Source organism: Pimephales promelas, chromosome 1, assembly GCF_988280905.1.
Source record: "Pimephales promelas chromosome 1, fPimPro1.hap1.1, whole genome shotgun sequence".
Taxonomy (NCBI): Eukaryota; Metazoa; Chordata; class Actinopteri; order Cypriniformes; family Leuciscidae; genus Pimephales; species Pimephales promelas.
The window spans coordinates 22,399,733-22,451,572 of NC_142769.1; the positions used below are offsets into that span (position 1 = coordinate 22,399,733).

The 51,840-nt window shown below is 38.8% G+C and overlaps 1 long non-coding RNA gene across 1 annotated transcript; it reads right to left on the reverse strand.

Moving 5' to 3' along the window:
• Positions 1–1,236: 1,236 nt before the first annotated feature.
• On the reverse strand, positions 1,237–28,444 carry LOC148998424 (uncharacterized). The gene is made up of 3 exons (XR_016155992.1): positions 28,197–28,444; positions 1,780–1,849; positions 1,237–1,512 (listed from the first exon to the last, which is right to left on the reverse strand). It is a non-coding gene; the product is annotated as an uncharacterized LOC148998424 (long non-coding RNA).
• Positions 28,445–51,840: the final 23,396 nt, after the last annotated feature.

Genomic DNA, 51,840 nt, shown 5'->3' on the forward strand with positions numbered 1-51,840 from the left:
CAAATAAGCAGAGAGCAGTCTGTTTTCTTTCGTTTTGAATGGTTGTGTTTAAAAGTAGACCGGTCTTTGAGGCTAGGATAGCTTACTTTCGGTTCATGAGACTTCGGTTCAAGCTTCAGTTCACGTGCCGCGCGTCTCCGCGTCGTGATTAGGCCTAGCCTATCCATTGTCTGCAATTTATTTCTTATTATTAAATACTAGTAATTGGTTGATGAAACATTGATTTAAATTAAGATAATTATTTTAAAACGAAATTCACATTAAAGAAAGACATTGTGCTTGCTTTCTGTTTAAGCTCTGTGAAAGTTTTAGTGCTGCTTCCAGAGGGTCACGTTCGGATTGTTCAGATTTTATGTTCTGGGGAGAGTCAACCCTTCTTCATCCGGTGAGTATTACTTTTGGTTTGTGCAGTGTGGTTCACATAGGCCAATCGATTAAAAGATTTAATTATCTGGGAATTATGGATCTCCTCCATAACGCTGAAATTGCCCAATTTTAAACAATTATTTAGTAATAATTTAACTAGTTTTGTGGTGTAAGTCTACGTATTTTATAATGTTAACTTAAAATAATACTAATCGTAATTTAAAGATGTGGTAGCTAGCATTGGGTCTGGACGTGAAGGATAACTTCGGGAGTTGAAGGGACGTGTCGGTGTCGTGATTCTGTCTTCTCACACCGCGACACAGGTTCGTGGATCTGAGTGTCGCGATCGTTACAGCCTTACATAATATTCTTCTTGTAGATAAATATACTCACACAGCTTAGGTTAGAAGCCTCCAGTGAGTTCAACGTTTCAGGGGATAGCCGGTAAATGCTCAGAGGTGACGAGGGGAGTTGAGAAGAGCAATGTTTATTTCAGCGAATTTAAAGCTTTGACAACTTTAATCGTTATTTAAATACCTTTACTCAATTATCTGGACTACGAAACTTTGGGAGATTATTTTTGAATGTCTGTTCTTTGAAATTAGCAAAAAAAATATTTTTTTGTTAATTCATTGTTTTTCCACATAATCGGCCCATATCTTAAAATGGAACGTTGCGACTTCCGACTCATTTCGCCAGAGCGGGTCACATATGAACTTTATGAAATGATGCACAATTGTATTTTAAGTTCGCTTAAAATGATTTGGGTAAATTCACATACTGATTTGAGCATGTGCAAAATTTCTCCACAACTTCACATTTCTTGATGTGTGTGTGTGTGTGTGTGTGTGTGTGTAATGTGTGGATTTTCTCTACAACTACAAATCGCACTGTCACAGGCATTAAGTTGATTTAAATCAAATATACCTCCATAATTGCTATAATCATTTTCATGACAGTGTCATGTTTAAACTCACCTCTGAAGGAATTCAAGTGTGCTTGCGACTTCTGCTGGATATTGCAAGTTAAAGACAAAGTAGGCAGCGAAGACTGCTGCCAGTCCATGCAGGAGGTTACTGTGGGGTCCCATCACACATGCTCCTTCCACGGAGATATTCCATGTGTCTGCGCCACGAAGTATCTCTTCTAAAACATTATGATAACAATATGATATGAAACATTAACAATATGATAACTAAAAGCTGCACAACACACTATTGCCACCTAGATGAATTCAGTAATGTTCAAGTGGAGAAAGACTTCCACACCACCACTTGAACATTTTTATCTCCTTTGACCCGTACACCCTCCATCAACAACTCAAATAAATTATTTTTTTATGTGCAACAGTCCTCCGTCAAACACATGAATTCAATAAAGAATTAACTTTTACAAAATAAGGGAAGATTATACCTGGGACAACTAATCGAGGTGTGCTTGGCAGGGTGACAGCTCTCTCAATATCAGCAGCCATGGCAGAGGGCTGGAGAAAAAAAAAAACATTAACATTAACAAAGTTAACCATGGGTAAGTTGAGTAAACGACAAAGAAAATTTGCCCCAAAAGCTGGAATGTTCTATTCAACACCAAGGGGGAAATCAGTTTCGATTTATGGTGCCAAATGTAGAAACAGCTGCATATGGCAAATCTTTTTTTTTATATATGGATGCCACATCAATCAGGCATGTGATTGGCTAAGGACAAAAAAGCAGGAAAATATAGTATTTTATATAGTATGTAGTATATAGTTTTATAGTATTTAAATATAGTAATTTTCCATAGTAAATTTTTCCCTATGGATGTCAATGGGGACCAGCAACTGTCTGGTTACCCACATTCTTCAAAATATCTTTTTTGTTCAGCACAAGAAATAAATTAATACAGGTTTGGAACAACATTACAGTGAATAAACAATGACAAAATTTTTATTTTGGGGTCAACTATCCCTTTAAGAACAAGCGGCTGCATGTTTATTATTAGGGCTACTGTCACTTTAAGACCTATGCGCGACGCGTCTAATATACACGGAGCATTTGACAAGCAGATTTCTCTCAATTTTCTCGGTTTGCTTTGAGTTTAGACATAAGCAAATGTTTTTATGTAAACCTTGTGTGTATTTGAGAGTAATAGCGAAATAATACTCCAAAGATAACTTAGTCCAGCAACCAGGCGCTGTTAGACAAGCTTTTAGTACATGTGCACGTCGGGTGTTCGCGCTTAGAACACTGCGGTCAAGTGGGCCGCGCGTGGAAAATACACTGTCAAGCTTTTGCATGCGCGTCAAATCCTGCAGTTACGGTATGGGTGCTGAAGGACGCCAAAATTGATTTTGATTCTTTTGCCTGATATTTTCCATCGTATTAGGACACAAATAATACAATTTCATGATCTTTTCTTAACACATGACTTTTAATATTGTTTGTTTGTTGTTATTGTAATGTTTCTAGGCTTAAATATTAATTATACCAATTATAATGTATTCATGTTCATATTATTAAACATTATCATACATTTTTATTGTTAATATTTACGTTTTTTAGACACTACTTTCTGCTATTTTCCATCTTATTCGGAGACAAAAAATATATATATATTTTTAAAAAACATGACTTTTTCATTTTTTATTATTATTTTAATGTTTGTAGGCCTATATGATTTACATTAATTTAAATTTTATTTTTAAAGATTTAATTTATTCATGCTCATGATAATGTTAATTATCATACATCATTTTTTTACATTTAATTGTTAATTATGAATGTTTATGAATGTATATATATATATATATATATATATAATTTGATTTTTTATTATACATTATTATTGCCTACTTTATTAATGTAAATTAAATTGAATATTAATATTAATTATCGATACATTTATTTAGCATTTTTTTTTTGTTGAATTTAATGTTTGTATATGTATAGACTCATTATTAATATATGTAATGATTAGGGATGGGTACCGAAACCCGGTATTAAACGGGCCCCGGTACTGAATTTTGAAAGACCGCTGTATCGATAAGCTCGGACGTTTTCGGTTCTGCTGTCGGTACTGGAGAAATTATTTATTATTCCTATAAAGACGTTATCTTGAACATGTTTATATCCCCAGCCATTTCTATATACAGTATAAACTATATTTTAATTAAACCATTTGTCTGTGATGCAAATTTGACATTCGCAGTTCAGAAGAGAGAGAGAGAGAGAGAAGAGAGAGAGCGATCAAAAGTCATTTTACTGTATAGTTTTGGAGAAAAGTTCAGGCAAACCCAGCCCAATCATCAAAGCGTGTTATAGCACTTAAACCAAAAAGTCGTTAGGTCCAATAGGTCGTTGGTGTCAAAATGTCAAAAACCAATAGGTCGTTATGGTAAGTTTAAGTGTAAGTTTCTAGTTTGAGGGAGTGAAACCGTGACATCTACACGTTTTCCAAAGTGGACCAAAGTGATTATTTCACGTCTTGTCGGCTGGAGAAATGTTGTTTTGGCCACTTTGTTTGATAAAATCACAACAATTTAATGTAAGCAAGACTGGGATTTGAACTCAGGTCTTCTTGATTGAAGCCCAACGCTTTATCAACTGAGCCACTGAATGTGTTGAGTTCAAAGTTGTATTGGATGGATTTTTATTGCGGGTTATTTGTTGGAAAAATAAATATAGAAAGAATTTGACACAAGAGGGCAGTATAGCCCTATTTATGGTTTTGAGTTTAAACTATCACTGCAGTTAAACCGTGACATCTACACGTTTTCCAAAGTGGACCAACGTGATTATTTCACGTCTTGTCGTGATGGGTTGGGCACTGAAGTTACAGGAGTTTCTTCTCGTTGCTAAACAACGGAAGTAGGTCGAGTATTTAAAAGGTTATGGTTAACACGGTTAACGTGGTTTAACGTCGATGTAATACGTTGTTTTAAAGTACCTTTTGCTTAAACGAGGAGCTGGGGGACACCGGAAAAACAGAGCCGGACAGTATCGGAGTACATTTACCTGAAGAGGGCCATGAGACATAGACCTGAGTGCAACAATGGAGGCTCTAGACCCTTCCAGTGCTGAGATATCGAAACTCAAAATTTCGACCCGAAAAAAACGACAGTGTTACCCCTTACGGTTTTTTTTTTGGGCGAAAATTTAAGTATCCCCAATCTTCTCAAAACTCTGGATTCTGATAGAGGGCCATGAGACTTAGACCTGAGTGCAACAATGGAGGCTCTAGACCCTTCCAGAGCTGAGATATCGAAAATCAAAATTTCGACCCGAAAAAAAAAACGACAGTGTTACCCCTTACGTTTTTTTTTTTGGGCGAAAAATTAAGTATCCCCAATCTTCTCAAAACTCTGGATTCTGATAGAGGGCCATGAGACTTAGACCTGAGTGCAACAATGGAGGCTCTAGACCCTTCCAGAGCTGAGATATCGAAAATCAAACTTTCGACCCGTAAAAAAAACGACATTGTTACCCCTTACGTTTTTTTTTGGGCGAAAAATTAAGTATCCTTAATCTTCTCAAAACTCTGGATTCTGATAGAGGGCCATGAGACTTAGACCTGAGTGCAAGAAATGGAGGCTCTAGACCCTTCCAGAGCTGAGATATCGAAATTCAAAATTTCGACCCGAAAAAAAAAACGACAGTGTTACCCCTTACGTTTTTTTTTTTTGGGTGAAAAATTTAGTATCCCCAATCTTCTCAAAACTCTGGATTCTGATAGAGGGCCATGAGACTTAGACCTGAGTGCAACAATGGAGGCTCTAAACCCTTCCAGAGCTGAGATATCGAAAATAAAACTTTCGACCCGTAAAAAAAAACGACAGTGTTACCCCTTACGTTTTTTTTTTGGGCGAAAAATTAAGTATCCTTAATCTTCTCAAAACTCTGGATTCTGATAGAGGGCCATGAGACTTAGACCTGAGTGCAAGAAATGGAGGCTCTAGACCCTTCCAGAGTTGAGATATCGAAATTCAAAATTTCGACCAGAAAAAAAAAACGACAGTGTTACCCCTTACGTTTTTTTTTTGGGGCGAAAAATTTAGTATCCCCAATCTTCTCAAAACTCTGGATTCTGATAGAGGGCCATGAGACTTAGACCTGAGTACAACAATGGAGGCTCTAGACCCTTCCAGTGCTGAGATATCGAAACTCAAAATTTCGACCCGAAAAAAAAACGACAGTGTTACCCCTTACGTTTTTTTTTGGGGGGGGGGGGGCGAAAAATGAAGTATCCCCAATCTTCTCAAAACTCTGGATTCTGATAGAGGGCCATGAGACGTAGACCTGAGTGCAACAATGGAGGCTCTAGACCCTTCCAGAGCTGAGATATCGAAAATCTAAATTTCGACCCGAAAAAAAAAAATACAGTGTGAATAAATACCCTTATGGTTTTTTTTGGGCGAAAAATTAAGTATCCCCAAACTTCTCAAAACTCTGGATTCTGATAGAGGGCCGTGAGCCTTAGACCTGAGTGCAAAAATGGAGGCTCTAGACCCTTCCAGAGCTGAGATATCGAAATTAAAAATTTCGACCAGAAAAAAAAACGATAGTGTTACCCCTTACGTTTTTTTTGGGCGAAAAATTAAGTATCCCCAATCTTCTCAAAACTCTGGATTCTGATAGAGGGCCATGAGACATAGACCTGAGTGCAACAATGGAGGCTCTAGACCCTTCCAGAGCTGAGATATCGAAATTCAAAATTTCGACCAGAAAAAAAAAATGACAGTGTTACCCCTTACGTTTTTTTTTTTGGGCGAAAAATTTAGTATCCCCAATCTTCTCAAAACTCTGGATTCTGATAGAGGGCCATGAGACTTAGACTTGAGTGCAAAAATGGAGGCTCTAGACCTTTCCAGAGCTGAGATATCGAAACTCAAAATTTCGACCCGAAAAAAAAAAAAACGACAGTGGTACCCCTTTCGTTTTTGTTTTTCAGGTGAAAAATGAAGTTTCTCCAATCTTCTCAAAACTCTGGATTCTGATAGAGGGCCATGAGACTTAAACCTGAGTGCAAAAAAATGGAGGCTCTAGACCCTTCTAGAGCTGAGATATCGAAAATCAAAATTTCGACCAGAAAAAAAAAACGAGTGTTACCCCTTACGATTTTTTTTGGGCAAAAAATTAAGTATCCCCAATCTTCTCAAAACTCTGGATTCTGATAGAGGGCCATGAGACTTAAACCTGAGTACAACAATGGAGGCTCTAGACCCTTCCAGTGCTGAGATATCGAAACTCAAAATTTCGACCCGAAAAAAAAACGACAGTGGTACCCCTTTCGTGTTTTTTTTTTCGGGCGAAAAATTAAGTTTCTACAATCTTCTCAAAACTCTGGATTCTGATAGAGAGCCATGAGACTTAAACCTGAGTGCAAAAATGGAGGCTCTAGACCCTTCCAGAGCTGAGATATTGAAAATCAAAATTTCGACCAGAAAAAAAACGACAGTGTTACCCCTTACGTTTTTTTTTGGGGCGAAAAATTAAGTATCCCCAATCTTCTCAAAACTCTGGATTCTGATAGAGGGCCATGAGACATAGACCTGAGTGCAACAATGGAGGCTCTAGACCCTTCCAGAGCTGAGATGTCGAAACTCAAAATTTCGACCCGAAAAAAAAACGACAGTGTTACCCCTTACATTTTTTTTTTGGCGAAAAATTAAGTATCCCCAATCTTCTCAAAACTCTGGATTATGATAGAGGGCCATGAGACTTAGACTTGAGTGCAACAATGGAGGCTCTAGACCCTTCCAGAGCTGAGATATCGAAAATCAAAATTTCGACCCGAAAAAAAAACGACAGTGTTACCCCTTACGTTTTTTTTTTTGGGCGAAAAAATTAAGTATCCCCAATCTTCTCAAAACTCTGGATTCTGATAGAGGGCCGTGAGCCTTAGACCTGAGTGCAACAATGGAGGCTCTAGACCCTTCCAGAGCTGAGATATCGAAATTCAAAATTTCGACCAGAAAAAAAAACGACAGTGTTACCCCTTACGTTTTTTTTTGGGGCGAAAAATAAAGTATCCCCAATCTTCTCACAACTCTGGATTCTGATAGAGGGCCGTGAAACTTAGACCTGAGTGAAAAAATGGAGGCTCTAGACCCTTCCAGAGCTGAGATATCGAAAATCAAAATTTCGACCCGAAAAAAAAACGACAGTGTTACCCCTTACGTTTTTTTTTTGGGCGAAAAATTAAGTATCCCCAATCTTCTCAAAACTCTGGATTCTGATAGAGGGCCATGACACTTAGACTTGAGTGCAACAATGGAGGCTCTAGACCCTTCCAGAGCTGAGATATCAAAAATCAAAATTTCGACCCGTAAAAAAAACGACAGTGTTACCCCTTACGTTTTTTTTTGGGGGGGCGAAAAATTAAGAATCCCCAATCTTCTCAAAACTCTGGATTCTGATAGAGGGCCATGAGACTTAGACCTGAGTGCAACAATGGAGGCTCTAGACCCTTCCAGACCTGAGATATCGAAAATCAAAATTTCGACCCGTAAAAAAAACGACAGTGTTACCCCTTACGTTTTTTTTTGGGCGAAAAATTAAGTATCGCTAATCTTCTCAAAACTCTGGATTCTGATAGAGGGCCATGAGACTTAGACCTGAGTGCAACAATGGAGGCTCTAGACCCTTCCAGAGCTGAGATATCAAAATTCAAAATTTCGACCAGAAAAAAAAAACGACAGTGTTACCCCTTACGGTTTTTTTTTTTTGGGCGAAAAATGAAGTATCCCCAATCTTCTCAAAACTCTGGATTCTGATAGAGGGCCGTGAGACTTAGACCTGAGTGAAAAAATGGAGGCTCTAGACCCTTCCAGAGCTGAGATATCGAAATTAAAAATTTCGACCAGAAAAAAAAAAAGACAGTGTTACCCCTTACGTTTTTTTTTTGGGCGAAAAATTAAGTATCCCCAATCTTCTCAAAACTCTGGATTCTGATAGAGGGCCATGAGACTTAGACCTGAGTGCAACAACGGAGGCTCTAAACCCTTCCAGAGCTGAGATATCGAAAATCAAAATTTCGACCCGTAAAAAAAACGACAGTGTTACCCCTTACGTTTTTTTTTGGGGGGGGGGCGAAAAATGAAGTATCCCCAATCTTCTCAAAACTCTGGATTCTGATAGAGGGCCATGATACTTAGACATGAGTGCAACAATGGAGGCTCTAGACCCTTCCAGAGCTGAGATATCGAAAATCAAAATTTCGACCCGTAAAAAAAACGACAGTGTTACCCCTTACGTTTTTTTTTTGGGCGAAAAATGTAGTAGCCTATCCCCAATCTTCTCAAAACTCTGGATTCTGATAGAGGGCCATGAGACTTAGACCTGAGTGCAACAATGGAGGCTCTAGACCCTTCCAGTGCTGAGATATCGAAAATCAAAATTTCGACCCGAAAAAAAAACGACAGTGTTACCCCTTACGTTTTTTTTTTTTGGGCGAAAAATGAAGTTTCTCCAATCTTCTCAAAACTCTGGATTCTGATAGAGGGCCATGAGACATAGACCTGAGTGCAACAATGGAGGCTCTAGACCCTTCCAGAGCTGAGATGTCAAAACTCAAAATTTCGACCCGAAAAAAAAACGACAGTGTTACCCCTTACGTTTTTTTTTTGGGCGAAAAATTAAGTATCCCCAATCTTCTCAAAACTCTGGATTCTGATAGAGGACCATGAGACTTAGACTTGAGTGCAACAATGGAGGCTCTACTGTAGACCCTTCCAGAGCTGAGATGTCGAAACTCAAAATTTCGACCCAAAAAAAAGAAAACGACAGTGTTACCCCTTACGTTTTTTTTTTGGGCGAAAAATTAAGTATCCCCAATCTTCTCAAAACTCTGGATTCTGATAGAGGGCCATGAGACTTAGACTTGAGTGCAACAATGGAGGCTCTAGACCCTTCCAGAGCTGAGATATCGAAAATCAAAATTTCGACCCGAAAAAAAAACGACAGTGTTACCCCTTACGTTTTTTTTTTTTGGGCGAAAAATTAAGTATCCCCAATCTTCTCAAAACTCTGGATTCTGATAGAGGGCCATGAGACTTAGACTTGAGTGCAACGATGGAGGCTCTAGACCCTTCCAGAGCTGAGATATCAAAAATCAAAATTTCGACCCGTAAAAAAAACGACAGTGTTACCCCTTACGTTTTTTTTGGGGGGGCGAAAAATTAAGAATCCCTAATCTTCTCAAAACTCTGGATTCTGATAGAGGGCCATGAGACTTAGACCTGAGTGCAACAATGGAGGCTCTAAACCCTTCCAGAGCTGAGATATCGAAAATCAAAATTTCGACCCGTAAAAAAAACGACAATGTTACCCCTTACGGTTTTTTTGGGGGGGGGCGAAAAATTAAGTATCCCCAATCTTCTCAAAACTCTGGATTCTGATAGAGGGCCATGAGACTTAGACCTGAGTACAACAATGGAGGCTCTAGACCCTTCCAGAGCTGAGATATCGAAATTCAAAATTTCGACCAGAAAAAAAAACGACAGTGTTACCCCTTACGGTTTTTTTTTTGGGCGAAAAATGAAGTATCCCCAATCTTCTCAAAACTCTGGAATCTGATAGAGGGCCATGAGACTTAAACCTGAGTGCAAAAATGGAGGCTCTAGACCCTTCTAGAGCTGAGATATCGAAACTCAAAATTTCGACCCGAAAAAAAAACGACAGTGGTACCCCTTTCGTTTTTTTTTTCAGGTGAAAAATGAAGTTTCTCCAATCTTCTCAAAACTCTGGATTCTGATAGAGGGCCATGAGACTTAAACCTGAGTGCAAAAATGGAGGCTCTAGACCCTTCTAGAGCTGAGATATCGAAAATCAAAATTTCGACCCGAAAAAAAAATGACAGTGTTACCCCTTACGTTTTTTTTTTTGGGCGAAAAATTTAGTTTCCCCAATCTTCTCAAAACTCTGGATTCTGATAGAGGGCCATGAGACTTAGACTTGAGTGCAACAATGGAGGCTCTAGACCCTTCCAGAGCTGAGATATCGAAACTCAAAATTTCGACCCGAAAAAAAAAAACGACAGTGGTACCCCTTTCGTTTTTTTTTTCAGGTGAAAAATGAAGTTTCTCCAATCTTCTCAAAACTCTGGATTCTGATAGAGGGCCATGAGACTTAAACCTGAGTGCAAAAATGGAGGCTCTAGACCCTTCTAGAGCTGAGATATCGAAAATCAAAAATTCGACCCAAAAAAAAAAACGACAGTGTTACCCCTTACGTTTTTTTTTGGGCGAAAAATTAAGTATCCCCAATCTTCTCAAAACTCTGGATTCTGATAGAGGGCCATGAGACTTAGACTTGAGTGCAACAATGGAGGCTCTAGACCCTTCCAGAGCTGAGATATCGAAAATCAAAATTTCGACCCGAAAAAAAAACCGACAGTGTTACCCCTTACGGTTTTTTTTTTTTGGGCGAAAAATTAAGTATCCCCAATCTTCTCAAAACTCTGGATTCTGATAGAGGGCCATGAGACTTAGACTTGAGTGCAACGATGGAGGCTCTAGACCCTTCCAGAGCTGAGATATCAAAAATCTAAATTTCGACCCGTAAAAAAAACGACAGTGTTACCCCTTACGTTTTTTTTTGGGGGGCGAAAAATTAAGAATCCCTAATCTTCTCAAAACTCTGGATTCTGATAGAGGGCCATGAGACTTAGACCTGAGTGCAACAATGGAGGCTCTAAACCCTTCCAGAGCTGAGATATCGAAAATCAAAATTTCGACCCGTAAAAAAAAACGACAGTGTTACCACTTACGTTTTTTTTGGGGGGGGGCGAAAAATTAAGTATCCCCAATCTTCTCAAAACTCTGGATTCTGATAGAGGGCCATGAGACTTAGACCTGAGTGCAACAATGGAGGCTCTAGACCCTTCCAGAGCTGAGATATCGAAAATCAAAATTTAGACCCCTAAAAAAAACCACAGTGTTACCCCTTACGTTTTTTTTTTGGGCGAAAAATTAAGTATCCCTAATCTTCTCAAAACTCTGGATTCTGATAGAGGGCCATGAGACTTAGACCTGAGTGCAACAATGGAGGCTCTAGACCCTTCCAGAGCTGAGATATCGAAATTCAAAATTTCGACCAGAAAAAAAAACGACAGTGTTACCCCTTACGTTTTTTTTTTTGGGCGAAAAATGAAGTATCCCCAATCTTCTCAAAACTCTGGAATCTGATAGAGGGCCATGAGACTTAAACCTGAGTGCAAAAATGGAGGCTCTAGACCCTTCTAGAGCTGAGATATCGAAACTCAAAATTTCGACCCGAAAAAAAAACGACAGTGGTACCCCTTTCGTTTTTTTTTTCAGGTGAAAAATGAAGTTTCTCCAATCTTCTCAAAACTCTGGATTCTGATAGAGGGCCATGAGACTTAAACCTGAGTGCAAAAATGGAGGCTCTAGACCCTTCTAGAGCTGAGATATCGAAAATCAAAATTTCGACCCGAAAAAAAAAATGACAGTGTTACCCCTTACGTTTTTTTTTTTGGGCGAAAAATTTAGTATCCCCAATCTTCTCAAAACTCTGGATTCTGATAGAGGGCCGTGAGACTTAGACTTGAGTGCAAAAATGGAGGCTCTAGACCCTTCCAGAGCTGAGATATCGAAACTCAAAATTTCGACCCGAAAAAAAAAAACAACAGTGGTACCCCTTTCGTTTTTTTTTCAGGTGAAAAATGAAGTTTCTCCAATCTTCTCAAAACTCTGGATTCTGATAGAGGGCCATGAGACTTAAACCTGAGTGCAAAAATGGAGGCTCTAGACCCTTCTAGAGCTGAGATATCGAAAATCAAAAATTCGACCAGAAAAAAAAAACGACAGTGTTACCCCTTATGTTTTTTTTTTGGGCGAAAAATTTAGTATCCCCAATCTTCTCAAAACTCTGGATTCTGATAGAGGGCCATGAGACTTAGACCTGAGTGCAACAATGGAGGCTCTAGACCCTTCCAGTGCTGAGATATCGAAACTCAAAATTTCGACCCGAAAAAAAAAACGACAGTGTTACCCCTTACGTTTTTTTTGGGCGAAAAATTTAGTATCCCCAATCTTCTCAAAACTCTGGATTCTGATAGAGGGCCATGAGACTTAGACCTGAGTACAACAATGGAGGCTCTAGACCCTTCCAGTGCTGAGATATCGAAACTCAAAATTTCGACCCGAAAAAAAAACGACAGTGGTACCCCTTTCGTGTTTTTTTTTTCGGGCGAAAAATGAAGTTTCTCCAATCTTCTCAAAACTCTGGATTCTGATAGAGGGCCATGAGACTTAAACCTGAGTGCAAAAATGGAGGCTCTAGACCCTTCCAGAGCTGAGATATCGAAAATCAAAATTTCGACCATAAAATAAAACGACAGTGTTACCCCTTACGGTTTTTTTTTTTGGGGCGAAAAATTAAGTATCCCCAATCTTCTCAAAACTCTGGATTCTGATAGAGGGCCATGAGACTTAGACCTGAGTGCAACAATGGAGGCTCTAGACCCTTCCAGAGCTGAGTAATCGAAATTCAAAATTTCGACCAGAAAAAAAAACGACAGTGTTACCCCTTACGTTTTTTTTTTGGGCGAAAAATTTAGTATCCCCAATCTTCTCAAAACTCTGGATTCTGATAGAGGGCCATGAGACATAGACCTGAGTGCAACAATGGAGGCTCTAGACCCTTCCAGTGCTGAGATATCTAAACTCAAAATTTCGACCCAAAAAAAAAACGACAGTGGTACCCCTTACGTTTTTTTTTTGGGCGAAAAATGAAGTATCCCCAATCTTCTCAAAACTCTGGATTCTGATAGAGGGCCATGAGACATAGACCTGAGTGCAACAATGGAGGCTCTAAACCCTTCCAGAGCTGAGATATCGAAATTCAACATTTCGACCAGAAAAAAAAAACAACAGTGTTACCCCTTACGGTTTTTTTTGGGGCGAAAAATTAAGTATCCCCAATTTTCTCAAAACTCTGGATTCTGATAGAGGGCCATGAGACTTAGACCTGAGTGCAACAATGGAGGCTCTAAACCCTTCCAGAGCTTAGATATCGAAAATCAAAATTTCGACCCGTAAAAAAAACGACAGTGTTACCCCTTACGTTTTTTTTTTGGGCGAAAAATTAAGTATCCCTAATCTTCTCAAAACTCTGGATTCTGATAAAGGGCCATGAGACTTAGACCTGAGTGCAACAATGGAGGCTCTAGACCCTTCCAGAGCTGAGATATCGAAATTCAAAATTTCGACCAGAAAAAAAAACGACAGTGTTACCCCTTACGTTTTTTTTTTGGGTGAAAAATGAAGTATCCCCAATCTTCTCACAACTCTGGATTCTGATAGAGGGCCGTGAGACTTAGACCTGAGTGAAAAAATGGAGGCTCTAGACCCTTCCAGAGCTGAGATATCGAAAATCAAAATTTCGACCCGAAAAAAAAACGACAGTGTTACCCCTTACGTTTTTTTTTTTGGGCGAAAAATTAAGTATCCCCAATCTTCTCAAAACTCTGGATTCTGATAGAGGGCCATGAGACTTAGACTTGAGTGCAACAATGGAGGCTCTAGACCCTTCCAGAGCTGAGATATCGAAAATCAAAATTTCGACCCGTAACAAAAACGACAGTGTTACCCCTTACGTTTTTTTTTGGGGGGGCGAAAAATTAAGAATCCCTAATCTTCTCAAAACTCTGGATTCTGATAGAGGGCCATGAGACTTAGACCTGAGTGCAACAATGGAGGCTCTAAACCCTTCCAGAGCTGAGATATCGAAAATCAAAATTTCGACCCGTAAAAAAAACGACAGTGTTACCCCTTACGTTTTTTTGGGGGGGGCGAAAAATTAAGTATCCCCAATCTTCTCAAAACTCTGGATTCTGATAGAGGGCCATGAGACTTAGACCTGAGTGCAACAATGGAGGCTCTAGACCCTTCCAGAGCTAAGATATCGAAAATCAAAATTTCGACCCGTAAAAAAAAACGACAGTGTTACCCCTTACGTTTTTTTTTTTGGGCGAAAAATTAAGTATCCCTAATCTTCTCAAAACTCTGGATTCTGATAGAGGGCCATGAGACTTAGACCTGAGTGCAACAATGGAGGCTCTAGACCCTTCCAGAGCTGAGATATCGAAAATCTAAATTTCGACCCGTAAAAAAAACGACAGTGTTACCCCTTACGGTTTTTTTTTTTTTGGGCGAAAAATGAAGTTTCTCCAATCTTCTCAAAACTCTGGATTCTGATAGAGGGCCATGAGACATAGACCTGAGTGCAACAATGGAGGCTCTAGACCCTTCCAGAGCTGAGATGTCAAAACTCAAAATTTCGACCCGAAAAAAAAAAACGACAGTGTTACCCCTTACGTTTTTTTTTGGGCGAAAAATTAAGTATCCCCAATCTTCTCAAAACTCTGGATTCTGATAGAGGGCCATGAGACTTAGACTTGAGTGCAACAATGGAGGCTCTACTGTAGACCCTTCCAGAGCTGAGATGTCGAAACTCAAAATTTCGACCCAAAAAAAAAAACGACAGTGTTACCCCTTACGTTTTTTTTTTTTGGGTGAAAAATTAAGTATCCCCAATCTTCTCAAAACTCTGGATTCTGATAGAGGGCCATGAGACTTAGGGCCAATCCCAATTCTACCTCTTACCCCTTCACTTTCCCCTTCCCCTCCGTTTTGCGCGTCCACGTGAAGGGGTAGGGTTGTCCCAATTCTCTTTTGGTTGGAGGGGGAGGGCTAGGGAGAAGGGCCAGATAGCCCTTCAAACGAAGATTTTTCGAGAGCACACTTCAAACGAAGGGGTATGAGAAGTGTCACTGCTAACCCAGGCTGGCTGCCCAAGCAACAAAGGAGACCCATAAATTTAAGTATTTGTGACTTTACTAAGTATTGTAACGACAAACAACGATTTGCTTTATGTTACATTCAATATTGTGTTCATATTTACGGTCAGTTTCTTCACAGAAACGTTTGTTAAAAAAAAAAAAAATCGCTAAAATTACTGTAGTTTGCTAACGATAGTCCCGCAACATATTTTCGTCGTCGTTGTTTCCTGCGAACTTCACAAGATAAATGCAAGAAAATAGCTGTAACCCACGCGACTGAGATAACTGCAGCTGTCGACGGCATCTTGGAAGTTGTGATAAACATCGGCGCATCTCCTGTGACGTAGGCGCTAGCGACGACTTATAATGACGTTTAACGGAGGCGTAGTGGTGTCCCATTTCTTAGGGGAATATTTTCACCCCTACGCATTGCCACTCTGTTTCAAGGGTCAAGGGGAAGGCGAAGGGGTAGGGCTAGGGGAAAGTGAAGGGGTAAGGGGTAGAATTGGGATTGGCCCTTAGACTTGAGTGCAACAATGGAGCCTCTAGACCCTTCCAGAGCTGAGATATCAAAAATCAAAATTTCGACCCGTAAAAAAAACGACAGTGTTACCCCTTACGTTTTTTTTTTTGGGGGCGAAAAATTAAGAATCCCTAATCTTCTCAAAACTCTGGATTCTGATAGAGGGCCATGAGACTTAGACCTGAGTGCAACAATGGAGGCTCTAAACCCTTCCAGAGCTGAGATATCGAAAATCAAAATATCGACCCGTAAAAAAAACGACAGTGTTACCCCTTACGTTTTTTTTGGGGGGGGGGGCGAAAAATTAAGTATCCCCAATCTTCTCAAAACTCTGGATTCTGATAGAGGGCCATGAGACTTAGACCTGAGTGCAACAATTGAGGCTCTAGACCCTTCCAGAGCTGAGATATCGAAAATCAAAATTTCGACCCGTAAAAAAAACGACAGTGTTACCCCTTACGTTTTTTTTTTGGGCGAAAAATTAAGTATCCCTAATCTTCTCAAAACTCTGGATTCTGATAGAGGGCCATGAGACTTAGACCTGAGTGCAACAATGGAGGCTCTAGACCCTTCCAGAGCTGAGATATCGAAATTCAAAATTTCGACCAGAAAAAAAAACGACAGTGTTACCCCTTACGGTTTTTTTTTTGGGCGAAAAATGAAGTATCCCCAATCTTCTCAAAACTCTGGATTCTGATAGAGGGCCGTGAGACTTAGACCTGAGTGAAAAAATGGAGGCTCTAGACCCTTCCAGAGCTGAGATATCGAAAATCAAAATTTCGACCCGAAAAAAAAAACGACAGTGTTACCCCTTATGTTTTTTTTTTTTGGGCAAAAAATTAAGTATCCCCAATCTTCTCAAAACTCTGGATTCTGATAGAGGGCCATGAGACTTAGACCTGAGTGCAACAATGGAGGCTCTAGACCCTTCCAGAGCTGAGATATCGAAATTCAAAATTTCGACCAGAAAAAAAAACGACAGTGTTACCACTTACGTTTTTTTTTTTTTTTGGGCGAAAAATTAAGTATCCCCAATCTTCTCAAAACTCTGGATTCTGATAGACGGCCATGAGACATAGACCTGAGTGCAACAATGGAGGCTCTAGACCCTTCCAGAGCTGAGATATCGAAAATCAAAATTTCGACCAGAAAAAAAAATGACAGTGTTACCCCTTACGTTTTTTTTTTGGGCGAAAAATTAAGTATCCCCAATCTTCTCAAAACTCTGGATTCTGATAGAGGGCCATGAGACATAGACCTGAGTGCAACAATGGAGGCTCTAGACCCTTCCAGAGCTGAGATGTCGAAACTCAAAATTTCGACCCCAAAAAAAAAAACGACAGTGTTACCCCTTACGTTTTTTTTTTTGGGCGAAAAATTAAGTATCCCCAATCTTCTCAAAACTCTGGATTCTGATAGAGGGCCATGAGACTTAGACTTGGGTGCAACAATGGAGGCTCTAGACCCTTCCAGAGCTGAGATATCGAAATTAAAAATTTCGACCAGAAAAAAAAAACGACAGTGTTACCCCTTACGTTTTTTTTTTTGAGCGAAAAATTTAGTATCCCCAATCTTCTCAAAACTCTGGATTCTGATAGAGGGCCATGAGACTTAGACTTGAGTGCAAAAATGGAGGCTCTAGACCCTTCCAGAGCTGAGATATCGAAACTCAAAATTTCGACCCGAAAAAAAAACGACAGTGGTACCCCTTTCGTTTTTTTTTTTTTCAGGTGAAAAATAAAGTTTCTCCAATCTTCTCAAAACTCTGGATTCTGATAGAGGGCCATGAGACTTAAACCTGAGTGCAAAAATGGAGGCTCTAGACCCTTCTAGAGCTGAGATATCGAAAATCAAAATTTCGACCAGAAAAAAACCGACAGTGTTACCCCTTACGTTTTTTTTTTTTTGGGCGAAAAATTAAGTATCCCCAATCTTCTCAAAACTCTGGATTCTGATAGAGGGCCATGAGACATAGACCTGAGTGCAACAATGGAGGCTCTAGACCCTTCCAGAGCTGAGATGTCGAAACTCAAAATTTCGACCAGAAAAAAAAATGACAGTGTTACCCCTTACAGGTTTTTTTTTTGGGCGAAAAATGAAGTATCCCCAATCTTCTCAAAACTCTGGATTCTGATAGAGGGCCATGAGACTTAGACCTGAGTGCAACAATGGAGGCTCTAGACCCTTCCAGAGCTGAGATATCGAAAATCAAAATTTCGACCAGAAAAAAAAACCACAGTGTTACCCCTTACGTTTTTTTTTTTTGGGCGAAAAATTAAGTATCCCCAATCTTCTCAAAACTCTGGATTCTGATAGAGGGCCATGAGACATAGACCTGAGTGCAACAATGGAGGCTCTAGACCCTTCCAGAGCTGAGATGTCGAAACTCAAAATTTCGACCCAAAAAAAACCCCGACAGTGTTACCCCTTACGTTTTTTTTTTGGGCGAAAAATTAAGTATCCCCAATCTTCTCAAAACTCTGGATTCTGATAGAGGGCCATGAGACTTAGACTTGGGTGCAACAATGGAGGCTCTAGACCCTTCCAGAGCTGAGATATCGAAATTAAAAATTTCGACCCGTAAAAAAAACGACAGTGTTACCCCTTACGTTTTTTTTTTTTGAGCGAAAAATTTAGTATCCCCAATCTTCTCAAAACTCTGGATTCTGATAGAGGGCCATGAGACTTAGACTTGAGTGCAAAAATGGAGGCTCTAGACCCTTCCAGAGCTGAGATATCGAAACTCAAAATTTCGACCCGAAAAAAAAACGACAGTGGTACCCCTTTCGTTTTTTTTTTTCAGGTGAAAAATAAAGTTTCTCCAATTTTCTCAAAACTCTGGATTCTGATAGAGGGCCATGAGACTTAAACCTGAGTGCAAAATGGAGGCTCTAGACCCTTCTAGAGCTGAGATATCGAAAATCAAAATTTCAACCAGAAAAAAACCGACAGTGTTACCCCTTACGTTTTTTTTTTGGGCGAAAAATTAAGTATCCCCAATCTTCTCAAAACTCTGGATTCTGATAGAGGTCCATGAGACATAGACCTGAGTGCAACAATGGAGGCTCTAGACCCTTCCAGAGCTGAGATGTCGAAACTCAAAATTTCGACCAGAAAAAAAAAATGACAGTGTTACCCCTTACAGGTTTTTTTTTTGGGCGAAAAATTAAGTATCCCCAATCTTCTCAAAACTCTGGATTCTGATAGAGGGCCATGAGACTTAGACCTGAGTGCAACAATGGAGGCTCTAGACCCTTCCAGAGCTGAGATATCGAAATTCAAAATTTCGACCAGAAAAAAAAACGACAGTGTTACTCCTTACGTTTTTTTTTTTTTGGGCGAAAAATTAAGTATCCCCAATCTTCTCAAAACTCTGGATTCTGATAGACGGCCATGAGACATAGACCTGAGTGCAACAATGGAGGCTCTAGACCCTTCCAGAGCTGAGATATCGAAAATCAAAATTTCGACCAGAAAAAAAAATGACAGTGTTACCCCTTACGTTTTTTTTTTGGGCGAAAAATGAAGTATCCCCAATCTTCTCAAAACTCTGGATTCTGATAGAGGGCCATGAGACATAGACCTGAGTGCAACAATGGAGGCTCTAGACCCTTCCAGAGCTGAGATGTCGAAACTCAAAATTTCGACCCCAAAAAAAAACCGACAGTGTTACCCCTTACGTTTTTTTTTTTGGGCGAAAAATTAAGTATCCCCAATCTTCTCAAAACTCTGGATTCTGATAGAGGGCCATGAGACTTAGACTTGGGTGCAACAATGGAGGCTCTAGACCCTTCCAGAGCTGAGATATCGAAATTAAAAATTTCGACCCGTAAAAAAAACGACAGTGTGACCCCTTACGTTTTTTTTTTTTTGGGCGAAAAATTAAGTATCCCCAATCTTCTCAAAACTCTGGATTCTGATAGAGGGCCATGAGACTTAGACCTGAGTGCAACTATGGAGGCTCTAGACCCTTCCAGAGCTGAGATATCAAAAATCAAAATTTCGACCAGAAAAAAAAAACGACAGTGTTACCCCTTACGTTTTTTTTTTTTAGCGAAAAATTTAGTATCCCCAATCTTCTCAAAACTCTGGATTCTGATAGAGGGCCATGAGACTTAGACTTGAGTGCAAAAATGGAGGCTCTAGACCCTTCCAGAGCTGAGATATCGAAACTCAAAATGTCGACCCGAAAAAAAAACGACAGTGGTACCCCTTTCGTTTTTTTTTTTTCAGGTGAAAAATAAAGTTTCTCCAATTTTCTCAAAACTCTGGATTCTGATAGAGGGCCATGAGACTTAAACCTGAGTGCAAAATGGAGGCTCTAGACCCTTCTAGAGCTGAGATATCGAAAATCAAAATTTCAACCAGAAAAAAACCGACAGTGTTACCCCTTACGTTTTTTTTTTTTGGGCGAAAAATTAAGTATCCCCAATCTTCTCAAAACTCTGGATTCTGATAGAGGTCCATGAGACATAGACCTGAGTGCAACAATGGAGGCTCTAGACCCTTCCAGAGCTGAGATGTCGAATATTTAAAATTTCGACCAGAAAAAAAAAATGACAGTGTTACCCCTTACAGGTTTTTTTTTTTTGGGCGAAAAATTAAGTATCCCCAATCTTCTCAAAACTCTGGATTCTGATAGAGGGCCATGAGACTTAGACCTGAGTGCAACAATGGAGGCTCTAGACCCTTCCAGAGCTGAGATATCGAAATTCAAAATTTCGACCAGAAAAAAAAACGACAGTGTTACCCCTTACGGTTTTTTTTTTTTTTGGGCGAAAAATTAAGTATCCCCAATCTTCTCAAAACTCTGGATTCTGATAGACGGCCATGAGACATAGACCTGAGTGCAACAATGGAGGCTCTAGACCCTTCCAGAGCTGAGATATCGAAAATCAAAATTTCGACCAGAAAAAAAAATGACAGTGTTACCCCTTACGTTTTTTTTTTGGGCGAAAAATTAAGTATCCCCAATCTTCTCAAAACTCTGGATTCTGATAGAGGGCCATGAGACATAGACCTGAGTGCAACAATGGAGGCTCTAGACCCTTCCAGAGCTGAGATGTCGAAACTCAAAATTTCGACCCCAAAAAAAAACCGACAGTGTTACCCCTTACGTTTTTTTTTGGGCGAAAAATTAAGTATCCCCAATCTTCTCAAAACTCTGGATTCTGATAGAGGGCCATGAGACTTAGACTTGGGTGCAACAATGGAGGCTCTAGACCCTTCCAGAGCTGAGATATCGAAATTAAAAATTTCGACCAGAAAAAAAAAACGACAGTGTTACCCCTTACGTTTTTTTTTTTTGAGCGAAAAATTTAGTATCCCCAATCTTCTCAAAACTCTGGATTCTGATAGAGGGCCATGAGACTTAGACTTGAGTGCAAAAATGGAGGCTCTAGACCCTTCCAGAGCTGAGATATCGAAACTCAAAATTTCGACCCGAAAAAAAAACGACAGTGGTACCCCTTTCGTTTTTTTTTTTTTCAGGTGAAAAATAAAGTTTCTCCAATCTTCTCAAAACTCTGGATTCTGATAGAGGGCCATGAGACTTAAACCTGAGTGCAAAAATGGAGGCTCTAGACCCTTCTAGAGCTGAGATATCGAAAATCAAAATTTCGACCAGAAAAAAACCGACAGTGTTACCCCTTACGTTTTTTTTTTTTGGGCGAAAAATTAAGTATCCCCAATCTTCTCAAAACTCTGGATTCTGATAGAGGGCCATGAGACATAGACCTGAGTGCAACAATGGAGGCTCTAGACCCTTCCAGAGCTGAGATGTCGAAACTCAAAATTTCGACCAGAAAAAAAAATGACAGTGTTACCCCTTACAGGTTTTTTTTTTGGGCGAAAAATGAAGTATCCCCAATCTTCTCAAAACTCTGGATTCTGATAGAGGGCCATGAGACTTAGACCTGAGTGCAACAATGGAGGCTCTAGACCCTTCCAGAGCTGAGATATCGAAAATCAAAATTTCGACCAGAAAAAAAAACCACAGTGTTACCCCTTACGTTTTTTTTTTTTTGGGCGAAAAATTAAGTATCCCCAATCTTCTCAAAACTCTGGATTCTGATAGAGGGCCATGAGACATAGACCTGAGTGCAACAATGGAGGCTCTAGACCCTTCCAGAGCTGAGATGTCGAAACTCAAAATTTCGACCCAAAAAAAAAACCGACAGTGTTACCCCTTACGTTTTTTTTTTTGGGCGAAAAATTAAGTATCCCCAATCTTCTCAAAACTCTGGATTCTGATAGAGGGCCATGAGACTTAGACTTGGGTGCAACAATGGAGGCTCTAGACCCTTCCAGAGCTGAGATATCGAAATTAAAAATTTCGACCCGTAAAAAAAACGACAGTGTTACCCCTTACGTTTTTTTTTTTTGGGCGAAAAATTAAGTATCCCCAATCTTCTCAAAACTCTGGATTCTGATAGAGGGCCATGAGACTTAGACCTGAGTGCAACTATGGAGGCTCTAGACCCTTCCAGAGCTGAGATATCGAAAATCAAAATTTCGACCCGTAAAAAAAACGACAGTGTTACCCCTTACGTTTTTTTTTTGGGTGAAAAATTAAGTATCCTTAATCTTCTCAAAACTCTGGATTCTGATAGAGGGCCATGAGACTTAGACCTGAGTGCAACAATGGAGGCTCTAGACCCTTCCAGAGCTGAGATATCGAAATTCAAAATTTTGACCAGAAAAAAAAACGACAGTGTTACCCCTTACATTTTTTTTGGGGGGGGCGAAAAATTAAGTATCCCCAATCTTCTCAAAACTCTGGATTCTGATAGAGCCACTGGTGATTCTAGGGGGTCAGGGCCACCCCTGAAAGCTCATTGGCCACCCCTGTGGCCACCCCAGATCTGATAGGTAGTTGGTCAAGTTCGTCAACACAAGAAACAAGAGAAATGCTGTCAATCAATGGTGACAGCTGATCAACCGATTTAGGTCCAGTTTTACCTTTTTTAATAACACAGTAATAGTCATACTGAGGCTCTGAGAGCTGATTTCTGCTCAGCAGACGTTTGGCCATGCAGGTCAGGTTACTAATGAGATGCGCGCGCTGGCTGCTGCTCCGTGAAACAGGTGGACAGTCTTGCAACAGCAACAAATACAACGATAAAAACGCGTGAATCTGTAGATTGAGAGGTATGGTAATTTAATGTTTAGTTATATTGTAGTTCCCTGTGAATGTGTAGGAAAACCTAAAAAGTCGAACTACACTGTACTAGCTAGATTAGCATCCTGAGAGAGTGCAGACGGTAAAGAGGACGTGTGCAGCTCTTAAAGGGGCCACACCTTATTTCCACTCATACATCGCCATGAAATATAAAACGCTATTTTCTGGAAGACAAATGGTGGTTTTTGCAGATGTGTGTGTTCAATTATAGCTAATGTTATATTTTTCGCCAACCAGTGTGTTAAATATAGTGTGACAGTAGATTTAAGTTAAAACACAAAAAAAACAAGCTGTGACATATTTATTTGCTCTGTGGTTTAAGGGGAGTTTAAAAAGGACTTTTTGTTTGTGTCAATTAGCTCATCTTCACAGTCCACATATATTTTTAGAAGTTTAAATAGGTAGAGTAAATTGCATTAAAATGGCACAAATGTCATAAGTTAAATTGTGAAGAAGCATCTTAACTATTTATAATTTTGAGTCTTAACTTTTTGATTTTAAAAACGTATTAATGTATGCTGAATCAAAGCCAACGTTTCAATTTATAATTTCATCAAGGCCTTGGACATGAATACTGTCTGGGTTGAAAAACACTTTTTGCACATTTTCATAATGAAATTATTCAGTCATCAGGCCACTCTGTGTTACCTGTGTTTGCTTTACTTATTTAAGTCCCCTCTTGTGGTTAAATAAAAACACTCATGGCAAAGAACAAACTAAGAAATTCAAATTCCAGTATCTCTAACAAATTATATCTAAGCTAAATAATAACATAAACTAAACATGTAAAGAACAACAAATATTTTGTTTTTTTCCTCACAAACTTAGTTTTTTCTTTTGCTTTTACAGATACACTTTTGAATAAGGTCCTATCTTTAAGCATGTTGGTTTGTCCTGTTGGATTTCTGTGTTTTCATGTAACCACAAGATGGTGCCTCAATTAGTAAAGCAAACTCAGGTAACAATACAGGTGACACAGATGATGAGCTGACGACTGATACATGTTATTGTATAGGATGAGTTAAGAGCAGTTTAATTTTGCTAATCTAATCTAACTTGTGAAGTGACAAGGACTTAAATCCACTAAAAGAAAATAGCTCTTAGAAAATATTTACCCTATCCTGACCATAATTACTGATTAAAAATAGACATGTTAAAATAACCAGAGATACTTGAGGACTGTCTGTGATTGGTGGTTAGGACTGTTTTTAACGGGATAGACACTTTTATTTGACAGTTATGAGAAAGGAAATCATGGGAGAGAGAGAGGATGTGACATGCAGCAAAGGACCGGGATTTGATCCATGGTCGGCTGCGTATCGCATTTAACTTCGCTATGCCATGGCCACCCCACTCTAGCTTTGTGTCCCATCTTGGCCACCCCCCAAAAAATGACCTGGATACGCCACTGCTCTCCACTGGAGCGTGTTAACGCAAACGTGTAAGTTTCACGTTTGAGGGGGTTAAACCGTGACATCCACACATTTTCCAAAGTGGACTATTTAGGCTGCTTCATTAAAAATGTGACATTTAGACGTTTTTTTCGCCGTGGATCGAGGCAAATGAATCCTTTTCACCTTGAAAATAATAAATGTTTTTGCATTTTAAATAATAGACCATTTCTCAGTGATCGTCAATAAAACAAAATTCCATTTTTCTCGGTTTAATGAAAACCAATAGGTCGTGATGGTAAGTTTCAATTTAAGTGTAAGTTTCACGTTTGAGGGGGTTTAAACCGTGACATCTACACGTTTTCAAAAGTGGACCAAGTTCACGTCTTGTCGTGATACCGGAGGGGTATTCCAGAAAGCAGGTTATGAGTACAGTACAATTTTGAAGGATCTGTACTTTACTCGAGTATCATTTTTGGGGAGTACTCATGACTTTACTCAAGTATATTTGAGAGTGAAATATTGTACTCTTTACTCCAATACATTTCTATCCATAACCATGAGTAAAAAGTAACTACTTCTAAAAAAAAAAAAAAATGGAAATAAGAAAAATCTCGGAAACCCTCAAATTGTTGTTTCCCTCTCAAACGTGATTGGATTGTGCAGGATCCACTGATTGGGACAACCTATCAGCAATCACCTTCAGCTTTCCGGCAAAGTCAACTCCATGGTCAGATTTGTATAAGAGACCAAAGCATGGACGGACGAAACCAATGGATGAAGATGCAGCAGGTCCATCCCGGGAATGTGCCAGCCCGTGGCCCCACCTCGCCAGACTATTTAAATTTTCTGAATTTTCTGAAATTTTCTTAAATGTTAAATAAAGCAACATGGTAAAAAGATGAATACGACTTGATTTTACTTTCAATTCCTTTTACATTCTCCAAGGTATTGACTTTAACATTTTTCATAACTCCATGTAGGACGTTTCTGTCCATAAATGTAAGCACTGTGGCAGTTGTAATGCAATATTTAGAAAATGTACTTTTGTACTCTTGATACTCTAGTACTTTTAAAAACAAGTACTTCAGTACTTTTACTCAAGTAGACATCTGACTGTAGTACTTTTACTTGTACTTGAGTCAAATTTAGCAAGGGGTATCTGTACTTTTACTCAAGTAATAAAGCTGTGTACTCTGTCCGCCTCTGCGGAAAAAATAGACATTACTCATTAGGCTGCTTCATTAAAAACGTGACATTTAGACGTTTTCTTCGGCGCGGATCAAGGCAAATGAATCCTTTTCACCTTGAAAATAATAAATGTTTTTTGCATTTTAAATAATAGAACATTTCTCAGTGATCGTAGGCTACATAAAACAAAATTCCATTTTTCTCGGTTTAATGAAAACCAATTGGTCGTTATGGCAGAGGCGATTGCGTGTAGAATAGGTCAACACGGGTATCTCTCCACTGGAGCGTGTTAACGCAAACGTGTAAGTTTCACGTTTGAGGGGGTTAAACCGTGACATCTACACGTTTTCCAAAGTGGACCATTTAGGCTGCTTCATTAAAAACGTGACATTTAGACGTTTTGTTTCGGCGTGGATCGAGGCAAATGAATCCTTTTCACCTTGAAAATAATAAATGTTTTTTTACATTTTTAACAATAGACCATTTTTCAGTGATCGTCAATAAAACAAAATCCCATTTTTCTCGGTTTGAGAAATGTTGTTTTGGCCACTTTGTTTGATAAAATCACAACAATTTAATGTAAGCAAGAATGGGATTTGAACTCAGGTTTTCTTGATTGAAGCCCAACGCTTTATCAACTGAACCACTGAGTCTGTTAAGTTCAGGGTTTATTGGATGGGTTTTTATTATGGGTTTGGTTTTATTTGTTGGAAAAATAAATATAAAAATATAATTTGACACAAGAGGGCAGTATAGCCCTATTTATGGTTTTGTTAAACCGTGACATCTACACGTTTTCCAAAGTGGACCAACGTGATTATTTCATGTCTTGTCGTGATACCGGGTGCGGCTGGCTTGACCGTGTATTTTCCACGTGTGGCCCACTTGACCGCAGTCTCAGAACAGCGCATCAGCGGTGAACGCAAACATGTTTAACCGGCAAGGCTTTAAGCACATGCAAATTAACTTTTGTGAACTCGCTGAACTGATGTAACGTAAGCCGTTCCTCTGCGTTAATATTGCGAGTATTTGTCGCGTTGTAAGTTACACTAATGGCAGTGCTGTTGAGACGGAGGTGTCAGAACTGCAACTGACAGAATGCACGATATTTCTACAAAAGCAGTCAGCAGCTTGATTGGAGCAAGAATCATAGCGCAAATTTGAACTATATCGATATATCGCCCAGCCCTGGTGACCTGTGATGTTCTTGTCAACTGACGACGATACTCAGCGCGAGAGCGACTGATACGAAATTGAGCAGGTGAACAAGCTGAACCAATTAGACATTCTCTCTATAGACATTTCACAAGATGTAAACAACACTGGTCCAGAAGCACTTCCTGTTTCAGTTTGTAACTGCTTTCTTTATTTCACATGTAAAGAAAACATCTTAAAAATGTTTGTTTAACTTTTTGATTCAGTTTCACATGTTCTGCTGGTTGTATTTTATCCCAGCTTTTATGTAGTGTTAAAAAACTGAAACAGGAGTGCTTCTGGACCAGTGTTGTTTACATCTTGCAAAATGGTCTATATACGTCCTTGTTGATACTTTGAAAGGAACTTTCTGTACGTCAGCCAGTTATGGGTTATGTGCTCTTATTCTCTCCTTTTCAGTCCGGCTGCCGACACCAGTCCCCCTCTTCTTTTTTTTTTTTTTAACAGATCTGCATGATTCACGTAGGTCACATTTTCAGGTCGGAAAATCCGGAATTCCGGATTAATCCGGAAAAATCACATCCCTGATCAATAAAATAGTAAATTAAAATCCTCTGGGGGTGGATGGGACTAAACGTGATAAACCAATCAGCCAAGGTCCAATATTCAAGCAATGTCTGCCTGTGCGTTGACTGCCTCGGAGAATGGAAAATTAGAATAACTTGTGCAAAGTGTCCATAGCAAAGGATGGGGCTGGTGATTGATTTCTGGTAATTAAAGGGATAGTTTACTTTGAAATTAATTTTTGGATATGTTTTAGCTTACCTCAAGGGCATCCAAGATGTAGGTGTCTTTGTTTCCACAGTATTTTCAATTTTGACATTTTGCCATCATCATTCTGCCAGTCATATAATGGAGGTCTATGGTCACCACCTCAAAGAGCATGCACAGAGAAGTCCAAATTAAACATGATTTTAATGACTCGTAAATGTAAGTACACATTGATGGCCTAAGACACGAAATGAGCGGTTTGTGAGAGAAAACAAACAGTATTTATATCGTTTTTACCTCGTGTAGCCACAGCCATGTCCAACTGAACCGAACTGAACCATGTCCAACGTCCCGCCGGAAGTGATTGCTTTCGTGTGTACGTCACTCATTGTTTACACAGAGATTTCGGAAGTTTTACCTTTCACTGTGAAGATCTAAACATATTTAGATGTACAGAAAATTGCAATGGAAGACGATTTTGATATATCTAAATATGTTTAGTGAAAGGTAAAACTCCTGAAATCTTTGTGTAAACAATGAGTGACATACACACGCAAACGATCACTTCTGGCGGGACGTTGGACACGGTTCAGTTCAGTTCAGTTGGACATGGCTGTATTATATGACTGATAGACAACAACGGTTTGACCGAAAAATATTAAAATTTAAACTACTGTGGAAACAAAGACACCTACATCTCGGATGCCCTTGAGGTAAGCTAAAACATAATAAAAAATTAATTTTAAAGTGAAATATCCCTTTAACAATTACAAAATAACAGGACAGAGATGGGAGTGAGGGAATGGTTAATTTATTTGTATGCACTGCAAGTTGTACTCACATCAGACATAAGCATCCAGAACCTTCCCCACTCCTGGTGTCTTCTGCTGTTGGAAGTACTATGATGTTCTGACTCCTGTTGTCTACGGCATCTGGCAGCTTCTCCTGGATAGGAATTCGGTCAGCTCACTGAAATGCGAGAACAGGCCCATGACGCGCTTTACGTCAATAACAGGACAAATACATACAAAGAGCCATAACTACTTGTATAGGTAGTTTATTTAAGTTCAAAGCAAACCTATTTGACAACATATTACCACAAAAATAAGTAAATCAACAGACCACAGAGCAGACCTCGCTCGCTCGCTCGCACTCACTCTTTTTCTCTCGTGTTCACCCTCATCACTCTCTGCATAACGGTTTAAACAAACAACAACAATAAATAAATGTTTGTGTGCTGATCAAGAGTTTTGTGCAAGCAATTTAAGGTCGCGACGCTTGTCCTATAACGTTAGCTGGCTTCATTCGGTGATTGAAATAAATATTATTAACATTAAGTTTTGCAGTATAGAGAAACGATATTGAACGCTCCGAGCGAGCTTGTAACTTTTTCTTGGCATGAAACAGTAAATAACCAAACCAGTGGAAGCCTGCAGTGCATGAAACTGTTGTAACTAACTTAATCAAACCTATCATGCAATAACTAAGTTATACCCAGTCTATTATGGCAACAGCGCGCCGCGCCCAGTCGGAAAGCAGACAGCCGCGCTACCGCGGGGGTGTTTTTCCCCATTCGAATATTCATTTTCAGTTTTTAAAACTTTTTGAATATATAAGTTATTCGAATTTAGAATATTCTTTGACAGCCCTAAATGAGATTCGAGCTAGCTAGCCAATCCATCCAAACAGTGAAAGAACCATATTGACGTTAACGTTACTTCAGGCAGATTAAAATAGCATCAATTTGTTAAGAAAAAGGTTGCAAATGTTAGCAATTACCAGTAACGTTACGTACCCGATTTCAATGGACTGATGGAAGAATAAATGTTATCTAATTCAAGCAGACGAAACCGTCACCATCCACTCAGATAACGAGAACTAATAACGTTTTATTTACGCTATAAAAATACATGTGTAACGGTAACAGTAAATTACATAACGTGAAGATAACTTACCTTCGTCCCAGAATTGCTTCTTTTCCGTCTTATTGAATGACGGCTTACTCCCAGAATGTACGTTTAGAACTAACCGCCTAAAAATGCAAAATTCAGACCGCGAAGATCCCATGATGCAACGCGGTGGCTGTAAAACCATTGTAAAACTCCGTGAATACAGTGAAATTACAATAATAATACAGGACTGTCCATTCATTTCCCATGGTGCATTGCCTTTTACAGGTAAAACGCAAATACAATTGTTGTAAAATTTCCTGTAAAAATTACATCAATTGCTAACAGTGTATGTTTAGCACTTTGTGAATGAATTGATTGTGTGCTAATCAAATTTACTATTCCTCATCACCAACCACTGAAGAAGTTTAATTAAAAACGGTACCTAATCACTCTTACAATTGTGTCAAATGTGGCTTATACTGTCTAGAATGCAGTGGTACAAAGTGGTACAAGAGAGTATTACAACCATTATATTTCCAGAGATTTTTTTTTAAATACGTAGATGAAAGTTCTGTCATTCAACATATGTTCACATGTTCAACATTTTGAACATATAAGGGGCATTGTTAGGCTGCCCCTTAGCACAAACTTATGTTGCTTTTATAAAATGAAACGATAATTATTAAAAAAAAAAAAAAAATACCAAGAACACAATTGTCTGTTTTTTGTAAAAAAAAAAAAGATATGATGGTTTTCTAACAAAGTCTATTATACTTGATGCAGCTTATTGTGTAACTGATTTGATTTTGAGTGTTTTCGAATGCCAAATTCTGAGCCCTATGCAAACAACTCCCCCCCCCCCCCCCCAACACACAGACACACACACTTTTTCTGGCAGTTCTGTCACCCATCCATCTGCCTTTTAGCCTACATCTCCGAATGTTCTGTTCTACCCTTTTCACACACTGCATTCAACACTTCATTTTGATCTCAACCCAATCTTTCTATCTCTCTCCCTCTCTCCAAGCCGAGTAATGGTCATAAATACAATAATTTTAACGAAACTGTAGTAACGTTTCACATCTACCACTGTTATATCTGAGTGCCATTATGTAAGAATGAGCCTCAGTCTATATACTGTGTCATTGTGCGAGTGTGAGAGAATGTGGGTGCAGTTTGTGAAGTTATATTGCATGGCCTGCATGTGAGTGAGATGAAATTTATGTTTCTATGGCAACAAGTGCAGTATTGTTAGGAGGTCAGAGACAAACACAAGGAGGATACTACAGATTAGGCCATTAAAAAGAGAATAACAAAAAGGCAAACATCGCTTACGAAGTATTAATGCATAATAATGAAATGTTTGATTACTTATTCAAATTAATTTCCATTCAAATTCATCTGGCAAATAAAAAATCTGGTATCCCTTTACAGCCCAGTCCAGTTTTTAGCTCTCATCTGATCGTTTTGCTTTGTAATCCATCCTACATGCCGACACATTTAAAAAAGATGTATGTAATCAAATCAAGTCACGTTTATTTCTATTGTTGATACAATAAATAGTTACTGATTCAAATTAGCTTTACAGAAATAAACAGGAAAATAACGATCAGTGATGCAAACTTCAGTCATAAGTCAAGTTCAAATTTTGCTGTAAATTAGCTCTACAGAAGACAATATTGGATCACACTTTAGATAAGAGTCCAATTCTCAATATCAACTAACTATTGACTAATAAACTCCGAATTACTGCTAGTAAGGTAGTTGTTAAGTTTAGGTATTGCGTAGGATTAAGAGATGTAGAATAGGGTCATGCAGAATAAGCCATTAATATGTGCTTTATAATAATAAACAGCTAACATCCTAGTAAGTGCATGCTAATAAGATAATAGTAAGAATTGCACCCTAAACTAAAGTGTTACCCAATATTGCCATTATTCAGCTATTTCAAGCAATTTCAATCTTGATTCAGTCCAGTACAATAGCAAACAGTGTCAATGTAGCAAATTTGTCAATTATGAAACAGTTGAATCAATTATAAAGCAGCTCTGCAGAACACAAATGTAATAATCATAATCACTGGCTCAAATAAGTAAAGGTCCGATTTTTCTTTATTTATTTTGTTTTAAACACTGCTCAGAAACTAAATCTGGTCACGTGTGGGCAGAAAAAAAACCTCCTATTCTCCTATCTGGTATGTAGTTTTATTGTAGCCAATGAGCCTGTAAGTGATAGTTGCACTAAACTGTCACTACGTGTCATGGTTGATTGATACGGGGCCAGAAAAATCACCTCATACTGTATCTTGCTATCTCACATATGCCTGTTTCTGCACTACTGTCCATGCAGAGCTGCAATCATTATAGTGCCCACCGGCCCACCCTTTTTCTAGAACCCAATGGAGGCTGTGCAGGGTACATCAATATCAATACTGAGCAATGGCAATAACAAAAGCTCTTTTGACACCAGCATTATTCTTCCAAATCACCCCTTCTGCCTCTCAGCATAAGGCTGTAATGTTTGTGATTTCTCTCGACAGCACAATTTAACACCCACAGTTCAGGCAAGGCCATTGCCTTGGGCCCTAAATCTGGTTGACCGATCTCACTGAGCTATTATAAAACCCAGTGAAAAGGAGTGAATGGGAACTTAATTTAAAATACATATTTTTGCAACATAAGAAACTAAGGGGAAATTTGCATGACTACTAATGAGCTGATGTGATGGGAAATGCATAAAGAAAGAGGGGTGTAATTAATCATAGAGGAAAAACTTTGCTATGATGTTCTTGTTTTTGATGCGTATAGTAGAGTTTTGTTAATTTACCCAAATATGATTTCAAATCCAGGACTGATCCCAAATGTCAGTGTCTGTTTGCTGATGTAATTAAAAATCTACAGTAACTGTCAAAGTTTTAATTGGACTGAAACCTGTGCACCAGCTAAGTTTCGAAGAAGACTAATATGCTAAGGTACAGTAGATTTCCAAACTGTAATTCAAAATGATTATTATTTACTTGACACAACCAATCCCTGACAACAACAAAATATTTTTTTTTTTCACCAATGGGACATGCTCACTGCTAATCGGCCCAAGTTTCTTTGCTGCTTTCTAAACAAGCCCATTTCACAAGCCTGCTTCTGTATTTATTATGGTTCTCCCATTTGGCAAAAATATTGGGCCTAATTGATCTCATTGGATGGAGCACAAGGTCCTGCCTCCTGTTTGTTGTAAAAAACAGAGAAAAAAGCATTAAGGCTTACAAGCTTTTACAGGATTAGACATCATAAGCTTTTACCTCTGTTGCTCATATTAAATAGCATTGAACAGTTAAAAGACAGACGTTTCAGGGGATTACATAAAAGAAACAGTTAATGTCCATGTTATTCTCTATAAGGCTGCTTAGCTAGCTGTAGATAAACAGCTTTTTTAGAACAGTTAGTTCAGATCCTCTAATCCATGGGGTTTTAAACTTTCTCTGTCCAGGACCCAAAACATTTTGCCTTTACCTGGGAGCCACAATTACAGAAACCGCATAATGTGCTAAAATTGCTATATACTGTTATAAAAGTTAACACCTTTTTTATTTGGGATCTTTAGGATAAAATTAATTGCAACATAGACACATTATTATAGAAATCATCATTCTTCCACGGGCCTAAAAAAAAAACATTAAATTAAGTTCGGGGGAGCATGTTCAGGTAATCCAACCAATCGGCGCAAGAGGAAGCCGGTATACTGTATATAGTCGTCCACATCTCACATCTGTCCAGCGACAGATAATTTCTGCCCGAAATACCATTGTGTATTACCTAGTTCTGGCATTAAACTCTCGATGGCGCAGGCTGATAAGTCTTTGACTCATTTGGCAGTGATCACATTATCTACATGGCACAGCTGATTGGTTGCTGTTGCATCAACATCATTCAAACAAATACTGGGGTGTTGCTGGTAGCAATATGCACCAAACACTCCACCTTCCCCAGCTCCACCTGTATAGATCTGCCACAGGGTTAAATCATGTATGTTACATGTGCAGCAGCAGCATGTCTTACATGCTCACAGCAATTTCTGTGAAGCAGGGATGTAGTGGAGGCTAAATGCACGTAAACACACCATTTACGCACCTCCCAATATTCGGAAATAGCGTTTACCAACCTCCAAAGTGCGTTTATCCACCTCTAAATATCCTGTAATTCCTAAGACATTTTAAATTAAGCTTATGTCATTTTAGTTTCATATTGTTCATTATTAGTTTCATATAGGTTGTTAAACCTAAGACGAACTCTTTCATATTGCGCTGCATTACTGTCAGTGACAGTGTTGTTGACAGTTGCACTGTTGACGCTTGCGCAGCAGAAATCTACACAAATGAGCACAGCCCACACACACTCAGTTAACAACATACTGCCTATAAAAATCTAAATGTGGAGTTTTTATATTTTTAAGTAAGCAATAAGGTACGAGAGGCTGTGCTGTATCGTGAATAAGTAATGGCTGAAGGGCGTTGTTAGGCACGACGCGAAGCGGAGCCGTTACTTATTCACGATACAGCACTTGCGCTAGAAAAAATAGTCCCTGAGCGTGAACAGCAACAACGTTCCAATGTGTAAAATGCATGAAAGCTCAAATAAAAACAACATACAGTAGAACCGCAGTGTTGTGCAGTGATCAGTAGAACCGTTGGGTGAATCGGTCATAGCCGTGTTTTATCGTGAATAAAGCACAGCTCTTGACCAATCAGAATCAAGGATTCAAACTAACCGTTTTATAACATACACCTCATTTATTTTTTCCTGAACACCATCACGATTGAAAATGTGACATTGATTTCCTAAAACAGGCTGTTTTTGTTCTGTTTCAGCAGCGAAAATTGTTCCAAACAAAAATCGGTCCCACTTTATATTAAGTGGCTTTAAGTATGTACTTCCATTGAAAAATAAGTACAACGTATTTTTGTGTTCCTGTTGTATTGTAAAACACTTTTGCTGCTATTGAGGTATGATACGGGTAAGGTTAGGGACAGGTGTGGTGGTATGGGTCGGTTTAAGGGTAGGTTAAGGTGTGAGGGAAGGGTCAACTGTGTAATTACACATGTAAGTACATAAATTAATTAGGCTATAGCTGTAATTACATGCTGGTATTTTTCAAATATAAGTACAAAGTAAAAACATGTATGAACACAGTAAGTCCATTGTATCAAATTATTAATTTCAATGTAAGTACATACTTAAAGCCACTTAATATAAAGTGGGACCCAAAAATCACAGCAGAACCACGGTGCATGTCACAGGAACACTCAACCTGATTTCATTACTGAATGATTCAGCATTTTGAACACATCGATTGAGTCAAAGATTCAATGACCCATTCATAAACATCTGTCTCATTCTTGAATGAATCAGCCGTTTGAACGAACCGTTTAAAATAATTAATCAATGACTCACTCATTAAGACGGTCACCTGCCACGACCTACTGGTGGTTTAGTGCTAAAAGTTTAAAATTAGTATCATTCTTTCCAAATTTTCTTATATGTAAATTTAAATCAATTTCATATTTTGTCAATATTTTATGCAATTGTAATTTTTCAGCCCCTAGGGTAACAGCCCTATAGTGTCTTATTGTTTGAAATAAATGAATTTTGATCAAATTTAGGAATTTAAAATGAAAAATTAAGCATTCATTTAATAATATTGGGGGAGGGGATGCCCTTTAAAGGTGCAGATATTACAATATGCTGATTTAAATATCAAAGCTGATTGAACACTATTGTTTCAGAATAAATGAACACACACACACACACACACACACAAAATATGCGGACGAGCAACTTTTTTACTTGGACAAGTGAATGGCAGATGTACTTGTCCGAAGGACAAGCATATGAAAAGGCTTAATGTTGAGCCCTCCCTATATAGCAATGTCATCAGGAGATACACCGGTAGGGAGTGGCCCACCTTACCTGGTTACCAAGTCGTCGTGGTCCATCAGAATTTATAGTGTACCCCCCTTTTTTATACCACTACACCTCTGCTGTGAAGGTACTCGGTACTTGCTCTGCAGCACCGTAGCAGATCTATTCCTCCAAGACCAAATACATTATCACTGCCATATCCATGTTAGGTGAAGTTAGTTAGTATGCTTTTCATGCCAATATTACATATTATGGCAAAAATAGGACTCAAACCTCTGCAAAACTGCATGAAATGTCAGTCAGCTTAATTTGCGATCAGCTCTGAGTTCTTTGCATTATCGAAATCTGTATGTCCTCAGCACCAGGTTTCATCAGGCCGGTAACAGGCGGAAGAATGACAGCTACAGTAATACCCTTGGGTTTTCTCTGCTCATCTCAGGGCACTATTGCTGTCTCTCCCAGCGCTAACCATGCACAATTCCATTAAACTGTCACGTCTTTCTGAATGACTTTCCTGTGTCCGAGGGAAAAGACCCACATCTTCAATGGCACAGTACTGAGAGGGAGCAAATAAACAGCAGGCTTGGTTGCTCAGTTTTTTTATGATAAAACAAAATAAAGGTCACTTGTTTTGAAAGCAAGTTTAAATGCACAGAATATGCTAGGCTTACTTCATTTGCCGTTTTTGCATCAGTTGCGATCTCACAAACGTCAGCCTGTCAGCTTTATTAATGCCTGTTATTAGAAACTCAGGGACATTATTCTGCAGCTGGTGGAAGCACAGTAAGCTCAATAAATGGCCCTTTTACAAGACGAGGAGGGAGCATCGGGGTGTGTAGCGGACCATGGTGATCTCATTATTCAAAGGTGCTCATGTGTGAAGTGTATACATGCAACAACATAGTGAACCCTTTTATACATGTACAACTTTAGAAATGTACAAATCGGAGCCACTGTGGATGGTTGGTGCGTTTCATTCATTTATTGATTTGTGTGTTTGCTGTCACAATAGTTCAATTAGTCTGTATAAATCCTAGAATGAAACAGTCATGATGTCAAATTAAGTGTGTTAAATTAATGTGATGCTGTTAAACATATTTAAAATCATGTTGAGCAGACAGATGCTAAGGTGACAAGAAGCATCTGGAATCTATTATTTTGTCCCTCAAAATATGACCTAGCAGTTGGATCTTTCCCTCACATGTTGTGTGATGTGAATATACGTATATATCCTATGTGACTATGGTGTATATGTGTGTGTTTCATCTATTGAATGTAGAATGTAAAGCGACCTTGAGCCTCTGGAAAGCTCTTGTGTGTTACAGAGTAAAGGTCTCTTATGGTTATTTCTACCAAACAAGAGCTTTTGCAAATCCTTGTAGTAGTAGTGACAGCAAGTGTCAATATCAAGTGAAATAGTTTTTTTTTTTTGTAACGAAATGAGTTGACTTTAGTCAGTGGCAAACAGATTGAGTTGATGAAATGCTTATTTGCGCATCTGAGCCTGGCAATTTGTTTACCTGAGGATTGCTGCTGTTCAAGGTTTTGTCCTTAAATACTGGTTGAATGTGGCTTTGCTGGGTTTTCAAACCATGACGTTTTCCAAGATTTAAAAGTACCAAACTGGGGCTGCTTTAGTTTATGTGTGACAATAAATTTGATAAAGCGTGCAATCACGTGCATCAAAATCATCACATTAGATAATACAGGAACGTTTTCAAATCAGTTTTACATTTAGGGGAAAATTGATTTGTTTATATGTAACTTTGAAGTCAAACGAGTTTAATTTGTAAAGTACAATGGACTAATCCCATAAAACACGTGCACATTAAAAAAAGTCAAATAATTATTATTATTGTATGATTCACTAGCCATATTTTTTAACACTGAAGGCAAGGCTACTAGTATGAAATTTAAAGTGCAACCATTTTTCTAATCGCATCTCCTCCTCACAGACACACAGTTATTGGATAAGCACAAAATATCTCGTTTTACTCAGTCTTTCAAAATAGCTCTGGGGTGTGACATCTAAAGATATTGGTCTGTGCATTGGAGTGGCCCTCGAATATTTCAGTTAGTTCTAGAGTAAACTGAAATTGAATGTGCATACAGTGCATGTTGTTTATTCAAATGTAGATTAGTACGAAAAGCATGACAATGGATTTAATTAGAGAGACAGTTCAGTGGTTGTATTCAGTTCCAAACAATTCCAAGATAATTGCTTCATCATACTGATTCCCCTCATAATTTCCTGCCCTTTTATTTAATCTAGTTGAGGATTTCACCTTAAAGGTCCCCTGACATGGGGTTATTTTATTATTTTATAATGTTTCCTCGGTTGCCCTTATAGTGTTACTATGTTTTTTAGATTAAAAATAGTCATAATTTATTAATAAAGGGCATTTTTCCCAAGCCTGATTTTAGCCTCTGATTTAAATGAACGCTCTGTTTGAAGGGGCGTGTCTGCTGTGGGATTCAGTGTAACCTTGCATGCATGCTTGCATGCATATGAAATAGCTATGTACTGTATTACATGTGAAACTCTCTCGAATACTTTTACTACAGCTATTATACGTTTTTACTATTACAGCTATCGAGATTAACAAATCATGATAAGTTTTTGAAGTATTTAGATCACATAAAATGTTGCTGTGATGAGCATTGAGCAAGCAGATGACAGTCTTTTGATCGCAAGAATGAAGATCTTATCATTGTAATGCACTTTCTGCACTCTCTCTAATGCTTTCACCAATGCAAACACAATGATGTACATGCAGTAAGAGCTTCGTTGTGCAGTGTAACATGCGTCATTTATTTTTTTTATTACGAGTTGTAATGTGTGGATTGTTCTTTGATCGCTTTCTGTATAATTTCTCAATTTAAATAAGATTATTTTCATCCTACTAAAAGAAATGATGTGAAGTTGATATTTTAGTCACTGGCTTGACTTATGCATAAACAGTATTGAACGATTTTGAGAGAAAGATTACCTGTCTGAACTTGAACAATTAGGCTCAGAAATTGTTGCTGGGTAGATCAATCGATTTTTTCAGGCGTTCATCGAGGCCAGCTCTGTATTGGCCCAAGTCGTCGGTGAAATGTTTGGAACATACAAGTTCCAAACTACTTTGGAAGTTGCGTCGGCACATTTCCAGAGAAAATAAAATTAACCCATTGTTTCTTCAGAGGCTCGGATGAAGAAACTAAATAATACGTTTGTGTTCATTTGTACATCCGAACACTGATCAACTGCCATGCTTCGCTCGTTTGCAAGACATGATATCTCTCGAGGAAAAACTAAAATCGGGCATGCGGGTTCATACTTCCTGTTCCTAGCTCGTTTTCTCATGGGTGGGCCAAATTCTCAGTGTGGGCAAAGCAGAGAAAGGGAAGGTTACCTTTCCTCCTTATGACGTCATAAGGAGGAGATTCTGAGCTGCAGAGAAGAGAAAGATAGCCAAAACTCTATTTCTATACACGAGGGGACCAAATACAGGCTAGGGAAACTAAAATTAATGTTAAAAAACCTCAGAAAGCTAAAATTTCATGTCAGGGGACATTTAAAGCATTTGTCTCTATTTTTGTACTGTATGGTACAAGCCATTTCATTCACCTTACTTTTTTTTCCACATATTTTGTAGTCTTTCAAAACACACAAAAAAACTAATTTTATTATGAGCGCAATTCAATCAGCTGACAGGACATAAAACTGAACTGTTCCTTCCTTCCCAAACTGCATAGTCTTATTGATGACGGAAGACTTGGGTGCTGTTTATCATTTGTGACCTGGATTTTCTGCTGAGTAAGAGACTCATTCCACCCAGCACTCCACTGAACACAGATAATACATTATAGCACCCTTTCCCTTCTTCTATTAGGCTTATAGAGAAAAGTGAGTTTCGTACATATACATTGCACATTGAATACAATATCTGCCCTATTGGATTCACATCCCACTGAATTAATTCTTGTTTATTTCACCCAAAAGCAAAGGAAAATAAGCTCAATGTATATTATGCAGGCAAAAAACATAAAATAAATAAATAATAGGGCTGTGCAAAAGTTAATTGCGATTAATCGCATCCAAAATAAAAGTCTGTGTTTACATAATATATTTGTGTGTGCTGTATAATTAATTTGTATATATAAATACCTATGCATGTGTAACCCTTGGCTAAATGTACTACAAAACTGACTACGCCACCTAGGTTACTTCTCCACCCAGGAAAGTAAAAAAAAATAAACCCCAAAGGAATTACAAAACTAAGAAGGACCCTGCTGGTTCAGATGGCGTCAAAGACAGAGACGTGACTTCAAAAAGTATACAAAGTTTATTTTGTACAAGGGACATTAATTTTAAAACATCTAAAAATAGGTCTCATACACAATTACCAATTAAATACCCACAGCAAATAAGAGACCGTAATTCATCCGCAATAGCTGAAGAGACAAACCACACAACAATCAGTGAACAAAATCAAAGCAAGTGATAAACAATTCAAAAGAAACCAAACAAAAAAAAAGGAAATACACTCTCCTCTTCAGCTAAGCCTCATATCACAGGTCAAATCATCCACATGTGGACATACCTGGCAAATACAGTGTTCCAAATCAAAGAAAGGGAAAAAAAGGGGGAAAAAAGTACATCAACACAATTAATCTTTAAAATTGTTCCGGCTGCTGTTACAGACCAAACTTCTCGTTGGTCTAGTTCACTTTAATAGTCCATATAAAACACGCATGCCCAATAATTCAGCAACCTTCATACAGACCAGTCAGGGCAGAGATTGTGAAAGAGCTCGGTCACTACAGCGGTTCGAAACCGCGAACGTCCAATCACTACAGCCAGCCAACAAGCAGCGACACCACGAGTAGCCTATAGAACCCCTAAGAAAACAGCAGCTAGCGCTCTGGACCACACCTCAAAGTGAAAGATCAATTAGGCTACAGTAAGCTTTATGGAACCTGCGCTCGCCACTGCACGCACATCCCAGGGAATAGCTACAGGAAATATCACCATGTTAGACTTTTGTTACACGCAGTACGGAGAAGAATGACAATGGTGCCTTTAGACCATAGCTGTCAACCCTCCCGTTTTTTCCGGGTTTCTCACGTATTTTAGCTCTTTTCCCGCTGTCTTCCCGTTTGAGTATTTTCCCGTAAAATATACCGTATTTTTACTCTCTGATTGTGTGAGACGTAAGAGCTCGGACAGATTCGGCTTGAAGTCGTTTATCCTCGGATGCGGTGCCGCGCGCGCTGGCCGGAGACACACTGGCTGCGTGGCGTGTCCGTTTTTATTGCACGCTGCCTGCGTGACACGCACGTCTCCAGAAAACGCGTGCATGCTAGAAATAGAACTGACGCCTATTTTTCACGCGACAGGCAAGCGTGTTTCTTTGCCTGGAATTTCTTTGCGTTTCCAGGCAAAAAAATAAATAAAAAATAGGAAACGATGTTTAGGCTAGCTGAATGTAATTTTGTACTCGAATACATATTAATACATTACATTTTGATGTTTGAAAGTCTAGTTTTTTACATAAATTCAGATATCAATGTAATTTAAACAAATAATAATTATTATAAATAGATTTTCAAATATATGAATAAAATATATTTTCTTTTTTTCCATTTGTTTCTTAAGCTCTTAACAATGTGATTACATGAAGAAGAAAAAAAAACTTAAAAAAAAAAAAACGTTCTGGGCCTCAGGAGGATATAAAGATAGTGTGTCTTCTGAGTGATGGTCCACCATCAGGCTAAATAGGCTCTTTAAAGCTACACAAAATGTGTAAATGTAATTAAAATAAACAGACAGCCCACTTCCCTATTTTGCGGATTTTGGAAGATGTGTGATAGGCTAAATGTTGAAATTGTTGTCCAAATGCTAGAGCAACACACGCTAATCCAAATGTAGATTTTTTCCCCTTTAAATGACACTGTCTCTTTCTCTCTCACACATAGGCTAGTTATGAACACCTTAGACTTTTAAGGATTGTGCTTTATTCTTAAAGTTTGTGGGTGAGAATCGTGCAAAAAAAAAAAATCCCTTATTTTGGGGATGGATTCCGGGAAAACTCCCTTATTTTCAATGTTCAATGTTGACAGCTATGCTTTAGACAAACTTTTTATCGAGCCACCGGGACCCAACAAACCTCCCTAATTGAGCCACACAGGTGTATTCAATATCGTGCCGTGGCTCAATTCCGATGGGCGTGTCTTCCCATCAAAACAACTCAGAAACTCTTAACCGGTCACACATGCATGTATATACTGTATTTAAGAATTATTTGCGCTGAAATTCTGTATATATTTATAAATACATAATCTATATTATATAAATATAAATATTTTATATATGAATAACACATTTTCTTAAATATATGCATGCATGTGTGTGTATTTATATATACAAAATAATTATATACAGCACACACAAATATATTATGTAAACACAGACTTTTATTTTGGATGCGATTAATCGCAATTAATTTTTGCACAGCCCTAATAAATAAATAATGTAGGGTTCTATCAGGCTGGTAAGTGATACATGTCCATTCTCTGTTTTTCATAACTGGATTATGAATCATAATGTCACCTACAACAGAGCATCGTCTTTGCTTGTTCATTTGTTTTGCTCTGATACATATTTCATATAAATGGAGAGCGATGAGAGGGCAGAATTTCACAATTGAGATATCCATTTCAAATGACAACACTGCATGCTCTGATGGGCCCTTTAATTTTCCTCTAGCCTCTGCAAACCAATGAAGAGAGAAAATAATATAGAATTCAGTAGTGGCCACTGGTCAGTGTGTTGCAGCAGCACAGTTTACGGGCACATTTTTGACCAACCTTCAAAAGGAGCTGTCAGGCTATTACTGCCTGACACCGTGAGCAACTAGCTTTTACACTCCTCAGTAATATTATTTCATGAGCCAAGGATCATAAACAACTGTAAGCTTCTGTCAAGCAACCAAGGTAAATATAACTTTTCTCCATTCCGAATGGTTTGGGGTTGCCATGAAAAGATTGACAGTATAACATTAGAAGCATTTGGACTCTAAAATGATTCTGAAGGATTATTGAATCTCTGTTTCATCTTTCAAAATGTCTTTGAAAGAGGAACTCCCTTTACATTAATCCTTTACAGGAAGGAGTGACATGATTGATAGATAGATTGAAGTTAATTGGCTAATCATTTAATTTTCAGAAGCTTTGAGACTCTTTGATGCTTCTCCAAGAGTATTTATTCCTGAAAGATAATGATAGATAAAGTAATTAATTTGATACAGACAAACACTCTTCCTCTTCGGCCTCTGCATTTATAAAAACTATGAATAGATGTCACTTTAATATTTTTCTTTCATGAAGTCTTTTTTTCTCTCTCTCTCTCAACCACATCTCTATCAAAAGAAATGAAAGCACCAGTGACACCTCTTGACATGTCCCAGATATCATTGGCTGACAGGCAGTGTGTGGCGCTGCAGGCGACTCACTCCCCAGCGTTGACAATACTGTCTAAAACTGCCGCTTCCATATGTCCATTGAGCCCACTGCGGAACGAGGCCTGAGTGTCTTGGCTCGCAATGTGGATGTTCACACATTAATGCCAAAAACTCTTGAGAGGTTGTCGAGGGAATGTGTGATGGGGGCAAAAGGTTCAAAAGGAGAAAATGGCCATATGTATTTAAAGGAACCATTTCTTTTGACATGACCAGCTTGAGTGGCTGTCATACTGAGACTGTTTTTGTGTTGTTGTTGTTTGTGTATGTGTGTGTGTGTGTGTGTGTGTTTATTTTTTATTTTTTTGGAAAGCCTACCAAGCCACTGGCAGATCTAGGTCTCTATTGTGCAAGAAATTGCTGTGCTTTTTTAAACAACCTTGGACAACCTTTGAGTCACATCAGCTACAAGTCTGTTGATGTTATAAGATGCATGATAGTATCATATTTTAAAGGACCAATAGGTAGCTGTACATCCTGCAAATTACTAATTACAAATTTCCCTCCAATTGTTAGCATCCTGATGCTATTATTTTCAGTAGTAGGTCTTGGAAGATTTTGTAATATTTTAAAGTTTGCAAAATTCATGTCATGCAGCTGTGCTACTCTTTTCTAACTAACTAAAGCATTAACCCCTGTATGGTGTTCGGCTCTGTTGGACCCGTTTTCATTTTTTATCATAAGAAAAATGATTCATTATTTTTCCAAACTCAGACTCATTGGCCTTGGCTCATTTAATGTGAAGAATATATATCAGAACACATTTTCAATGAAAACACACTATACCCCCCCCCCCCCCCCCACACACACACACATGTTCATGTTGAGGTTAACAAAAGTGTGAAAACTGTAGGTCCTGTGTACCTTTACTCTGTCCTCCTCCTCCTGCCATTGTGTGTGTGTGAGTGTGAATTTTGTGTTTCTGCACCTGACATTCCCACAAAAGGTCACAACATTGCTGCAAAATTCATGCACAGTCACCGCCTGCTCTACCAGTCCCGCACATTTTACCCTCTGCCATTAATTCTTAAATGTGATCTAACAAAGGTAAAGAGAAAATATTAACCATATATGCTGTTTGTATTACTTGTAATTGGGATGAAGGAAACATCTGTTGAGTATTTTAACATGAAATTGTTTGATTATGTTGAATTAAAAACTCCAAAATGCAGCGGATCCACCAGACCCACGAACACAATAACAAAAATATGAACACCACACAAGGGTTAATGCGACAAATCTCTGCTGTTGCATCTAGCAGCATTTGACATTTTGCAAACAACTAATTATGTTCTAGCATCACTCACTCATTATTGTTTGATCATCAAATGTCCACCATTGAAGTGGATGGCAGCTTTGTAAATTGACTGCCACCACTGACTTTTGAGTAGCAAATTGTACAAATCATTTATAGACTCACTTTTCACCTGTCAGGTTTACAATGACATGCAGAATCAGTCTAAAAGATTTCTAAATTGAGAGAGAGAGAGAGAAAGAGAGAGAGAGAGAGAGAAAGAGAGAGAGAGTGAATTATGTGTAAGGTAGCCATTTAACAAAGATAAATATGATAATACTGGCCTTCACTCAAAAAAAAAAAAGATTTTTGCTGCTTATTTAATTTACCTAAATAAAAAGAGCTAATGCAGCATAATTCTTGGACATGAATTACTCTTAACAGAACACTCAGGAGATTTGCTTTAGAACAACCACTTAAATACAACCTACATCAGTCAAATTAACTAGGGAAACTCTGGGCTTATATACTCAGAGAATGTAATCAAATGGGAAACAGAACAGATGTGTGAAATCAGGAACCGCGTCCTCTAACTGATGCTTTCCTTTAGCGTCAGTTAGAAGATGCCGTAGGATCGCGTCATGTAAGTGACGCTAAAGGGCGCCTAAAAGGTCAAATATTGAAGCATGGTCAAAGGTGACGCCTTGGGGTGAGAATGCATTGTCATTTGACACAGTGCGAGTTCCCTTTCGAAAGGGAAAGGTCTCAGCTTACGACTGTAACTTATGTTCCCTGAGAACTGGGAACGAGACACTGCGTCTCCTTGCCATGCCTCAGGGCCTGCCTACCAAACAGTCCCTTCAGACGATAAGGCGATTTGTCATGTTTGCACAGCGCCCTTATATACTCAATCATTCACGTTGATGATTCACAGGCTGTCGACGGTCAATGTGATTGCCGTGATTTGATAGTGATTTCAGACACCTGTTACGCCTGAGGCGTTCCCCAATGTGTCATTCAACAGAGTTGTTTCGTCATACTGTTTCGTTTCGTCATATACGTCCCAAATCGTAGTATATTGAAATGAGTGTTCCAAAGAGACTCGGATGCTGGGTTGACAGAACCGGGCTAATATGGTCATAATTCCTGGTTCTGGAAAGAACTTGAGCTGCTGCGTTTTGAACTAGCTGAAGTTTATTAAGCGTGCAGGGCAACCACCCAGTAGAAATTGTTCCGCATTTGTCAATGAGAGCATTTTGCGTAATTTAGATTTATTTTTAAGATGGAAAAATGCGGTTCTACAGATACTAGACACATGACTTTCAAATGAGAGATTGGTATCAAAGAGCACACACAAGAAAATAGATTTCTTCTAAATGAGCATATCAGCAATATATAAAGACACCTGTTGTTTATCCTTCTTCAGTAGCTTTTGATAAAGGATATGCACTCTTAATTTTTTTCTCATAGGGTGTTTTTCTCATAGGGTGCAAGTAACCTTGATTTATATTTCATTTAACAAAATAGTGTTGGTCAAGGCTGTTGATCTGAATATTATAATGATAGCCATGCACTGTGAGAGTAAGCACATTTCTATAAAATGTTAAAGCCAACAATCGACTGCCCGAGGCCGGAGAATGGTTTCACTCTGTAAAATGGCCTTTTTCTCAGATCTCAGAGGTCATTTGTATCGTATGTTCTCTTTTTGTAACATGTAGCTACAGGCGAGTTGAACTGTGAACCCAAGTGTAGATATTATTTTGTGTAGATCTTTCAACATAGAATGCCAAAAAGAAAATGAAAAAATCAGCAAAAAACTAGATAAGGAAATGCAAAGGGAAATGCAGCTTAGATGTCAACTATAACAAACATTATTGGTGAATGAGATATGACAGCCATTTTTTTCCATTTCCATTTATGTTGTGATTCATTATGACTCCCAACATAAATGTAAATGGTAGTAGCAGGTGCCAAAATCTCAGCAGTGTAAAAATACCGTTTGCACAGAGATTAATGACATGCGGTACATAATATCAGCCTCGCTCTGTACTTCACGAACAAGCATGGGTGACTAATGCTCTGTGCACAAACATCCATTACTCATTCCAGTATCAAATGTCCATCTCTTCCATAGTGAGAGATGACAGCGCCACCATTGTGTCTGTGTCAGACACCTCTATTTGAACCGCAGAATCTTAGTGCTGAGGTGGATCTGCCCCACTCCTTTCTTGTTCAAATTGGATTTCTTCCCCCTCGTTGTTCCTATTTAAGCAGGGGTTGATGTCAGATCTCAGGCCTGCTGTTGAAATAAATTCCTTGTCAGTGGAGCTTTTACACCATGCCATTTGCAAGGATTTACGATGGAAGCTGTTTTGTTGCATGATACATAGATTTCTGTTCTGCATCAGGGCACTTAGTGCTTAAGGAGCTCTGCAAATCTGGCCTCATAGATATTTTATGTAGCGCATGTGTTTAGCTCCTCATTTGCAAATGTCACACGAAGACTGTTTTATTTTTTCACAGAATAGGGGAATAGAATGAATTTAATCAATATCACATAAGCAACAGTTTTCATTCTAAATATCTGCAGATGCTTATGACACAGCCATGCTGATATTAAGTAAAACAGAACTATTGTGAGTGTGACATTATTTTTATATAAAAGTTCAATTAACAAAATGTTAATATAGAGTAACTTAAATTTTAGACTTGCAATACAGTTACTTTTAACAATTCCAAACAAATTCTTCATGACTGAACTGAAATCAAACCACACACTTGCAAAAAATGTGGTCTTTTCTGAGTTATTAGATATTATGATAATAGATGTATGATAATATACTTGCAGATCTATTCATTTTCATTTATAACTACTGAAAATATATTGATTTTTAGCATTACAGTCCATCTGAAGCAGATTGACATGCAATACGCAAAGTAATAGATACTTTTACAATGGTGTATACAGCATTTGTATTGATGCAGCATTGCTAAACTCATTATTTTGCATAGTTCTCTTTTTCTTTCATGGTATCACTACTCATTTATAGAAGTAAAGTGCCAAGTCTGCGCACTTAATTTAATATTTGTTCCACATAAATGTGGTTTTATAATAAATACTTCATTATTTCAGAATAACCTGAACTATACACACTTTTATTGAATTTTTTATTGAAAGAAGTTTTTAACCACCCCAGTCTTCACAGTTTTCTTAAGTTCACAGTGTGATGTTCCCAACAAAGAAGATGAGGCAATCAGAGGCAGAAATGGAAGCCTAAATTATATTATATTCATACATGACATTTACAAATGAATGCAATGGAGAAGTTCCTATGTAATCTGAAGTGCACAGCAGGTGCATCTATCTACAGATGGCAAATACCCACTGTTGTCTCTGTAGAAAGCCTGGAACAAAAACACTCACAAAGAATGCCAATTCTGGAGGCAACACATCTTCAAGAATGCCTAAAGACAGCACTACATGTGCCAGAATAGTCAAAAGGGTGTCCCAGCAGTGCTGGCACTCTTTGTGCAGCCACATGTTTTTTCTTTCTTTCAATTCTCTGTCTTAAAACATCAACTCAAATAATATGGCACAGAGCAATATTCATTATTCCATCTCTATTTCGCCCATGAAGAAAGTCCCATATGAACGCTGAACTGTGGTGGAATGCTGCATGATGTTTCCCATCTGTGACCAAGAAAAAGTGATTGCGCTTAGACACAATAAGAGGATTGAAACTAAGAATTAAGGACACTGCTCTATGCAGAATACAAAACAGGTAAACAGAGAGAAAGGCGGATGTTGACGTATGGTCAAAAGCGTCAGTTGTATGACGTCTTGGGATGAGACGTCTTGTGTTAGAAAAACATATCAGTCAATATTTGGTCTGAGTAGGGATTCATTATTAAATTCAATTCAAATTTATTTGTATAGCGTGTTTCAAAGCAGCTTTACAGAAAGCGCATTTCAGAAATGTACATCGAAAAATACAGTTAGTTAATCATGTTTTAATTTAGGGCATAACATCACCAGTGTTGTGTTGTCTCTTCACAGGCATTTAGTCAGCTCATCGCAGGTGTTGGGGCATCTAAAGTGGAGCTGACGAACGCTATTTACCTATATAACAGCAGAAAAGCTGTTAATTAATGAGAACAATGAGAATATGAACACTTTTTTTTAGTCTTACTCACAAACAAAGACACTTTTCAAATAACAAATATCACACATTTGGAATAATATTACATTATAAACGCTGTGAAATTTTAGTATCAGTACCTATTTACATGGTTATGTGGAATCACAAATTATGGTTATTACTGGTTGATGTAAACGAGGTATCAATTTTTTGAAGATGGTTTTAACTTATACACCAAAGCTTATGATTCTTCTAAGCACTGTCAATGGCCCTGGAAGATGACTGAGCAATGAAAGTTGTGATTATTGTCCTTCTGTAGCTTTTATATATCTAAATTTGAACCATTCAGACTGTAGGCTAAAGATGCATAATGAAAGGACCATAATTTAAAGTTATAGAATGGACTATATAGAACATCGGAGTGTATTTCATTAGATCAAAGTGGATAAACATCAAGCAAATCTCCGCTTAAATTCTTGGTGGTACAACAGTTTGCGTGCATCTTCAGAATATAACGCGATCAAATTGAATGAAATGCTCTCATCTTTCTTTTCAAACCTCTGTATGAGAAATGCTAATTGCTTTGAACGCCCCCTTGGAGTAATGGGACTCGTAATTACGGTTTAGCACCAGACAGACTCTACTTGCTAGCTGTTAATTACACTTTGCTAAAGATGAAGAGACTGAAGATAAGCGTTACATTCACAGCTGCTGTTTGAAGAAGGATGTTGTGACTTCAGAGAGCAGTGAACATCAGTTGCCAAAAATGTCTGCCCCCTCCGGGGTCACAGAGAAATCTCTGTGGATGTTTCAGGGTGACCCTGGCCTCAAAAACTCAAGCGTTCAATAGAAGCTTCTCAGCATGGGACCTACACAAATTCTGCACATCATATAATACGCAAATTGCCATGTCAGTTGCTTAATCAGTAACACTTTTCGTTGGCCTGTATTGCACAAGACATCGAAATTTAAGAAGTAAACATAAGTTTACAACACAACAAAAACAAGTCATAGCACAACGAAATCAAGCCACAACGGAAATGCTCCCGCCCACTAGGGGGCTCTCAGAACATATTGGAACGTTTGGAACATGATAAAAAAAAAAAAAATTTTGGTGAATTACAGAATTATTATTATTTTTTTAAATAATTTACTGTCCATACATTAAGTGAGGTATTGGCAAAATTTCACCTGTAGTAAGTCAGTCACCATCAACCTTTGGAACAGTCGGTCTACCTTTGGAACATAAAAAAAAAGAAAAAAACTTTTCCCGTATTACAGTAAAATGCTGAATGTGACAAGAGTCAAGAGGTGAGTGCAGAATGTCATGGCTGGAAGTTCTTGACCATTAAGTGCTCTATCTGAAATGGTGTTCCTGAGAGTGGTGATGAGTAATCCAAATGTCCGGGCTAAAGTTTTGTCCAAAAAATGACCCTCAGTTCCAGAGTCCAGAAGGGCTTGTGTGGGATGGAACCAGGTTCCCCACAGCGGTCTAACTGGAAGGAGAGTAAAGGATGAGGTCTTGTTCACGAAGATCCCGCCCGACAGTAGCCTCTCATTCATTGCTGAGCTCGATCTTCTACCGGGCAGGTGTTTAAGTAGTGACCCGCCACAATAGAGGCAAAGGTCCCTGGATGTCTGGCTCTCTCTCTCCTCCCGGGAAAGCCTAGCTCTACCCATGGGCATCAGTTTGGTTTGAAATGTGCTGGGGACAGAGACGTACTCGGAAAGCCATTTTCAAAAGTGCTGGGTACAATGATGCATTCATTCTTTTTTCTCTTTCGAGTAGGTCATGTTTTGAAAGACGATGTCCTGTAGCTTCCTGATGTACTTAAATAAAAATGAGCACAAAGATGTGATGTCCGACCAAAAATGTGTTGGTACTTTGGGTGTAATTGTTCGAACTAATATGTTGTTAGTATAGTGTGTATATAGAGTATATACGCCCTTTCTTGCATATGTGCAGTGATGGTCCAGAGGTAGAATTTTTGCCTAGCGTGTCGAGACTCGGGAGGTTCGGGTTTCTAATCCGCACTCGTATAGTTTTATTTTCCCCTCATCAAAACCAATAATGTTTATCAGTGGTTGAATTGATATAATGTTTATCAGTGGTTGTATATGTTTTGATGAGGGGAAAAAAATATACGAGAGCGGAATTAGAACCAAGAGAAACAGGGACACGTTTGTGAGAATTTGTTTTTTTTATTTCACCGGAACAAATCTCCGCAACGGATTGAAGCGCGTTTCCGCGCGTTTCAGTGCTAGATCGCCTGTTATTTAACAAACTAATGAAACGAATGCTATTAACTGGATGTTTTATTTGTATTGGTACATCTGTGCCACGAGATGTTTCAAAAGTGGTGGGGACAAAATCGACCCTGGCAAAAAGTGGTGGGGACATGTCCCACCCGTCCCCCCCGTAAATGACGCCTATGGCTCTACCCACCTGCATGGATTCGGGATCACATACAGGGCTGACCGCATCATTGCCCCTGAACTGAAAGTCTCTGACGCTCACGGAACACTGGGCCGTTCTGGTCTGTTGGGACCACTCTCAATGCTAGTTCGATGAGTCTGTCGAATTTCCCAGGTAGGTCCAGCATGAAGATCTGTTCCTGGATGCGGTCAGCCAACCCATGCAGGAACATGTCCCACTGCACTTCCTTGTTCCAGTGACACTCGGCAGCCAGGGTCCGGAAGTCGATGGCGTAATCATATACGGAATGGTTGCTCTGGCGAAGGTTAGCGAGCTGACGAGCAGCCTCCCGTCCAGTGGTCGCCCGATCAAAGACCCGCCTCATCTCTTCCGAAAATGCCTGGAACGGGGAACAGCATTGATGTTGATTTTTCCACACCACCGTTACCCACAGTGCTTCACATCCTGTGAGCAGTGTCAGGACAAAAGCCACCCTCGCCTTCTCAGTGCAAACGGTCTGAGGCTGCAAGGAAAAGAACATGGAGCACTTTGTTAAAAAATGCTCTATAAAAGTTTGGCTCACCAGCATACATCTCAGGAGCAGGCAGACCTTCAGCCTGTTCAGGCTGACAATTGGGTGCTGGTGGAGGTCGGGGTACCGGTGGTGGGCTGGGCGCAGTGGGAACAGCCAGGTGTTGGAGCTTCTCATTTCTAACAATTGTAAATGAAGAGTTCAGATGCAAAAGCCTCTAAATGCCATTTGAAATTTTCTTCTTTAAGGATGATTTTTGTCGAACTTGTATATTTAAGTTCAGTAATTTCACTTAAATAACAATTAATAGGTAATTATCATTGCCATTTAAGTGAAATCACTGAACTTAAATATACAAGCTTGACAAAAATCATCATTAAAGAAGAAAATTTCAAATGGCATTTAGAGGCTTTTGCATCTGAACTCTTCAAATACTCATTTGAATATCATGCTATTACACATACAACTCCCATCAAGATCCATATTGTAGTCATATATCGCCCCCCAGGTCAACTGGGAAGCTTTGTAGAGGATCTGGATGTGCTGCTGTCTTCTTTCCCTGAGGATTTCATCCCACTTTTTCAGCGATTTCAATATTCATCAGGAGAAGCCGTATGCAACGGACTTTATCTCTCTCCTAGCCTCTTTCAATCTCAAATGGCTCGTCGCCACAGGTACTCATAAGTCAGGCAACCAACTGGACCTGGTTTACACATGCAACTGCATCACAGACAACATTTTGGTGAAACATCTCCACGTTTCAGACCATTTCTACAAGAAAGACTCGGGAGAATTACTACTGAGAAGGGTGGTAATACACACCACCCTTCTTGGGCCTACGCCAAAGAATTT